At 35.2% G+C, this 51,536-nt stretch overlaps 8 protein-coding genes across 10 annotated transcripts; 5 read left to right on the top strand and 3 right to left on the bottom strand.

Moving 5' to 3' along the window:
- The first annotated feature begins 1,637 nt into the window (after window positions 1–1,637).
- LOC144411641 (uncharacterized) lies at window positions 1,638–3,765 on the top strand. The gene is made up of 2 exons (XM_078120540.1): window positions 1,638–1,755; window positions 3,168–3,765. Exon 2 carries the CDS (start codon window positions 3,176–3,178, stop codon window positions 3,725–3,727), a length of 552 nt encoding a protein of 183 aa, XP_077976666.1. The 5' UTR covers window positions 1,638–1,755; window positions 3,168–3,175; the 3' UTR covers window positions 3,728–3,765.
- Window positions 3,766–4,398: 633 nt separating this feature from the next.
- LOC120336316 (uncharacterized) lies at window positions 4,399–5,798 on the top strand. Of its 2 annotated transcripts, XM_039403975.2 has the most exons (3): window positions 4,399–4,537; window positions 4,873–5,199; window positions 5,465–5,798. In XM_039403975.2, exons 1-2 carry the CDS (start codon window positions 4,464–4,466, stop codon window positions 4,973–4,975), a joined length of 177 nt encoding a protein of 58 aa, XP_039259909.2. In that variant the 5' UTR covers window positions 4,399–4,463; the 3' UTR covers window positions 4,976–5,199; window positions 5,465–5,798. The 2 variants fall into 2 exon arrangements, with proteins under 2 accessions (XP_039259909.2, XP_077976671.1); XM_078120545.1 differs by lacking the exon at window positions 4,399–4,537 and having other exon boundaries at window positions 5,000–5,199.
- A 685-nt stretch (window positions 5,799–6,483) lies between these two features.
- LOC120336453 (E3 ubiquitin-protein ligase rnf146-like) lies at window positions 6,484–8,439 on the bottom strand. Its single transcript, XM_039404137.2, has 2 exons — window positions 8,260–8,439; window positions 6,484–7,756 (listed from the first exon to the last, which is right to left on the bottom strand). Exons 1-2 carry the CDS (start codon window positions 8,437–8,439, stop codon window positions 7,262–7,264), a joined length of 675 nt encoding a protein of 224 aa, XP_039260071.2. The 3' UTR covers window positions 6,484–7,261.
- A 30-nt stretch (window positions 8,440–8,469) lies between these two features.
- LOC120336454 (small ribosomal subunit protein mS33-like) lies at window positions 8,470–9,378 on the bottom strand. The gene is made up of 2 exons (XM_039404138.2): window positions 9,132–9,378; window positions 8,470–8,611 (listed from the first exon to the last, which is right to left on the bottom strand). Exons 1-2 carry the CDS (start codon window positions 9,347–9,349, stop codon window positions 8,518–8,520), a joined length of 312 nt encoding a protein of 103 aa, XP_039260072.1. The 5' UTR covers window positions 9,350–9,378; the 3' UTR covers window positions 8,470–8,517.
- A 1,304-nt stretch (window positions 9,379–10,682) lies between these two features.
- On the top strand, window positions 10,683–15,550 carry LOC120336362 (meiotic recombination protein REC114-like). Its single transcript, XM_039404034.2, has 5 exons — window positions 10,683–10,840; window positions 11,052–11,096; window positions 11,525–11,712; window positions 14,210–14,335; window positions 14,957–15,550. The coding sequence occupies exons 1-5, from the start codon at window positions 10,756–10,758 to the stop codon at window positions 15,170–15,172; spliced, it is 660 nt and encodes a 219-aa protein (XP_039259968.2). The 5' UTR covers window positions 10,683–10,755; the 3' UTR covers window positions 15,173–15,550.
- A 1,630-nt stretch (window positions 15,551–17,180) lies between these two features.
- Window positions 17,181–19,214, top strand: LOC120335702 (arpin-like). Its single transcript, XM_039403282.2, has one exon. The coding sequence runs from the start codon at window positions 17,456–17,458 to the stop codon at window positions 18,128–18,130; it is 675 nt and encodes a 224-aa protein (XP_039259216.2). The 5' UTR covers window positions 17,181–17,455; the 3' UTR covers window positions 18,131–19,214.
- Window positions 19,215–19,228: 14 nt separating this feature from the next.
- On the top strand, window positions 19,229–22,696 carry LOC120335701 (ATP-dependent DNA helicase DDX31-like). The gene is made up of 2 exons (XM_039403281.2): window positions 19,229–20,922; window positions 21,500–22,696. The coding sequence occupies exons 1-2, from the start codon at window positions 19,245–19,247 to the stop codon at window positions 22,162–22,164; spliced, it is 2,343 nt and encodes a 780-aa protein (XP_039259215.2). The 5' UTR covers window positions 19,229–19,244; the 3' UTR covers window positions 22,165–22,696.
- A 972-nt stretch (window positions 22,697–23,668) lies between these two features.
- LOC120335289 (uncharacterized) lies at window positions 23,669–50,850 on the bottom strand. Of its 2 annotated transcripts, none has more exons than XM_039402778.2 (23): window positions 50,647–50,850; window positions 47,987–49,122; window positions 44,214–44,321; window positions 43,539–43,688; window positions 43,243–43,368; window positions 42,375–42,485; window positions 39,550–39,687; window positions 38,688–38,838; window positions 38,054–38,179; window positions 36,615–36,655; window positions 35,843–35,900; window positions 34,599–34,801; window positions 33,723–33,813; window positions 32,569–32,705; window positions 31,804–31,957; window positions 30,992–31,197; window positions 30,012–30,092; window positions 29,848–29,928; window positions 28,939–29,101; window positions 27,983–28,127; window positions 27,278–27,471; window positions 26,523–26,804; window positions 23,669–26,122 (listed from the first exon to the last, which is right to left on the bottom strand). In XM_039402778.2, exons 1-23 carry the CDS (start codon window positions 50,663–50,665, stop codon window positions 24,726–24,728), a joined length of 5,298 nt encoding a protein of 1,765 aa, XP_039258712.2. In that variant the 5' UTR covers window positions 50,666–50,850; the 3' UTR covers window positions 23,669–24,725. The 2 variants fall into 2 exon arrangements, with proteins under 2 accessions (XP_039258712.2, XP_039258711.2); XM_039402777.2 differs by having other exon boundaries at window positions 26,517–26,804; window positions 50,647–50,849.
- Window positions 50,851–51,536: the final 686 nt, after the last annotated feature.

Genomic DNA, 51,536 nt, shown 5'->3' with positions numbered 1-51,536 from the left:
ACTTTCTTTCTTTCCTTCCCGGCATAACTTATCATTGCTTCCCAGGTTCTTGTCGACTCTATGAATTTAGATTTAAACCAACCGACATTAGTAAAATTGATTATTTTCTTCTCTTTCACACAACTGTGCATTACAGAAACAGCCATTAATTTCTATTTCCAAATATGCTGTGGCCTATATAGTAGTAGTATAAGTCTGCTGAATAGTCAAGAAGAGTCATTAAATTAATCATAAACATTTCACGTAAGCCAGAAAATATCGTTGTTTGTGACCTATTATTCTAGGTCTAGCCTTTCTTGGAGTTACCGCACCGTACCAATTTATCAACGTGTTATGAGCTAGTGCTCAACTAAAATTGCTATTTATGGTAAGGATATACAAGTGTTTAATATCTTGCCGTACTTATAGTTTTCAACACCTCTTTAGAATAACTAAACTAATAATAACTGAAAAAAACTATGGAAAGGTTACTGAACGCAAAAGCGAGCAGTAGTAGTACATCTGATATTCATCCGACCACTGGGGATCCACCTACAGCTGACTAATTTGATTGTTACGTCATGTAGAAGTCTGCGTTTATTGGCCCATGATACCGGAAAAGCAGAGAAAATAGGACAGATGGTAACACATATTTATTGTAGTAAAAGCGTCTTTTTTGTAAAACGTGCAACCACCTACAGCTGACTAATTTGATTGTTACGTCATGTAGAAGTCTGCGTTTATTGGCCCATGATACCGGGAAAGCAGAGAAAATATGACAGATGGTAACACATATTTATTGTAGTAAAAGCGTCTTTTTTGTAAAACGTGCAACTTTTGGAAGTGGGAACAAGGCAATATTTGTTACTAAATTTCTAAGGAACATTTTAAAATAATTTTCAGGTAGTTACCTTATGTGCGCTACGAAACTGAAAGATAAATTGCCTCGGCTCGCGGCCTAAAAAGACCCTATTTATTTGCATCTCTTCAGGGTAGTTATGAACGTTTTGTAGAGAGTTGCACTGTGAGATCCAAAACTATGGAATCAATATGTTTAACTCCTCTCAATTTGTTGTATAATCTTTCGCATGTAGTTCTGCCGACTCCATTTTTTTTATCTCGCAGGATAGGATTTTCAAATTTCTTCTGGAAAAGAGAGACATAGGTGTGGCCAGGGAGGGCGGTGGCCCCCATTTTTTTTTTGAGAAGCTATTTTACAGCATCTAAAGTGGCGCATAAATTTGTATGTCTCTTTGTCAACACCATTTTTCTTAGGCTCACTATCTATAATCCTTCATTCAAATGAACCAACCGGGATGAATGAAAAAACTTAGACAGCGAAGCAAGTTTGTGGAGATATTCTTCAATATGTTATGTTGTTAGATATCTGCTTTCATCTTCGGCAAAACGAGCCATCCTGTGGCGGCGGGGCACCTTGCACTTACCCAAAGTGTCTATAAGTGTTATAGTCACCTTGCACTCACCGTAATTATGCAAGACTCCTTACAACAGAATGGTATCAATTGAATTTTTGCGGCCGCCCAGACAGATATTCCAGCGTGGGTGAAAACGATGCCTCTTTTTTCAAGTGCAGTTTCAAGTATTCTGTGGCATCTGCAGCTGCCGCAAAACCATGGCGGTATTTTCATACCATGGCCGCTACGGCCAAACTCATGGCAACTGACTTTTTAGCTGCCACAAACCAATGTCGAGCTGCCGTCACCGCGGCAGGTGGGCCGTAAAGACTGGGCTGTCTATTATGGTGACAAATATTGGGTAAGTTGGAACGTTTTTCTTATGGATACAGTTTTGATTGATTTGGGGTTAGGGTTAGGGTTTAAGTAGATATAATTCCACATGATCAATTAAAATCTGGTACATTAATTTGTGAATATACCGTTAATACTGATTACTGAATAGCGCTATAAAACCATGGCAAGAGCTGCCGCGGTTCGTTCGTGGCAGGAGCTGCCATGAAGTGGTAAGAACTGCGCCTCTTTTTTTGTGATTTTGCGTATTAGTTTTCAGTTGTGTTTCCAAAAATTAGTTGTAAATCAAATAGTACCGTATAAAAGTCGTTATGCTTTCCACAGAGCTTTAGTTTAGTTGCAATAATCAAAAATTAGTCTCGAAAAAGCTGCGATGGTCTACCGTACCGGCACCGGTACGTACAGGCTGACAGGGCTAGGCTAAAATTAGATACCGGTATCTGTGAGCGGCACGTGGTTAATTGTTTTTAACAAAAATAATGCTTTTGAACATATAGGCCAGTCTAACAGTATAACAAGTTTATTTATAAGTGCAAACTCTTCAAAAAAAATCCAATTCAGCGTCAAAAAATTAGGGAGAATATTTTTGGGGCCACTGGGTCAAGGGTAGGGGAAAACCTCAATCGTAGAAGCTTATGATAGTCTATGTATTTTCAGTTTGACTCGACTCAACCCAACCTACCAATTTTATTCATTACTTGAAATATAATACGGTATCAGAATATAGGGCAATAATTCTGTTTTTTTTTAGGTCTATCATTGAATAATAGTGTATCGCATATATTTAGTCCATGAGTATTTAGGTATTATAAAAGTGTAATTTATTTTTGGCGAAGTAATAGTTTAAATACGAATGATATCAAAATGGGCAAACATAGGCACATATATGACAAAGTTATAAAAAATCATAATGCATAATGGGTTGCCACTTTGGTATGCGACCTCACTTGTTCAGTGTGATCTCAATTGTATACCAAAGTGGTGCTTCATTCAGACATTCTCATATATTTCAGCTCTTAACCCTAACTAGAATCACTGCTGCACTGAGATCACATAAATGTTGATAGATAGATAATGATTTATTTCCGATACAAGTACATAATACAATAAGCATGAGCAAATAACAATATTTGCTGTATAATATATGTTGAAATCCCATACCAATATAACACCCAATTTTCTTTGGCCATTATAGCTTTTGCTTCAATATAACCTAAATCTAGGTGCTTAGTCTTTCTAATTCAATAATTGATTCAAAAATCTGAAAATTTGGAGCAGGCTAATCATTTGCACTTTTAATTATTTGATATTTCATTTCTGAATGATTTTCATTTTAGCTTGGGTTAAACCTGCAAACCAAAGAACAAGATTTTCATATGGTAGTTAATATGTCATACAGTCATATGTCTTCTGTTTCAGTTTTCAATATGTCTAATAAAAACCAAGGATCCAACACCAGAGCAGAACTATCAGAGTTAGTAAAGCGAAAAGAAGAAATAACTGAAACTTTAGCAAATCTTGAGCGCCAAATTTACGCTTTTGAAGGAAGCTATTTGGAAGATACTCAACTCTATGGAAACATCATTAGAGGATGGGACAGATATTTGACAAATAATAAAAACACTAATAGCAAATCAGATCGTAGAAACAGAAAATTTAAAGAAGCTGAAAGACTTTTTAGTAAATCTTCAATCACATCTGCGGCGGCTGTAAGTGGAGTGGATTCTCGAAAAGATGGAGACTCTAGTTCAAGCAAAGAAAAACAATCTAGAGAAAATGGAGGAAACAAACTGTTAAAACGTTCAGATTCAAATGGCAAAATTTCCACATCGAGTGTTAAAAATAAAAATAACTCGGAAGATGGATATAGTTCTGTCAGTACCCAAGACTCTGCATCTGCAAGCAAAGATAAAAAGCGTAAGATTCGGCAGAACAAGGTCGACAAATATGGTAAAAAATCACGCTCTGGGGAGAGCTGATATTATTTTGCTGCCTGCTGTGGTTCATAAATTTGACTTAATTTCCTGAATTTATTGTTGACTGTGAAAAGTTTGAAAATACGACCAGCCAAAACTATTTAAAATTTAGGATTTTTCGTGATTAATCATATGGGAGGAACTCTCTCTATCTTGTCCAGTCACCATGTCAGTCAGGGGTCAACCAATCAATCTTTCCTTGGATGTTGGAGGAAAACCTACTCAGCCAATGTATGGATGCATGAACTCTATCGATGAGTCCAGAAAGACTTTGCATCCATCTATTTAACTATACCAGATTTTACATTGAATTTATCCTGATAGAAGTAGAAAACACATTCATTGCTTTTTGCTCTTATTAAAATTTCAGTCTGCAAATGTATATTTGCCATATTTTTTTTAATTGTTAATTTTAGAATATGGCCATCCCTGGTATTTCTGAAACTCTGTAAAAGCCACTCAGATGTACCGGTAGTACTACAATAACCTTATCAACATACCTTTGGTGTGTGTGACTGTGAGACGTGGATTTACTATTAACAATATAACAAACTGTACAATTGTTGGTAAGAAATCAATCTGAATTGAAGAATCCGGTTGATGCTGCATATTTTTATAAATTTTGTCCTTTTCATATTATCAATTGTGCCTGTGTTTCATTATCGATATTCGATGTTTTTGATTTATATAGTGACTAACATTATTAGATTGAGTCTAGCTTAATGCTCAGTTCTTGAAAATGACTCCTACAGATAAATCAAAGAAATCATACATGAACATTGTGAAAGAGTGGTTTACAAATTCATCGAAGAGGTAAGCTATGTGTTTGTGTGAATTTTCTATCTCTGCCAGGTTGTAATAAATTCGGTAGGCAATGCCGAACCAAGTAGGTAGATTACAGTCCTTCCAAACTATCATAGTTTCTTACATTTTAGTGTCCTTGTTCATGGAAAAGGCTGATGGGTCACCCAAAAAAATCTTCAACATAGCTGCGAAATTTGATTATAGCGCTACTTTGGACCATCTTGCAAGAAAATTCTATAAACATAAAATTCTTTTAATGAAAAATGAGTCAACATAGATGCATTCGTTAATTTGAAAGTTAATAAGATCTTATATTGAAAAACTACTTTGTTTTGATATTGCAGGAAATTCCTTATCAACATCGCACTTTTTGGCGCAGGCGTTTTATTGACAGGATCATTTGAAGACCTGACTTTTGAATCTCTTCCAGCACCTGCTGTCAAATAAGTTCGGGATATAAACTGTCATACCATGGACAAATTATGTTTGCTGTTTGGTTGGAGTGTTGCAAGATCTGTATTAATTTTGCTGGAAGACTTGGATGATGATTTAGCTTTCAATTATTTTGTTTCAATTAACGGACTTACTTTTTTTGTTCACACTATTGATGCTACTATATCTAGCTTGACTTATGAAAATCCAGCAAATATACCGGAGCCAATTTTACATGGGTAATTAAAAACACATTCTTATATTTTGATAGGATATCCTCATAAACCTTTTGCTTTATTTTCGTAGCGCACTACATCAGCAGTGTGACTATGGATTTTATACTTCATACAAATTTGGCTTGAAGTTTATCATTTTTATGAAATATAAATGGGAATTAATAATTAGAGGAATAGGAGCTGGAAGCACTAGAATTCCTGCTAGCTTTGGCTCCATCTGGGTGTTTTTATCAAAAAATTTTCGCTATGCTCATTCTGATTTTTTTAGTTTCAGTTTAGCTGGAGGATCTCCAGGTGCAAGCTTAGCCATGGTGTTATTACAAAATAAGCGACATTATCACAAATACAATTTGACACACATGACTATCTGTGTGGCACAAAGCTTGATGTTGATGTCCATGATAAAGTTCAAACATGGTTGTTCAATAGAAGTTCAACTCTCTGAGACAATGGATGAGTTGCGATACACCTTTAACATGATATGGAATAACTTGTTGTCCAGGTTTTCATGGAATTCTCAGAAGCATAAACATCCTCATCATTCAGCAGCAAGATTTTTAAATGTTTTATTAGATCATTTCAAATAGATCTCTTGTTTGAAATTTACTTCATTGAATGAATGTTGGGGGGATACTCCAGTCAACCACTTATCGACCCAGAATTGTATTTTTAAATTCCTTGTCGATGGTTGTTGTTGTCAGGCAACGGTGCAACCAGCGTTTTCAAAACGGGGGGGGGGGGGCTCAAATCTGAATTGTCGTGGAATGGCATCCGCAAGAAGTTGCACTACCCATTTTTAAAGTCTTCTAATCTGGGTAAACTGCCTGGTTATATCTGGTTTTGATTCACATCTTGCGACACTGACTTCCTCTTAAAGATATCACGGTTGGAAAAATGTCGATTAATCATATTACATTATTTAGCTAGTGGCTAGACAGGCGGCATTGCCTGGTACAACTCATCATAATGTTGGCAATGCAAATTCCGGGAGCGTCATATCGATAAAAATGAATCCCTGATTTTGACGAAACTGGTTATGTGAAAGTGCATTCTATAGACCAGGGGTGGGCAACATACAGCCCGCGACGAGATTCTGACCGGCCTGCTGACTATATCCAACCACACTCTCTAATGTGGTCCGACGCATCATTCCTGAAAGTTGCCGATCGCTCTACTGTCACCGCACTGTTAGTGCGAGCTGGGGAAATAAACAATTGCGTTAGCACACTTTTCAAACTAACAATATAAGTTCAAAGCAGAGCGCGTGCGCGTCGCATACATTCCTACTTCTGTTATCAGGTATATTTATAATTAGATTTTATATTAAGTTTTATTAACCATGAAATATTCCAAGAAACGTGAAGTTGACAGAGTGTCGAGCATTTAACAAAGATAGGTATTTTTTGTAATAATCTGGCCCGCCGGGGACTTCATTTTCCCACATCTGATCTGGCCCCCCGACTAGAGAAGTTGCCCACCCCTGCTATAGACACTATTTCGTTCTTTGAAAATTTTAAAAGGGGGTGGCTGGTCAAGCTAAACAATACTGCAACAAAGAGCATATTATTTCTAACCACCGAGTCTTAGGATACATTTGAAAATTTATTCACATCTGCCAATCAGAATACAGCAGATGATATTAAATATAGCATTTTCTCTATAATACAGAAATCAGTATTCTACTTGTTAGAGCAGGTGATGCGCTTGAAGAATTAGTTTTCAGGCGGTTCCATTATCTAATGTATTTTACTGCAGAAGCAGCTAGCTATGGAATGTTGGGCTGTTTGGTTTTAAATATTTACATCATTGTGTTGGAGACTGTGTCTAAATATATTTTGTGTTAGAGGAATTGATAACTTAACTGAACAAGTAATTAGTGAACTATAAACTATGAGAGGCAAAAATAAATCTGTACACATTGTACCCGTGATTTGCAAGTTCAATAATACAGCTATTCTGATTTGAACAAGTGCATATGTTTTTACATGGAAATAATATATTTGATGCGCAGATATCTATTTCGGTAGGCTAAGCACTTTGAAGTCTAATAATGTGTATTTGGGAGTCAGTTACACCCTCCTGTTTGGGATCCAACAACAGGATCATTTCCATCGCCTATTGGACCTTGTCTCAACTGGGAGTCACTAGCACCCAAAGTTGATGCACTTGTAGATGTGTCTGTAGATGAGGTGGACCCAGTCATACCGGCTACACCCTTTTTCTGGGCATCCACTATATCTCTTTTGATTTTTCTTTTCCTGGAGTTCATATCTCGTCGATACTGTACCATTTCCTCTAAGTCTATGACATAAATGGCTCCAGCTATTAAGATGTCAATGGATTTATCTTTGCGATTATATGCATCCTCAATGTCAGCAGACGTTCTGATGTCATATTGCCACCATCCTTTATGACCTTGATAGTACCACATATGCGTGGCTATATCTTCTGTCCCTGGTTTCGAACGATGTTTGGCTTGAAATTGTCCAGGTTTGGTTAAGAAATCAGCGGGAATATCAGTCCTGCAGAGAGCACAAGGCTGTCGTTGAAGTGCAATACCCTAATCAAATATACATTATGTTAGATAGATCACAAATGTTTAGAATTAACATTCATATAATATGGTATACTGGGAATGTATTCAAAACTCACTTGATTCATCCATTTTTGGATGAAAAATAATATTTCTAGGCCTTACAGAATTTAATAAAGTGAAATTCTGACAAACAGGCCCAAGGACTGGAATTGAGACCATTTTCTAAAAATGTCAGCATAAGTTTTCGAGTGCACTATCAATGATAAAAAAGTTAATATTGTAAGTGTAATACTTTGTTTAACAATTTTCTTGAAATGCGATATATACAAGGCGATATCTCACACTACTTATAGTCAATTTAAAAAAATATATAAGAAAAAAAAAAGAATAGATGATATACAAGAACTAGTAAGGTTTGCTGTGTCAGTTTTTTGAAGGCTCAAAACGAGAAATTTTCCCCATGCTGATTGATATCACTACTCTAATTATCCCTACCAGATAATTGTATTATATGAGTCAATTCTAACCTTTGCACACAAGAAGCAAAATGTGTGGCTGCATGGAAGTTGAATAGGTTGAACAAAACGTTGCAAGCATATAGCGCAATCCAATGTGGGGTCTCTTGGAAGTGAGGGAACATTGTCGTTTTTACTTGGGTTGGTTGACAATTCCTGTGTTTTTGCAGAGTTCTGATCCTCAACCTCCATTTTTTAAATTAAAATGTTAAGTTTGTTGACAAATGAGGCAGGTGAGACAAATATGAAATGTAGTGTTGTTATATAAAATTAATTTTTCTTTGACCAGTCTTTTCTCACAAATACTTTCCCTCTGGCTTCTCTCAAGCGTTGGTATTCTTCATTGAAGTCCAAATGTTCATCTCTAAAAATAGAAAGATCACACAAACATATATGATGATTTATGAAACAATAGTCAATTTTGACAATAATTAGAGACCACAAGCTGACATATACTACCTCATAGTCATTGTGGCATTTGCAGTTTATTTGGTATTCTTTTTGTTGCCCTTTTTTATACGATTGTGTCCAATTTAGTAAATGTGTAATATTGAGTTGTTCGGTTGCTATATTTGCTGCTTCAATGCAGCTACAAAGTGTCGTTGACTGGTGGCTTCCCTTCCCCAGTAAAATTATGTTCTTTACTTTTTCGCATATATTTTTGTATCTGTTTATTACATTACTGGTTGGAAAAAATAAACTTGACTATGACTCTTTGAGTCTTTCGCGAACCCTAATCCACTGCAACAAGCCGATATACGTTTTTTTAATTTGTTATGTACTTTTTATTTATTTCATATTGTATATCTGTATACTGGTTTTGCATGACAAAAATAAATATCTGAATCATAAATCATCTCTACATTTGAAAAGTTACTACTCACACATATAGTCCCAAATCCCTGAGTTTGATGAATAGTCTTCCAGTCTCAAAAATCTTCGGATAATAATTGACAAACTCAGTTTTTTTATAGAATGGCTGCTTGGACATAAGCTTGATGACTCTATGTGCTTGAAATTGTTGCTGTTGAGTAGGTTCTCCAAATATTCTGGCACTCAGATGTTTCATGTGCTTAGCATATTGAGACGGACTTCTACTCATCTTATAGTCTTAGAAAATTATAAGAATAATACATTGAAGTGATGGTTGAGTGTCTGGGTCTAGTATAGTTTTGTACTTCCAGTGGGTGTAACATAATGAATTTTGCATATGTTATCCCTAATCCCCACCTGACTATGCCATCCAAAAATTATGTCACCATCACGTGATATGGCTTGCCAAAGTATAATTACAATCGCCCGAAATGGCATCTGCGCCGCCGATAACGAACTTGCTAACGCCGACGATCTCTCTCCTATGGTGATCGTTGTGACGAAAAAACGAGAGAACTAGCTTGCTCGATTTCGAGTGATCGTCTGCGCGTTTTGGACGATCATCCTCATACTTTGGGAGGGTCTTTTTACGCCACTGTGACGTCCAAAATGACACAATTTCGGTGACATAGTCAGGTGGGGGTTAGGATTAACATATGCAAAAATTGTTGAGCCAGGCCAACTAGAAGTGGCGCGGCGGTGTGGCTTAACAGGCTAAACGTTAGGAATACGCTCGCCACCGCACCTCTAATTACTCTGCGTGGGTTCGCAGGTTCGAATCCCATGCAGGGATGGTTATGTGCGAGAGGATTGCTGGACTCCTCGCCGTCGTTGGGTGGTTCACCTAACCGCTGGTCGGGTACGGCTTTCTCCACCACCAAGTCCATGCTTCCCAAAACAAACAATATAACTAATCCCATACCGGTACCCGACTTGGAATGGTAACCGCGCGAGAGGCCGTGGTTCGCCATATGGATAAGCCCTCCTATCGGTTTTCCTCTCCCCTGGATAAATAGCCTATGTAAATCCTATCCTATCTGCATGTGGTACTAAAATATACCTGTATACCAGACATGAATATCTCAGGTATAGTATCACACCTTTCTGCCTTTGTATAGCTGTATAGAGTTGCAATTGTGATAATACTACAATAATAATATCCTTATCTGAAAACCAATACAGTACAACCTGACAACTAACTTGGCAATGTGGCGCATCTGGCTAATGTATTCCAAGGAGCCTTAATTTAGTTGCAGTATTCAAAAATCAGTCCATGGAAAGATAGATAGATAGTTACCGTAGATAGATAGTTGATGCGATAGACTAGGCCAAAATTAGGTATCGATAGCTGTTAGTGGCAAGTTATTGAATTTCCTTTCATATATATATATATGTATTTTAAATAGATCCACACGTAAAACAGTTTGTAAGCGTCGACTTTTCAAAACACTCTTGTGCTCCCATAATGGCCATCAAAAATTTACAGGGAGAATTTTTCTGGGGTCAAGGGTCGAGAAGACACCAATTGTTACATCACCGTAAAGCTAATGCCGATAGCGATTGTTACGGAAATAAACAAGGAAGCACGCACGGAGCTGGTTTACTTTTTGGGTGGCTTTGCGAAGAACTATATTCATGAACGAGTCTGTGACAGGCAATCTAAATAGGACCTGGGGTCTGAGCAAATATGCCAGACTTCTGCCGAAAGCTGTAGGAACTGGTAAGTTGATCATTGTTACGTAGTCTGTAAAATTGAATAACAACAATCATTAGCCAACGGCATCACTGAATATTCTACGATTTGTTTCAACAACACATACCGGTGCTAACTTTCTAAAGCGGGGGTTTATAATACACAACCATAAAATAAATGACAACTGCCCTGTGGCCAATCGGTGCATAGTAATTAATCCCGCGTATTTCACTTGCAGGGGATGCTATGTGCGCAAAATCGGGAGAATGGAAAACTAGTGAAGGTAATGTACCAAGCTAATTTTCGTCGTTGGGAAAATTTGAATTTCATATTTTTTGAATACATCAAACACGATTAAAGTAATGAATGAAAAATAATTAATAGGTTACTGTTCACGATGATAGCAAACCACGTAACCGCAGGTCACATTTGTATGTATGTATGTTTATTCGTCTCGTAAAAGCAAAAACACAGGAGTTAGTAAATATCAACATTGAAGACTGGATGTATACACAAGACCATACTGGCCTAAAACACATGAAAGTGCGGCACACCCCCTATGATAAGCATAAAATGCAATTACCTACCTATTTGAATATATGAGTATTTTATTTAGTAAATTCGAGCTACTCTTGATGCTTGTTTTTCAACCCGTCACATTGAACTCCAAAACTCACAATACAGCGACACTGAATCTTATGACTATTCCAGATAGCCTTACATCGCCGTTGAGCATAGTGATCACAGTGACCGGCCATTTGACAATCTTATCAGGAACGACAGTCCTCGAGGGATACTTCCTTGTCGACGCTCATAAATGGTTGAAAGGCTTTTGTAAAAATAACTGTATAGTAATTGCGTACAAAACATGTGACGTGAGTCGAATATTCCGCCTTCAGGTTGGTATCAGTTGCATTCTCCCTATGAATTTATCCTATTATTTTCGGTACTCCCAAATAGGGTTGCCACTGCAGTATACATTTTTTTTCAAATCGAATCTCGAATCAAAAATTTTCAAATCGACTTTTTCCGAATCTGATTCCATTGAGCTTTTTTTTTTCTTATTGCATGCGTATGTTTGCTCAAAGTCACAAAAAGCTCAAATCTAGAAGAGAAAAACTTTGAAATGGAATAAGCTATATAGCAAGGATGATAAGGGGTTTTCAGTGAAAAAGCCACACTTATTTCCATCATGATAAAAAAGATGTAGCATTGATGAAAAACTTGCTGTTGCAACTTATCTGTGAGTCTTACAATACTGAGTTATTATTGTGTTATACTTGTATCAGGACTGAAGCAATTTGATGGAATTCATACGAGAAAATAAGCAGGGAACAGTTTTACTATTATGTTATAAACACAGAAACAGTACTGCCTTCCCTAGTCCGACACCTGTATGATATGTGACTGGTATTTCACTTCTTGTTATATTGAATTAAGGCCGGCCTTATTACCGATTCTTTATCTTCAAAATTTCAGGACAATATTTTACATTTATGCCAGCAGCATAGAGTAATAAAACAAAAACATTCTAATTGCATCTGAATTACTATAAATGCGAAATGCTTGCAAAAATATGCTTGAAAACGATAAATTTAACCAAGATTAAATTAAATAGATTTCGAGAAAAACAATTGTTCACCCGACAACGATTGCGAACAAAAATTTCCATATTATTTGTGGCTAACAGCGTTATTGGCTAACTCGGGCTACATTATTATCGTGGACTACGTTTAATTTCGTAATCCAGAAAGTCCAAATGTGCATAGTGGACGCCGCGCTGACAAGCGATAATTGGTCGACGTTTCATCTCGATCAAACATGGTCCCTCCCTGGGGCTGAGGTAAGACGACATTCGCACTGTATGCTTCGTCTGGTATGAAATCTGGCACGTGTTGATGTAAAACAGAGCACAAGTTGCCATTCCTCAAGTATTATTTACTCCCACCTGTCCGTTATGGCATTTGCTAGAAATGATCCGAAATGTTTTATTCCCGCTTGTATCGCTTTAACAAAGTTAAAAGTAAATACTACTTTTTTTTGTAACAGCTGAAAAAAGACGTGTATTTACTGTTACATTATGTCCCCCTGAATTCGTTTACCGCCACTCGAGTGGAAGCCTGATAGACGCAAACAAAATAAATATATATTTTAGAATGAGAAACATGATTGTCAATTAACATTGCCGGCCCATGAACTCATTCAGTAATAGTTCTCCTCGAATATACGCGAAATATTTCACTCAGAACAAAGTTTAAATTAAATTTCAACCAAAATTAAATATTATCTAGACGTCGGTAGCTGATTCTTTATCCAATCATGCCAGGGCGTACAATAACTTGGTCGCAACGCAGGTGTGCTGTTGAAAATTTTCATCAAAATTGTCACGAATTTTCAGGTATACGATCCGATATAAATTCGCGCATAATAGAAACTTAGGCTATTCAGTGGAAAACTGAACTCGCAGTTTGGTGGAAATTACGCCTCACATTATTTCGAGTGATTCGGTAAATCGCTCTCTTTTTCCGATTCGCGTAAATCTGATTCGAATCGATCCGGAAAAGATGCGATTCGAATCGATCCGATTCGTAAATCCAAAAGTGGTATCCCTACTCCCAAAGTATGTGTACCAGGTTAGGGTTAGGCCATATTTAATTCCGATTTTTCATGTTTTAGTTCTATTACGAGTTAGGGGACTGTCTGTGTTAGACAAGTGAATATCCCCCTGCCCATAGGTTTCAGCCCCTTTACGCAATTTGATGTAAAATAGGCGAACAAAAAATTATTCACCTTCATATTGGTACACATACTTCTGGAGCGTCTTATTTTCTTGACGTTTTTGACTTACTGTAGCCAGAAGTTGATTTTCATCAACCATGGACTTCCTAGCCACTTTTACAAACTGGGGTAAAGAGTTCAATTCTACTTTTTTAATTTAAAGCTGAACATGCGCAGCTTGGCACATATCGATTAAGAGCATTAATGCTAAGACTTTTCCGCACAAAAATCAAGTTGTATGGTGAATATGTAGGTAAGGAAATTTCGATTTCGACACAAAAGAAAAAACGCGAATAACGACATGGGTTCTTTTCCTGTTAATACCTTTGCCAATTCTGCTTTGTAAATACCCACAATATGTTACAATCAATAAAATCAAATGGTACCAAAACAGCTCAATGCCGAAAATGAAATCCCTTTTTTGTCATCTTTCTGTCGGAACCTCACATTGTTTTAGAAAAATATCGATTATTTATTATAATTTCAACGCAATAGTACTAACTTCCGGACTTGATCCCAAAAAGTTTTGTTTTCCAACCGCACACCAGTACGCTGCAAATGACACTCGCAATTTCGTATTTGTACTGCCGATAATGCCGTATCTCTTTTCGTTGACAGTTTCGTGATTGTGATACTCCGGGTTCGACAAGCGATAAATTATGTAAAGAATGCGCGAGTGTTATGGGAAAGTATTTTACCGTCAAAGTTATAGAAAACACAACTAATGAAAATGCTCTCACCCAGGTTAGTTGATTTTTAGTTATAGTTAATACAATTTGTTCACAAATTATAATTTAAATGATGCTTTAGTATAATATGAACTGCAGTATAGTTTCGTTCAAGAAACTAAAACAATTTCTCGATCTGTCGTCTGTAAAACTTCGGAATTAATATATCCATTTGAATTTTTATGGAAGTTTCCAAATTTAGAAACAGTAGATTTTATACGGCGAACACAATTACCGTAGCTAACTGGAGCACCCATATATTACAAATAAGTTTTGCTAGAAAGGCAGATTTAAGGGCGTAGTCCGTCCCCAACAGGCATTTTGGGCAGTAGTCATATATGAAAGTATGCTTAATAATACGGCGAATACAATGGACGAACTAATTTTTAATGGAACACTATTATAAATTACATTTCTGTCGTTTCACTGCACTGTATTTCTATAAAAATCTGTATCATTGTTCTTTTTTAACATCGTTCTTTGGAAATAAAATCTCTCTCTCTCTCGTAGTAATAGATTGATATAATGCGCTCAGGTAATTGCATATATTAACCACTAGGATATAAAAATGTTCTATTGCTGAGCAAAATAACCCTGACCAAAATTCTGATTCATCTTTGTATATTTTACCATACAGGCCATAACAATGCCTGCATTGCCTACCGTCTCTAATATTTGTTCAACAATTCTGTCGGATACAAGTATGCCACTTCTATATCAACATTGTAACTATGATGTCACAAATTCCGCCGAAGGCATGGCTGAATTTGTAACTACATGTCTGACTGATCCAAACTTTCCTGCGTTCGTAGGACATGTGGAAAAAGTAATCAACGGAATAAAAAATAAATGAAAGTATAAAAGATGATCCATGACTAGCAAAAATGCGATTAACATTAGACTGCTAATTTGCTACGACATTTCGAGTTGTCTGTGTTTGTTCAGGGATTTTTCAACAATTTGAATCGAAGTTTGTAAGTTGGAATAGACTCTTTCGCGGTTTTATGAACATGAACATCTTTGCACCGCTTATTATCCCGAAAACCTTGCTCTCCTTGCGATAAATCTTATCTCGTTAATATCAGTATCCCTCCACTATTGAACAACTATCGTTATTGTCGGAAGTCGCACGAGTTTTTGATTAATCGGTGCAATTGGGCTAGGGTTTACTATGTATAGAGCAGTGGAAATTGACTTGCTTTCTTAACACGACAGAAAACCTGGGTATGATTCTTCTCAATCTGCCATTATATGGCATGTCTTAAATGGTGTTTTGGGGGTTAATGATCAGCAATTAGCGAGTGTCTGAAAGAGGATAATGCAAAATAGACTCAGAGTGACAGCTGACATAGGGTTAAGGTTAAGCCGCCATGGCCTTATCCGTTTAATAATTTTACAAAAAGTCTTTATAGCCATATTTCGTACAACCAAAGATGTACAACTCAGGATTTGCGTTTGACAAAATTCCTCATCACATCGCTTACAAAAGATTCCAGTGAAATATCGTCATAATTCTTCTTCAAAACTTTCGGATTGCAAAAGCAGCCAAAGTAAAGCTGTAACCCATCCCATGTAGCTGTAGCCCACCCACTCATTTACCCATTCATTGCTGATTTCTAATCGATTTTATGTGGTATAGGCGTAGTAAACGATACAAAAAAAAAATGGGGCACAGTACTCTCAGTGTTAAATATAAGTTAACAATGCAACGTGTGACCAATAAACATAATACAGGTGACGTTGCTGGTCTAACTACCAACAAACATAGGATCTATTCGTTGTCTGAAAAGTGAAAGTTCGATAAAAATTGAAACTAGAAAATATTCATGGGATGATATTAAACTTGAATTATTGTTTTTAATATATATCTAATGTTGCCAACTTTGCTTGGTGATTTATCCAAATCTTCTTTGTTGAACACGGTACCAGACAGATTCTGAATTTATAAAAATATTTAATTTGAATATAACCTAAAATTGTAACTGTATTGAGCCAAAAAATTGATAACAGAAACATAAATAAAGTGATCATCTACCTCATCATTTCGGTTATTCAATGCTTCCTGTTATTTGATATTTCTGTGAACTGATTCCAAAGAGTCTGTTGAGCCTACTGAAGATGAATGACAAAGATTGATGCTCGAAAAAACAATAGGTCTACTAATTTAGCGAATATTATAGATTGGAATTGTTGTAGAAATGAATTCTCTCGTTTTTGAATCTTTCGGAGTGCAAAAGCAGCCAAGACAAAGCTGTAATAATAAAGCATTTATCAGTGTTTATTTCAAAACATTGATTTGGGAAGGAAATTTCCGTGTTAGAAACTATATACAGTATTTATCTCTCCTAACAAGGCTACGGTATATTCTATATTTTATTTAACATATGGGTATACCAGTTTTAATAAATATATATTTAAATACATATGCCGTATCGTCTCGTTCCTATACCTTTTCTTGGGAATTTGTGTTTCATTCTCGCAGACTTTCTATTGAGCCAGATGACTAAATATTTGCCTGTAGAACAAATAATTTTTATTAGCAAAGTTTAGTAAATCAAATAGCTATTATGTGGAAACACTTCATAGTATTAATGTACCAAATAGAAGGCACTTCGGAAAAATGTCTGGGTTTCTTACGTGAAGATAGGAGCTAAAAATCGTTCATCGAAGCTCTTAAATATCTTGGAATCGGAATTCGTTTGATACAAATCCTGGGCACTCTCAAAATATTTCAATGAAACGTCCATCGTCATAATTCTTCTTTTCGTCCTGTAGAGTCGGAAGAAGAGCTGTGAGAATGAAACTTACATCAGTCATTTCAAAATAATTTTACGCTTAACTTCAGAGACCGCCGCGTCACATACCTCAGTCATAGGACCATAGTTAATGAAAAAATGCCTCATGAAGAACATGCGTTGCTCCTAATGTGCTGCTGGCAACGAGACTTTCAGGCTACCAACCCCTCTCAGTTTCATTGAGCTGTTACAGTGTTGAAGTTACCATCATTTTTTAGTTCATTTTTCTCAAGGTTTCTCGACAGTCAGTGGACCGCGTGTCACAATATAAGTACAGTAGCAGGAATTTCGCAAGTGCGTTTTGCTCGTCGAATCTCACTTGGGCTGTTTATACTTGTATAATGAGTCGCATTTATAGTAACGATAGTCTGACGACGTTACCTGTGAAAACATGTCATGTATCTGAATGGTTCATTGGGAAGTTTACTGCAAAAGGCGATGGGGTTTTGCTAGAAGGAAAAGTTACCAAAAAATCGAGGTATGCAATCGTCGATAGTTCTAAAAATAAGCATCGATATTTCGTCTTTCACGTCAAAGTAAAACAAGCACATCGTCGAAAATTTGACGGTTCTGGCAAAGAAACAACACCAAATTTTAGCGCGAAAACGAAAGTTAGCACTGGTTATTTGATGTCCTCTTATAAAACAGTAGACAAAGGGAAAACAGATAAAATAGAAAACATGAAGCTGAAAGAAATAATCGGATCAGAACAGCTTTTGAGCATTACTGAAAATGGCCCTGTTTCTGATGTGATTCCATTTTGGATATCAGAAGAAAATGTGGAACAACTTGATATTGACATTGATAATGAAGTAAGGCTGAAGACAAAAAGTGATTCTCAATTTATTGATCAATTACTAAGGATTGAAATAGAGTCTCGAACAGTGGGTAACATGGCAGGCGATGAAAAAGTTGGATCATCATGGACAGATAAAATATTGGCAAATAAAGGTGGTGATGTATCAAACAAGGTGCCTGTAGTGGAAGGTGTGGATGAAGACGAGTGGGACGACTGAACGAAGTTGTTGTGGTTCCACTGCAATCTAGTTTACCAGTAAATATTGCACTCGAAACTGGAAAAGATAATCCATTTTGTATGGTATTTTATTACATATATGTCATCTGAAGTATACATTTAAAATCACAATTTTATATTTATTATAAATACTGAAATATGTAAAGTCAAATGTTTGAATTTGGCTGTAAAATATATCTGTATATGAGAAGTATCACTCATCAATGAGATTGAATGCTTTGTACCTCTGCTATTTTGACCAAGTTTCTAAATAAATAATTGACACAAAAGTTTCCAAGTATTGTTTCCATTTCATAATTACTGGACAAATATGCTCAATTGTTTTCAATTTTTTTTTTCTGCTCAAAAATTTTATGATTAAAAACTTTCTGTTTCCATTTTATAATTGCTGGATAAATGCTCGATTATTTTCAATTTTTTTTCTGTTTAATATAGTGCAATATACACTTTTAAAGCCCTAGACTGAGAGTATAGTTACCATCACTGACAATCTTGTTATGCAGATTATCATCATGGCATGTTGATTCACATAATGTATCGTAGTAATAGTATAGTAATATCGCGTAATATCAATGACGAACTGAAACTGAGTAATAGGCCTATTATATATCAAGTAATTCATTGAAGATATACTTTATAAGATATAGTTCAATTTGAATCAATTAATTACTTAGTGTAAAAAAATGACCCATCCTTGCATCATGTCAAATTCAAAAAATTATTATCATTTTTCAATTAGAAGTTCTCCTGCTTATAAACACAATAAAGAAAGTACCAAAAGTGAAACTATTTGCCTTTAAGACCTAATTATACCAAAGTAAATATATTATGTATATTAGATGTATTGACACTATGTGTTTTATGTTGATGACAATAAGCATGATTGTGATATATACACTTCAATTACTTGTGGCTGCAGTTATTTGTGTGGATATTCTCTTAACATTTTAAGCTATCATATTATAAATACGTTATATATTCAATTACCGGTATGCATTGTTTCATGTTTGGCACTATTAACAACTATCTTATTTTAATTTACATTCATACATTTGTATTTCAAGTGATAATATCTATATAAAATTATTAACATCATGGATGATGATCTCAGTATAAACTTAAGTGCATCTGGAAACTTTCCGCTCCACAAGAAAAAAAATAGATTCTGGGGAAATAAGAATTATCGAAATACAAGTCGGTATAGATATGTTGGACAAAATGCAAAGCCCACCATATTAAATACATCAAAGGTAAAAATCTTGGATTCAGAAGATAATTCTGTTTTAAAACAGGGAAAGAATGAAAATGATGATTATAGCACTGCGCTCCATTTCAAAGGAGTTGAAGTCTTGCCAAATGAAAAACCGAAAAAAGTAAAATATTTTGCAAAGAGATCGAATACCAAAGGAAAAACTGTTGTTTCATTGAACACGGATGAATCCAAGTCGAGTACTGATAAACAAAAGACAAATCTGAATGAAATAACGAAAAAGACTTCTGTTACAGCTCATCGGAAATCATCTCTATTTAATCAGAATCCAGAGATACCAAAGGTTTCTCAACCTGATATTTCAAGTGTACAGGAAGATATTTTTTCCAGGGAGAATTTCTCAGATTTAGAGATTCATCCACATTTATTATCGTATATTAATCACAACTTAAAGTTGAAAAATATGACTTCTATTCAGCAGAAAGCGATTCCTGTTCTTTTATCTGGCCGCGATGCTCTAGTAAAATCCCAGACTGGTTCTGGAAAAACCCTTGCATATGCGATTCCAGTGATACATAGAATACAGGAGATCAAACCAAATATAAAAAGGAAAGATGGGCCAATCGCAATGGTGCTGGTACCGACAAGAGAACTGGCTCTACAATCATATGATGTTTTCTCAAAGTTAACTCTGCCATTTTGCAGAATTGTTGCCACTTGGATCATTGGTGGCGAAAACCGTAAATCAGAGAAATCTCGAATTCGTAAAGGAATAAATATTATAATTGGTACGCCAGGTCGTATTTTGGATCATATACAAACAACAGAGGCACTTTCACTTGCAAATCTAAGATGGTTAATATTTGACGAAGCAGATCGCTTACTTGACATGGGATTTCAAAAGCAAGTAGATGCAATAAGAAATGCAGTTAAAAATCAGTCAACAAAAAAATGTCAAAATGTGCTTCTGTCTGCTACCTTATCAGATAAAGTACAAAGGCTGGTTGATCTCGCTCTGCATAATCCATGCCATGTACAGGTTACTAATACTGATGTGGATAGCGGGATTGAGAAGGAAGATGATGAAATATTCGCGCTGCCTGAAAAACTCATCCAACATGTTTGCATTATACCTAGTAAATTGAGACTCGTGGCTTTGGCAACATTTCTCAAAGCAAAGCAATTGAGGAACAAACCAGTGAAAGTGATTGTGTTTTTGTCTTGCAGAGATTCTGTAGAGTTTCACTATCATCTTTTAAAGCATGTTTTACGAAAACCAAAACTTGATAACGGCATGGAGATTCCTTTGGATATAGATCTGGCTGATAGTGAAGTAGAACATGTCAACATTGTACAGCTTCATGGTGGACTGTCACAAAACGAGAGACAAGAAGTTTTTCACAGCTTTTCAATTAGTGATACTGGTATTTTACTGACAACAGATGTTGCCGCGAGAGGTTTGGATCTTCCAAGTGTACATTGGGTAATTCAATACACGAGTCCAGGGAGTCCGGTTGATTATATTCATAGAGCTGGAAGAACTGCAAGAGCAGGAAACAAAGGTATGAGGTTACTTGAATTATGTACAGTGAAATTGTATTTTGCATCAAATTAAATTTTTTTTACTTGGTAAGATTTTGACAGTAAAATACATTATCCCATTAGAACACCTACGTCAGTTGAATAGATCATGATAGTAATGGTCACTACATTTTCTGCTAAATTTATTGCATTATTAGTAGAGACAGACAGATTTCTGATCCTGCCGTGCTATTACATTTTTGAACAGAGCACCAAATCACTGCATAAACATGATTGTCAATCAATTTTGTTCTGTCCTTGTCTTTGGCATAGGCATTGAAATAACAAAATATATGGAGATGCATGTTTTTGGAACCAGGGTCAAAACTAGGATAGATTTTTCATATTTATCTCTCTCGGGGATAAAGAAACGCTTCATCATGAACAGCGGTGATGGGTTCAGCAATTCTTGTCTACATAATTATCCCCCACAGGATTCAAACCTACATAGGGGTAATCATAGGCCCGATGGCAAGTGAATTTAAATGCTTACCAAGATGCACCAACTACTGAGCCTACTACATGGTTTCAAACTACTACTGTTATTTTCATGCACAGGTAATGCTCTCCTGATGCTGACACCATCTGAAGTTAAATATGTCAACCTGCTAACACAATTCAATATACAAGTTGAAGAAATGAATGTTGATGACATCTTAATTATGGGAATAAATGCAACTGGTGTGAATAAAAAGAATGCAGATTTCAAATTGAGACTTTTGGATGCAGCAAAGAGTGAAGCCACAAATTTACAAAGCCAGATGGAATCTTACGTTTCTAAAAGTATTAAAATCAAAACGCTAGCAAGAACTGCGTACATGTCTTTTATTCGTGCTTATGCAACATATCCCACAGAACTCAAATCAATTTTTCATGTCAAATATTTACACCTTGGACATGTTGCTAAAAGTTTTGGATTGCAGGATGCTCCACATGATATTGTGAAAAATCTTCAAAAATCTGTCGGCCAGTTACCAGTGAAAACTTCATTCGAGTATCGAGAGGCAAAGATCGAATTGACTAAAGTTGAAAAAGAACAGCCATCAGACTCAGAAGATCAAAAGAAAGAAAATATCCAAGTGACAAAAGAATTGAGTAAACCACGCCTTAGTAGGAAACAGATAATGAAAAATAAAATGTCTCGAAAACCTGACTTAATGTCGGAGTTTAGCAGCGGTTTATCAAGTTCTGATATTCCAGCTAAAAAAATGAAAAAGCGTTGAGCTAAGAAAATTGTTTGATGATCGTGTTTGTCTGAGACTTGTGTAATAAAAACAAATGATAGTGAAATTGTATTAATTTATATGATCAAAATGCTAATAATTCCACTTGGAAACATAAGGTTCGTAGTTGGTTCACAAGTAATGCTCCCCTACAATGAGATGTGACTATATTATCTATTTAATTATTCTTGCCCTACATGTCGCTGATTACACTGCTTGGGTTGACTGATTTGAATCATTATGAGAGATGATAAAAGAATTGTCATACTCCTTACATTTGTATTCATTCCATACATCTATAACTATAACTTGGTTATTAACCTGAAATAAATTTTAAAAGCCTATCCCATTCTTAGCTTTATAACCCTTCCCTATAGTCCAGTGTTCCCCAACCAGTGGGCAACAAAACAAGGAGAAAAGGTGTTTATAGTCCAAGCTGATTGTATTGCCAATTTTCTTTCCTAACTGATTTATAATCCTTTCCTGCTTCTATGCTCTAACAACATTTACAATAATGATGAGCAGTAGGCTATAGATTACATTGAGTTTATGCTACACCAATATTTGGGAGTGAAAAAGGAAGTATAATAAAATTCTTGGTAATCTTTGACACATCTTGGTAGATGCTTCAACTTGAGATGTATTAAGAGCACAACGATAAAAAAAATGCATTTTTTTGATGAAAAGAGGACCGAGAAGCGTAAGCTCTTGGATGTGTGAAGTTCCATCATGTTAACTAACCATTTCTACTTCATGGTGGATGTAATATGCAGCGCTGATAGCCATGGTAGTTCCATGCTGTCTAAATCTGAACCAAACGACCTTTTACTCCTGATAAAATTTTAAATGACGTCGTAGTACTCAGTTGCATGCGTTGAACAAAAACTACTACGCTCTAAATCTCTTTCTGCAACACTATTCTCTTCTTATGATTATTAACTCATTATCAGTAGAACGAACAATTGCCCAACCACTCAAGATGTCTATAAAGTCTGTCAAAGGACTCTAAACAAACATTTTCTTCTCAGTAGGAACAAGATTATTGCATCATAAGTGGTTTTCCCAGAGTTTTAATAATCAGCAGAGCTGCTAACAGCTGTATTCATTTCAATTGTTGCTAAGATTTGTTGGATCCTTTGTAGAAAGCCAACTCTCAAAATTAGTAAATATCCAGTCGGTTTAGGGTTCGCAGTGCAGATTGCAGTGGAAATTCAAATCGTTCATGATCCCAACTGGATAAATGTGGCAAGGATGTTTTTCTCAAATCTCTAAACTGTGCAGGGAAATTCAGGGGCATAAATCACATTAACTGAGTGAAATAAATCGTTAAAAAGACATAATAAAAGTTTTTTATTTTACGTGTAGCTGTAAACTTTTGATAGACATAAGAGTAGATGTTGCGACTCGGAAGCGATGCCAAATGGATCTCCTAATGCGAAAGGTTGCCGACCCCTGTTCTAGAATATTACCTTCGACCTCAAATACAACTTCCTCAAAAAAGATATGAACTGTACATTACCAAGATATTATTTGCAAAAAAGATTTCTGTGGAATAAAATTAACAGACTTTATTTACAATATGAAGAATAATCATGATACAACTGTGATCAGTTTTGTAATAAAGATGACAACTGCAAAGTAAAATGCATGTCGGAATCAAATGGAATTCATTGTGCAGATAGCAGAAAAATATTGACAGCCTACAATGAGACAAATAACTGTTGATCTTATCATTTTAAACATCAAATCCTAAATGTTTTTTCATTTTAGCATACTTGAAGCAGCGCTTCACACAGCAAAACTAGAAAGCTTTTCCTTTTCCCCCCATTGCCAGTAACAATTCAAACTAAACAGGAACTCAAATTCAAGTGGGGTTAGAATCCTAAAACAAAATTCTTCTTTTTGCCTCAAAGTTGAGTGGTATAAATAAAGGATGGAAAAGGCAACTTGCAACTTTCAATATGAAACAGATCAATGCAAGTAACCCCTTCAATCCAGTGAAATAGAACTAGTTCATTGTTTACAATAAACTAAGAACTTTTAAAATAAAATAATTTCATTTGATGATATAATATAATCTTAGTAAATTATAGTGGCATACTTATTGGCAAGCAAAAACTAGATCACTGGCCTGCTTAATCCGCAGGTGTGAAGTATGAAAGTCTACTTCAACAGAAAAAACCAAAGTTGGTGATTCAGAATGTCACTCAGCAGAGTCTTGATCATACCTGGTAAGCATCATTTTGAAACGATAGGATATTCTTCAACAAAATAGTGCAATTATGTTAAAATTTATTATGGAATAAAACAGTTTTTGAAAATCATGAGACAATTTAACGCCTGATTCATTGCAAAGATACATGGCTTACAAAAGAAAGATAGTGACATCCGAACTGAGCAGTTCGGGCAGCTTTGCTTTTTACACCTTTGCTTCTTTATTAACTTTTCAACCAAATTTCACAGTCACTCAAAACTTACAAGATCTAACAAAAACCTGAATATTATTAGGGTCACCGTGCATGGAATGTTAAAATAAAAGATCTACAGTCTCACAGACTGTGTCATCCACTGCTTTTTACCTCCATAAGTTCATCAGTATCTGGATTTTTCGTCTCTATATTTAGGTCTTTGTTGTCATCATTACCAGCTGTGGGTGGGAGAGAATCAGGCACTATCGGAGGTATTGGAGAAGTGCCGATTTTTTCAACTAACGTCTTTTGCAAGTTCGATAAGTAGCTATCAGCAAGAACTGGAGCTACTAAAGGCACAGTTTCCGTAGGCTTTTCATCCACCTTGGTATTAGCAGATTCCACTGTATTTTTGTCATCAATAGGTTTGAATGTAGTCAAGCTTGTATCAGTTGGTACACTTGCTATTTTCGATGTCAAATTCGCTGTGCTAGGTTTTTCATCTTTGCTACTTTGTATAGGAATGGGTTTATTGACATCCGGCACGACTTTTGTGAAAGCAGATCCAGCGAATGATAATTGAACTTTTGATACATCCGGCTTTTTCTCTGGAGTGTCAGAAAAACTTGACGATGATTCAGGTGACGACAATGTCGAAGAAAGGGGAGTTCCCATGTCCGCTATAAGGGAAGCCACAGCAGAAGGTGATGAGAATATTGCAGAATATGGTTTGGTAGAACCTTTTATCTGTGGTTTACTTGTGGTAGCCATGCTCACAGCTAGAACAGGTGCCGCTGATGAAGACATTTGAACAGCAGTTTGCTCAGAAGAAGAAACGATTGGTAACTTGGGTTTTTCAGTATCTAAGTTTTCATCTGAAGATTTAGTTTCTTTAGAAACTGAAGTGATATCTTCTGATTTTTGACCAACTTTCGATATGGTTTTTAGAGACGAAACTGGGTCTTTTGGAGAAGGAGGATTAGCACCCGGACTTAGTGGTGAATCTAATGTTGTTTTAACATGATCGGATGTTTTCTGTTTCTTATCTTCTGTAATGACAGGGGAATCTCGCTTCGAGATTACAGTTTTTGTAGGTTTCGACGCAATCGGGTCTTTTATATTTGTCCGTTGTTTCGCTGCCATTAGCCTAGCCCCAATAGCGCTTATTGCTAAACCACTTTTCTGTTGCACAGGTGCCATAGTTTTATCTGAAATTTCCTCAGAAATGGTCTGTGACGTTGTTTTGGGTTTTGGTTCAATAGATAAAGGAATAATTTTAGAAGGACCTCTATCAGTAGAAGTAAAACTTGGTTTTGAAGCAGATACACTCGGAGGCAAAATAAGCGTCTGTTTACTTCCTGATGTGAGTCGGCTCAGATGACCTGGACTGGCAGATATTGTAATGGTGGCTCTGCCAGGCGAAACAAACATTGATGTTGGTTTTGCAGTCAGTTGTGTAGATGAAGTTGATACGTTTGTACTTATAGGTTTCGAGGAAAGTGTTGAAACTTTTCCAGTACTGGATGGAGGTGAAAGACTGGTTTCCATTGCTGAAAAAAAAATCATATGTGACTTAAAGTGGCAAGCAAGAAAGAGGATAACATAATATTATTTTTTCACATTTAACCATGGTATTGGATATTTAAAATGAAGCCACATTTAACATAAATTATGTTTCTGTTATAAAAAATTGAATTTCAAAAAGATAAACGGTTACTTGTTCTAAATCCATATGTAAAATGTATGTATATTCGTCTCATAATTCCAAGAAATATAGATAAGCTGTCAATTATTAATGCTGAATACGAGATGCATGCACAAGGCCATACTGGCTTAAATCACAAGTATGCGCATCAGCACATGCACTCAAACAGATAAGTTCCAAAAACAAACTACCAAATCAGGATTTACCCATAATTAAAAATAGTAAAAATTAAGTATTACCTGTACCTTGGGTTCCACCAGCAGTAGACGCACCTCCACCACTTTCCCTAGCTTGAGTACAAGTGTTCATATGTTGTGGCCAATGTTTCTGTTGACACGGATAGTCACAGTAACTTGTGTTCCAGCAGCAATAAAAGATAGCTTCTTTGTTGCAGTATGCACACCACTGTTTTCGTTTAGCTTCATCAACTGCTCGAATTTTGGCTTCTTCTGCTTGTACTTTTGCGTCCAACAAAAGTTGTTTTTTCTCATATTCAAGGCTCTGTCGTATCTCAGCGACAGTAAGGTCTGAAATATAAGTTGTTTTGAATCACAGTTACCGTAATTGACATTCGGAATAAACACAATTTTCAGGCCATTGTTCAACACACTACCTAAGTAGTGCGGCTCGGCGCATCGGGCTGAGCGTTAGGAATACGCTTGCCACCGAACCTCTGATTACCCCACGCGGATTCACAGGTTCGAATCATAATGGGGATAATCATGTGCATCAATTCCTGTACTCAGTCATGAGATGGTTGCTGTGACCACTGGTCGGTTACGACTTCCTTCGCCACGTGTCTGATACAAATAACTGGTTAACTATTCCCATATCTAATATGAATTGGTAACCAAACAAGAGACCCATGTTTGCATAGTATTAAGCCATCTTATTCCCTTTTCGGTCCTCTCAGATAAATATGAAATTATTATCCTATTACCATTGTAATTATTACTTTCATAAAACTATTTAAAATTTTTTTTTATTAAAGAATCATTACCATGGTTGTGCTTCAGTTCAGCAATCTCTTGTTCATGCATCCATTTCAAACGTTCAAGTTCAAGTCTCATCTGTGCAACTTCATGCATGGCGGTTGCAGTTGCTGCATTGTTAGATTCGTTACCAGCATTTCGCATTGGAACCATCATATCAGTATACATTTCATAAAATACTTTCTGAACAGTGTCCATCACCCTACAAGACAAAAATAAAATTATAATTTAATTAATAATTGCTAATTGAAGTCTAATATAACTTCATTATCCAAATAACATTGTATAGGGGAAAGAACAAACTACAAAGTGGAACCTAGTTCCGTTATCCCCCTAAAATATTCTGCCGTCGGCTGTTTACAGCTGCCATCGGCCGTTTACAGCTTCCTTCACCATTGAGTCCAACCATCTGAAACAAGTAACTGGCTAACTAATCCTATACCATACCCGACATGGACTGTTAAACAGATGACAAGATGATTAAACTGTCTTATTCTCTTCCCTCTCCCGGGAGTGAAATGGGGCTTGACAATGTTTTATAATCGATTTTTATCACTGACATGTTAGTATGTTTTCCACATTTAATAAGTCGTGACATGACAGCAACAAAAAAAAAACGTTATGGGCCACAAAATAAGTGGTTTACCTTTAAGATGCAGTATAAAATGAAGGAAATATACAAAGTGTGGAAAAAGCTCAATATAATTCCTTACTTGTCACTATATTTCTTCAAATTTTCCATGGCTGTATTTTCATCAATACTCTTCCTTGATTGTTCAAGCGATAATTGTCTGTTCAAACCAGCACCAACATGTCTTGGCCCATTGCTATGTGGATTTGATGGAGCCTGTTCCAAACCTGGTAAACGTACAATATGTAAATTTATGCAATATTCAGACTTCAGACAATCTTTAATTTTATTTTGGTCTTGGAAAAAAGTTGTCGTCTAAGACAGGGGTGTGCAACCTACGGCTCATGCAGAAAAAGTGTGCGGTCCGCAGATAAGTGCTAATTTTGAATGGTGGGCGGCCTGCGAAATGTTTTTTTAATTTAGTTTAATCTCGCACGTGCGAGTATTTCCATTTTCTCCAAGTCTATATGTGAGTCCAATTTATCATCTATGCCTATGACGTTACAATGCTCTAACAGTTAGTTTGTGCCAAGTGAACAATGCATGCCATAATAACAATAACCAAAATTTTTGTGCATGAAACTACTAGAAAGCCTTTGTTAAATAAAGGTGCGGCCTGCGGTTTCACCCAGATAGTTGTATCTGACCCTGCCGTATTAAAGGTTTCACACCCCTGGTTTCAAAACAATACACTCAAAGAATATTTTCCACCTACTACCTAAGAGACGAATCTTAGAACAAAGTTATCGGCAACCACTGGGCTCTGCACAAGCAGCCACTCATACTTTTCTTTCAGACAGCATTGCCAACCTAATTTTCACTTTTGACGAGGTGGTGGGCATGTGATTTTAACTCGCGATGACATCCTGGTTTAACCTGAGATGCCAACATTGTCTCTAACACTTTAAAAACGCAAACGTGACCGAAGAGGAGCAAAAAAGAGTTATTATTGAATTGCTTTCACATCCCCTGAACTGACCAAGAAAATCAGATTCAGATTTTTCAAAATTGAACACGAAAAATTTATCTCAAACATACTTCTTCTTGTTTCATGTATTTGGTTGGTTTCCATGTTGTTATCATCGTTTGGATCTTTATTACTGATCTGTTCTTCATCACCGATGTTAGTTGACGGATTTTTGCGAGGAATTCGGCCACCGTTAAATAACTTACGTGTATCAGCACCCGTTGGAACATAGGACTAAAATAATGAGGACGAATAAAATTTGCAGTCATAAAAGCTAAGGACTATAAATCAAAACTGGATTGCCTTCTGCACCAACCCGGGGTTCTTGGTCTTCCTGACTCACATAGATCTGTGTTTTGTGTGTATTTCAGTTCTAGTCTTGTTATAAATGCCAAAACCGAATATTTCAGTATTCCGAATACATTCTGAGAAAACATTTTCAAATACAGAATATCGAATACATTCTAAATTAGGGGAAAGATTTACAACTATACGACAGAAATATTAAGATCATTGTTTTCTCCGTGTTGTTTGTTATCAATTTTTTAAATATTAGAGATTTCAAGTCGTCAGATGTTCAATATCTCAACTGATAACAAACAACACAGATAAAACAATATTACTAAATTCGAATTTTTTTATATCGAATATAATGAAATTGGAATGTATTCAAATATTCGATTCGTTTTGGACAACCCTGGATACCGGTTATCGGCCACTAGTTTGGCAGTATATTGGTATCGGTGCCATAAAAATGATATCAGTCGAGCTCTACACATTTTTTATACCAATTTGTCTTTTTTCGAACTAACGACCTGGGCACAATCCTGTAAAATCTCGGTAAAGCACAAAAAAACTTATGAGTTCGAGAAGTCTGAGAACCTCTGATTCACAGTGACAAACCCACTGATAAATTATGTTATGCAATGGACCGTTTGGTAATTAAAAAATTTCCTAACAATAAAAATTAATATATTCACCTTATCTAACTTTCCAGATTTATCTGGAGGTTTTTTGCTTCCAAGTTTCTGTGCTCCATCTTTATGCTTGTGTTTGGACGACTGGAAATTGAATGAAATTTAAAAAATTAGTGTGTTGATATAGGTAATTAACTGATATATAAAAAAAAAAAGATTTATCTTACATCAGGAAATCTCTTCTCTGATGGGTAACTATCTTTTCTTTGTAGTCCACTCTCTGATGACTTGAGTATTCCACTTTTTACCTTGTGATAGAAACAGAAAGATGTTACTTTAAAACTCATCAATACAACGAATCAACAACAGTTTAACATGAAAATAAAATAATCAATCTGCATTGCCATAAGCTGCATTGTTAGCCAAAATGAAAGAAAATGTTGGTTTTTGTTTTGTCTTTGTCAAACAATAACAGGCATAGGATGTTGTTTACGAAGTCATGTGGCAGAAAATAAGAGTGACAAATGGAACGCAACTGGGAGAAAATGACACAGAAACACTTCCCCTCTTAAAAGGCACACAGATTTCAGGTTGCACGGCATTATCAACCTCCCGATAGCCCAGTAGTAAATTCGGTATTTCTACATTATTTATGAGGAGATCGTACTTACTTCTCATTTATATTTTATAATTATAATAAATTTTTACATATGTATTTTAGTGATATAAAGGATCATTCAATTCTTTATTTCACGCTTTCACATTTATGGTGGTCCACTGCCAAAATCTGGATAGTTTTATATGCTAAAATCCCGCTTTGTAATTATTTCAAATTAATTTTTTATACTACATATTCCACTCCAAACAAGGCTCTGCACAATCAGCCACTGATACGTAAGGGGCTACTTTATTTTGGAAAGAGCGGGATTTTTTCGGTTCGGCATACCAAGTTATTACATCCTTGGTGATAAGGGATCCGAAAACACATGGTTGTAACCTGCGATGTCATCATAGTTAAGTCTAACGCTTTAACCACAGGACCATCACCCTCAAATAACAAGAATAAGTAGAAAAACGACGAATTTTACAAAAACACAAAGTAAATGGATCATTATTTTTTAGAAACATCTCATAACTAAAAAAGACGAGTTTCCTTCAAAATGAGCATCTTAGACACCATCAATCTATAATAGAGTGTTTAAGTTACCTTTCCAGAACCATCTTTCTCTAAGTACTTCCCACTGTGGGATTTCTTTTTCTCCTTATCTTTCAAACCAGATTTCCCAGGAAGAGATTTTTGAATTAATTCAATTGGAGATCCACTTCTTCTATCTTCGTGTGTTCTTCGTATTTTAGTACTGGGTGAAGCCCCAGAAGGCGAATCTTCAACCCCATGCTTCCGCTTGCCAGTCGCTAAGAAATGATAGAAAGCATGTTTCAGTCTTATAACTTGAAAATCCATTGAGAAGATTTGAATTGTCATAAAAATGATTAAAATTACTGCATAGTACAGTGCCTTTTCAACCAAAGTTGCACAAAACACTTCTTGGGTTTGTGAGTTTTAAGAGGGAGTTCCGTAGTAGTTCTCTTTCAGTGTGTCAATTTCCCATCACACATTTGTGTGAAACATTTTGAAAATTACTTAGAATAAAAACAGAAGTTGCTTGAGTTGTAGAGTCGAAATAAGTGCTTTGTTGTTTCATTGAGCATTTCATCAACCTGGATTTGAGAGTACTCACTTAGGAGACTCGGAAGTTTGTAGTAGTTTGTGTTGAGTGTTAATATTCTAAAACTCCACATTTCTGCTTCTCGCCATAAAAATGTAATTAATATCATGGCTACTTTCTTTACTGCAAGAAGCGAGACGAAAGCCTGTTATTATGATATGATTTTGCCAATTTATTAGCTTCCCTCACTAGAATAAATTTTAAAAGTTTATCTTAAAACTTATTTAGACTAACGTTCATTCTAATAAGAATCAAAAATTAATTCCACATTGAAACATATGAAAAACCGAACCTATCTTTTCTGATAGTGCCTTAGCTAACATTTTCTTCCTGTCCTCTTTTTCTGTGGGTTTTGCCGAATTGAGCAAAATTGATTTGAGTGGTTTTGTACCGTCGTCATTTTTACGCTTTTTGGAGATGACTTCATTTGATTTTCCTTCTCCAGCCTGGAAACAATCAAACTTGATTCTATATCACGCGAATAAGTGTTGTATACTAAAAATACTACGTAACATGCTGTGTGTTATAAATGGAGTGACAGCTACAGATGGAAACAACCTAAATATTTTAAAATGCAGCTTAGTTAGAAAATGTATGGCAAAGGTAGAAAATGGGTCACAACTTGGAACCTTGGAATGCCTTAGAAAACTAAGCTGAAAAGAAGAAAAATCTGATTTTCACTGCTTCGGACCAATTTCTTACTAAAATATCAACAAATTAACTCTATAATTTTGGTAAAATACAAAATAAAAAATGCATGTGTATAACAAATATACCTCATAGCATTCCATCTATTTTGATGACTCCTGTTACTCACTTGGTATTGCTTCGAATTATGATCACCTGCCAGATACCAGCTTGAAAAGCATTAGTTTTAAATGAGTTTTTTAAAATTTCAACATTTGTCCTTTTTTGGAAACCCTCAATTTCTATTTTATAGCATTGTTCAGAACAAGGCTCCATAGGCACAGATGGGTGAAGTACTGGGCATGTAATTACCTTATGGCTTGACGACACAAGGGATCAGAAGATGAAGAACAATAGTAGCAACTCAAACCTTATTAGCATCAGCATTGGTAGTGTCATCCATATCCCCGAGATCAATCACTAGTTCTGCATCTGAATCATCATCTTCTGGTGCTGCAGATGGTTTAGCAGTTGAAGTACTTGGTGTATCTTTTGCACTTTTGGTATCTGAAAAAGCAACTATTGTATAAATACACGATGACCTAAAAAGAGAAATCAGGTTATTTGGAACTTACTCTAGAAGGAACATAGTTTTGTGCACAGCATTATTAAAACGCAAACAAACGTTCAAGTGTTAAATTTATGGGTTCTGTTTTTTTGAGTTTACCCTATAGAACAGTGAAGATGACCATGTTGATATAAACTGATTTAACACATTGACAATTTTATTTCTGGAATTGGCTTAAAGCAAAGTCATTTGTACTCACTCAGGAACGAAGCTACAGGACTCTAGGCAAAGTTATGGTAGCAACTAAATGAGGTAGTGGATTACACATAACTGAAATAACTGAAAAAAATCTTTTACACAAATTTGATTGCAAGGCGAAAATTCTACATATTGAATTTATTAAAAATGTTTTATTGCTTCTTATTTTAAATCCTTATATGAATTAATAAATTAATTTTACCTCTCTATGCCATTTACTTCCTGTTGCGTAGTGTCTGCCTCTATTGTAACATAACAATAGAAGTAGACACTAGTTGCAGTTTGTTTATCGGCTGAACAGAGTTTAGCGAACACAAGTGATTTTTTTAGTATTTCAAAGGAAATACCTATTAAACCGCCGATTTCTCCATTGAGAGCGTAGTACCCTCCTGGGGGACACCGAGTGACATGAAAAGGCCTTCACTAGGTACCATTCACGATGATTGAATTTAAAGTGAATTGACTATGATTTGTTTGATTCTTTGACTGTAATGCATTTCTTATTTTGCCTCCATTTGCTGGCCTTTTTATTATTTAATAACACAAGGAATAAAATAACTGATGGAAACATATCAAAAACTCAAACTAATTTTTTAATGAAGAATGGTGGGGCTACAAATGCTGAGAGTTGTTGGAAAGTGGCCACACATCGTGGAAGTTTGAGATCCACTGATCTAGTCTTTGTTCATATATGAGCGCTCCATACTGACAATTGAAATATGAAAACAAAAGGATTTACAAAATTTATAGACTCATACCATCAATTTTTTCTTTTCCTTCTTCGTTATCGTTATCATCATCATCTGATGAAGATGTTGTTTCTTCTGATCCTGAATTCATCTTGACATCCTGAGAATTTATTATTTGATTCCAAAATTATTCAAACAGAATTGGTTAAGACAATATAGGGACATTCAGATTCAAATAGCATAGACAAAAATGTATCCCCAAGAATACATTTAATCAGAACAATAAGGGAATATTTTTCATTCTATGTACATATACTCCATTTGCTCTGTACAAGGGTCTGCACATGCAACCACTGCTAGGTAAGGATCTACATATTGTTTGGAAGGGCCAAAATCTTTCCTATTCAGCAGTGCCTACCCCACTTATTTCACCCAGGGTTAGTGGGTGTATTGGATTTAAATCCTAGATTTTTCCATACATACAAACATAGTTATAAAATAGTTATCTATTTCCCATACTTTTCATAGAATTAATGAAAAAAACATAAATCAAAAACAAGAACCAAAATCTTTCCTATTCAGCAGTGCCTACCCCACTTATTTCACCCAGGGTTAGTGGGTGTATTGGATTTAAATTCTAGATTTTTCCATACATACAAACATAGTTATAAAATAGTTATCTATTTCCCATAATTTTCATAGAATTAATGAAAAAAACATAAATCAAAAACAAGAACCAAAATCTTTCCTATTCAGAAGTGCCTACCCCATTTATTTCACCCTGGGTTAAGGGGTGCATGATATTTAAATCTTAGATTTTACCCTATATACCATTATAGTTATACAATAGTTATCCATTTCCCATACATGCCATAGAATTAATGAAAAAATACATAAATCAATATACTTCAAAGCTTATGTGCTTACTAGTTTATTCCAGCATACCTGTATTTTTTCAATTCCTAGTGATGCTTTACACGACTCTATAGTTTTGTTCAAAAATTCCATAGATGCTTTTTTCTTTTTAGTAGCAAAAGGTCGATTGGGATGTTCCCCACTTGTTGTCACCATTTTACCCTTCTTAGGAGTTGTTGACCCGGGTCCTCTGAGTTTTGTCGGATCCTTCATGTCTTTGAGTTCAACTTTAGCTGTGAGGTATCAAAAAAGTCTTTATTAATGATAATACCACACAAAACTTCTATATAATATGCATTTATAAATCCATATTTTGTTTTATTTTAGGAGTTGGAAATAGCAAGTGGGGGAAGGCACGGATGTCTAAACCAAAGCACACAAAATATTGCAATATAATATTTTCATACGGTGAATTCTCGAATATAGAAATAATCGAGAATATAAAATTTACGAAAATTACTGTTTCGAAAAGTTGTCAAAACCTTAGTCAACTTTACTACGCTAGATATTTTTGGTTGTGTTTACATTCATATACTTTCAACGCCGTCAGTATCACTAATTCACCATGGAACACTTTTTGGTTTTTACATAGTTCTTGGCATATTTATCGCACACAGAGTAATATATGAAATTCAATTTCGTCATGATAGATAGTATTTAGTGAATGTACATCACAAGCAAGCGATCTTGTTTATAGCCAGCCATTATCAAACTCATGGACAAATAGTACCAAAGGCAAAGGCCAACTTATCATTTAAAGCCTTACTTGGGACGAGCTCTACATAAAACTTCACAAAACACAAATTGGAATGCCAAAAAAGCAGGTGTTGAAAATAATTGGAATTTTATTGGAATTGGAATTGAAATTTTATCTCTTGAGAATGAATTAAACCTATTTGTTTGCTAACATGTTAATTAACAGAATTGATAAGTTTCAAAATCAATTAGGAAACAAATAAAAATATAACTTCTATTTTCCATAAAAATCACTTTATGCTGCCATTCTCCCAACTCAATTCTAAATGGTGAGATGCAGAACATTGCAAGACTATTCCTTTTCAACCCACAACAAGAGTTATGAAAACAGTATTATGAACGAAGGCATTTTTTTGCGAAAAGATCAACTTCTTGGTCACTGCACAAGATATTCGTTCCATCATTACCAGAATCATTTACAAGAACCACAATCAGATCATGCAAGAACATGAGATGCTTTTCTCCTGCTCATACTTAATCACTAAGAAAGTTTTTACCAATCTTAAGACTGAACAAACCTTTAATTCCAGTGCCGCTGTCTGTTCTCGATGTTGAAGTTCCAATTGCTCCTTTGGCCTGTTATCAAAAGAAACAGGTTATTAATATGAAGTCAAGGGATATTAGACAAAAATGCAAGTTTGACAGTTAGAAAATTACAAAATGATGATTGCTTTTTAAACTGTGGTGAAATGATATACACAGTCACACAGAGACCAAGTATTTAAGCGAAAAGTTGAAAGAGTTTAAAAATCAAAAATATATGTTTACCTCTTTTTCTTAAAGCGTAGTCTTTTGGGGTTAAACCCCATAATAAAAGTATGGGCGCAAAGAGTGTCAATATCAATACAGCAAAAAAAAAAAAGATATTCCAGAACTCGGATTTTAAAAGTAGTACGAATGAGTTTATATTATGGTGAAATCGTGAGTTACGTCAAATTTTACAAAACCCCATAAATAAAACATAATTTTTTTTATTATTATATATAAATTATATATATATTATAAAAAATAATAATGTTGATCAATCTGATTTCTCAAGCACATACCTTTCAATTTTTTTAAATTCCTATCAAATCAAATATTTTGGAAAGACAAGAATCCTAAATATACCATATATAGCAGTTGCAACTGCAAATTTTTTTAAATCATTAAAAGTGAAAGAGTTTGCAAACTATAAATAGACTATATCTCATGCAAAAAAAGAGGAAAAATAATGCAATTTTTTCATCTTACAGATATTGTATAAGAGATCAAATTTTGTTCAAATGAAAATAGAAAATTTTGATTTACCTCAAGCTCTGCTTGTTGCTTTCCAGCTTGACCAGATGACACTTAAAAATAAATAAATAAATATTAAAAACATCAGTTACGAGTTTTTTTAATATGAAATTTCATTTCTGATTTCTGCAGTCATGACATATAAGGAAATAATCTTGCAATTTTACCAGTACCGTATATCCTCGCATATAGGCCAAGTTTAAAACTCAAAAGTTGCCAAACTAAGAATTCGGCTTATACATGCATAACTCTGATCGCACTAAGGATTCGACTTATATGCGCATAACTCCGATCGCACTCAAACGAAATGACATTATGCTAACCTAATTCCAACAGCTACAACTCGAACCATGCCCAGTTCTCACGAAAAGAGCGTGCGATTTGTAGGGTCGGCATATATGCAAATTTTTATAAATCCAACATTGAAGGGTTGTTTTTAGGGGGTCGGCTTATATGCCAAGAAACAGAGATGGTCAAAACAGAATGTTTACAATTCTGAATATCTTCTAATTACTATATTTGAATATGGAATATTGAGTAGATTTCAAAATGTGGGGATTTTTCATGTTCAACAGAGAAAATTACAAAATATGCGAATGCAGAATGTTTGAAATAAACATTTTCTCGGTTAATATTCTTTTTTATTATTATAGAGATTCAACAGTTCAACTTAGCTCATTTCAAATGTTAGAAAATTTACATACGCAAGGTCACAGGCACACACATATATATTAAGGAGTATGAACTTTGAGCGAAGGTATGGGAAACCACTAAAATTTCAATAGCTAATGAGACTATGAGAAACTATAGCGCAGAATTGCATATTAGTGAATATTGATTGATGCGTGACTTAATAAAGTAGATCATGTCAACACGATCAGAAAACAGCTGTAAGATAGTGAATCCCAAGTACTTTGTAAAAAACTCTGGACATGAACATTTACAAAAAAAGATATTTTAAATCAGGGGTGTGCAACCTTTATTAATACAGGAGGACCAGATAGAAATAATTGGGTTAAACCGCAGGGCGCATCTTCATTTAACATGGGCTATCTAGTAGTTGCATGCACAAAAGTTTTGGCTATTGATCTTGTCACATGCATTGTTTGCACAAGCTAGCTGTTAAGTCATAGGCATAGATAATAAATTGGATTCAGGTGTTCGCTTCGGAACGCAAAGGAATTGGAATTACCCGCATGTATCTAATTAAATTAAAAACTCGTTTCACGGGCCACACATAATTCAAAATTGGCACTTCCCAGTGGGCCGCATAATTTTCCCTTGACGGACCGAATCTGGTCCGCGGGCCGCAGGTTGCACACCTCTGTTTTAAATCATTGCTAATACAGAAAGTAATTATATTAAATATGAATCATCTTTTAACATACTGCTGCTCAAAATACTTTGAAGATCAGATCATTTTTATCCTAGGAAATTGTAAAAAAACATACTTGTTTTTCTGTACAAATCACAGTGAGTGAGTAATGTACGAGGTGGAGCAAATTCAAATTCTCCTGTTATCTTCTTGATATTCTCAATATATCCTTGCATCTCTTGCATTGCGCCATCTAATCCTCCTGCAAAATAATGATATTGACTATGAATTACAATGGACAGCAATTGTAAAAGGTTTGGAAATTGATAGAAGAGTAATAATTGAAATTATTTTGCTTTTTTAAACATATCCCAAACAAAACGCTTAGAGATTAACTGTAATTAAATGAGGCATTCATCAAAACTGATTTTTGTCGGGAGTTTGTTTTTTAAACCATGTACTACTCACCTTAACACCTTGCTACTGAAAAAAGTCATAACTGGTAAAGTAAAGCAAAGGTCATTGTTAGAAGTTACCATCATACAAAGTTAAGTCTACTTTATTAACCACTAGGTCACAAAGTCCGCAATTGCAATTCTGTAGTGCGAAATGGGCATGTAATAAAATTGGTTGATTTTTAAGTGACATTCGGGTTAGTATCATTGTTCAATGACCAAAGCAATAGTGTATGCATTATGTAATGTTGATAGAAAACAGAATAGTTAAGCAAGCAAGCACTAAGCTGATATAGTAACATTTGATTCAAGTACCTTTCATTCCCGGCCCTTTACTTTTCTTTTTATTTTTGACTGGCAAAGGTAGCTCTTTAGATATAAGATAACATCCAGACAATGGAATCCATGCTCTATCATGTTGTCCAAAGAAGCGAACATCAACCATTCCTTTCTCTATTCTTAATGCCTTAATAAATTGTAAAAAACATCTCTATGATAAAGGAAACAAAATGACTGGTAGATATCAAGAATGGTCAAAAATGAATAATCCATACATTTTATTACATTTTTAAAATGTTTTGAATATAACTTAATAGATAAACTATTTGAAGGATGTCGTTACTCATTAGTAACAAAAACATTATTTCAATAAATGTATATTCAAAAATATTCTGCAACTGCTGAACATATGAGATGTGTAAAGATGTACCAATGTCCTAATTTGTTTTCATGCCAATCAAAGCTTATAGGAATGTGGGTTGACAATTTTCTCAAGATAAAATATTCAAAACAATTTTAGAAATACCGAAGCAATGATCATAAAGTCTGATAACGACTGACAAAATTCTATACAAAACGCAGTGGTCTAGGGGTTAAGGCGTTAGACCTATGATAGCATCGCAAGGTCAAAAATCTTGGGTTCAAGTCCCATGCCTGCGAATCCAGGGTGTAATACATGCTGAAGTGGAAAGATTTTGGTCCTTCCAAACCACACTAGGTTCTTACCAATCGGTGGCTGTTAGGAGATTTGTCTCAAGTGAAAAACATATAAATACGTTGTATAAAAAAAACTACCGTAATCACTATTTGAATATTACATCAAAAATTTTAATTGTTTCAATTGGGTGTCTTCTTTATGGTTTATTTTATCATGTTACATGTTTGATTTCCTCCCTACCTTAGCAGGCCAGTGTGGAAATCCTTGTAATTTAGCCCACACAAGTGGATGTAATTCTTTGCATGGTTCACAAAACCAATTCTCTCGTTTTCGACATGAATTCAAATAACATTCTGGACAAACTTCAATCTCATTCAACTGTAAAACAAAGAAAAATATAATTTGATAAGAGAAATCGTTTCGTTGAAAAGCAGCAAACAGATTTCGAACATTGGAAAAATATTTTTCTGCATAGTCGAGATTCTTCACTCATCAGATATTTATACAGAATAAAATTATAGGTTAAATCATAACAAAATTACTTTACAGCATAAAAGAACTCTTTTCAATAATACTGAATAACTGTTAATATTTTTCCGAATACAATTTCAAATGAGTTATTATAGCTGTATTATCAATTCTGTAGCACTTAGGAAGTTCAGCATTTACCTACCAGTAATCATGTTGGTATCGCAGGTTACAAATCTCAGGCTCACATACCATAAGAAGGTGTAATAAATTGGGCGAGCTATGCCGAATAGATTATGGCCCTTCCAAAAATAGTAGATCTTCACATTTCGTTAGATATCAGTGGCTGCTTGTACAGGGCCTTGGTCAGTGGCGCAATTTTTTATGACATCATCCCACATAACAAGCGAATCCTATAGAACCCACAGAAATTTGCTCAAACGCACAGTAACTGATACAATTTTGTTATACTTTATCCTTATTATGCTTAATTATTATTATTATTACATTCGAATAATTATTGTTGTTTAGGTACACGCTTTGTTTAATAATATTTTGGAATGCGTAGGAACAAATTAAAATAATTACCATTGTTTCATAATAAGAAAAAAATGTTTCGATACTTAAACTAATCGGTAGTCGAATACCAATCCTAAGCAAACTATGTTCGACTACCGAGGTATCACTGTATTGCAATCTAATGAATATTGAACAATAATGGAGATCATGTCAACTACTCATAATCACCCAAAACTTCACTGGCAGAAAAAACATAAAAAGAACAAGGTTTTGGCAAGCTGTCCATTTATTGCACTCAAAGTTCATAAATTCATAGCAAGTATAACCAGAACCGAATGTTTTAATCCTAAATACTTTCTGAAATGATATATTCAAGCAAGCAATATATTCTAAATAAAGTCATGTTCAATAACAAATTTAACATGGATCAATATCAATTTATAGACATTGCAGTTGGCAACGCAATTTTATTCTGATTGACTATTTTTAACATGAGATGTCAATCGCTTCAAATGACATTTTTCAAATCGAAATATTCTAAATTATTACTATTGAGTCAAGAATTTACTTCAAGGAATTAAACAAACTTCGAATGTGGATTGGATTTTCATATTTGTGGAAGCCGATAAAATGGCTCAATCACATACGAGAGTACCACAGTCTCTTGTATGGACACCATTCCATGTCAGGAAACAAGTCAACCCGGTATTTGTTATAGATGAATGGTGACTTGATGGGGGACATAGCTAAACAGTGGTTACAAGAACCGCCCTACAACAGCAAGGAGTCCAGCAATCCTGTTGCACATAATTATCCCCCATTAGATTCGAACTTGTGAACTTGGACAGAGTAATTAGAGGTACGATGGCAATCGTGTTCCTAATGTTTATCACAATGCACCGACCGCATTGATTTGCTTTGGACATCACTGATTCGATTGAATGCCATTTCCGAGATAACATGTGTAAGAAATCAATATTGAAAACATGGACCTCAGTTAAAACAAAACCTGGATCAATAGTTGAATATAAATACTTTTTTGAGAATTTTAATTTGATTATGATGAGAAATTACAATGTTGGTGCCTTGGAGGTAAAGTAAGATCTTGTTTGGTCAACTTTCATTACCAAATATTATGTGAACATAGGGTTGGCTAAAATTATTTTTCTTGGGAACCGGACAATCTACTGTTCGAAATGCATTCTGAAATAATAATTTCGAATATGGAATATATTCTAAATGTTCAACGAAAAACATACAGATGCCAAGGTATACTAAACTTATTTTTCAGAAACACACAAAGGTTGAAGATAAACAGCGATACAATTTATTTTTTTCATTTCTACAATTTTCATAAACTGAAAGACAGCGATTTTTGAATCATAGCGCAATCAAATGATATTTGCAAATGACTTCCAAATTATTCCTAAATCACAAATTTGAATTATTGTATATAGCCTACTTAATTTTGATTCAAATACTTGATTCATTTTGGACATCTCCGGTCTGAAGGTTGAAAATTTTCATAGAACAAAATTTTGAACAATTTGATAAATAACATTCTTATCAATAGTGACAATAGCATATGACATATACTGTATATCCAAAATGAAAGCCATTGTGTATGAAGTGCAAACATGCAAAAATGGATCATTGTTCTTAATAGTGATTGATATCACACATGATGCACCAACAACTTAATATCGGCATTCGGCGCTCAGAAGTGTGTGTACCAATATGGAGGTAACTAATTTTGTTCGCCTACTTTACATCATGTTGTGTAAAGGGACTGAATCCTATGCGAGGAGGGTATATTCACTTGGCTAACATAGACAGTCCCCGAACTCGTATAGAACTGAAATAAGGAAAATCGGAATAAAATTATGGCCTAACCCTAATCTGGTACACACACTAGGGGAGTACCATGCATTCACTACACCATTCAGCTATTAAGCAAAAGCATCAAAAACAAAAAGAAATGAGTATAATGAATACAAAAGTTAAATTCATACAAAACATAAAATAATTTGAATTTACAAACGACATAAATAATGTGATTATTAAGACTGATGACTAACCTCCCTCTCAGCAACTTTCAACATAGCTTTGGCTGTTTGTGTTAATTTTGATTGTTGACTGTTGTATATAATACAATTGTGAATAACCCACTTGAAATCGAGGATAAATGCCTGCAATCAATGTGATCATGATGAGTAAATTTCAATATACCAACTTACAGTTCTACATGAAAAAATTTGGATTGTTTCCAGAAGTAAAGCATACTACACACAATGAGGTTTCTTAAAATAAATGACCATTTATATTCAGAAAATAGTGATATAGTCTTTAAATTTTTCACAATCACAGTTTAATATAAACATAAATGGTTAATTAAAGTAAAATTGATGCTCAAGGCAATACCGAAACCTATCACCTGTGCAGTTTTATTATTGGGTACTCAGAATTACCCCTAATTTTTGAAATAGGCAGAGCAGGGTTGCTACCAACAAAGTATTTGCCATGATTTTGCGATGGATCATTAAAGTTTTGTAACTATTTATAGTTTTCAGTTCAATATACCTATCACCACAAAACGTTCAATTCAGATTGTTCAGCTGGAATACTAATTATTTACCGAAGCACCAAACAAAGAAAAAGTGAAAAAGTTCACATTGATCCGTATATACATGTTCATAAATCCAGTCACAATTTCAATTTTATTGTTAAGTCAGTTCGCAATATATCCTAACAAGATTTGCTAAACTTTATTCGGTGTCTATTTGAGGTTTTCACTTCATTTATAATTACAACAATCTATATATGGTATAGAAAACTCCTTTTGCAATTTAAAAAATCTTTAAGAGTTTACAACAATCAAAGCTGTACTTAAAATCGAGATGCAAAACAAAACTATCAAATCAACACTGCATGCTGACAGCATCATACCTCAGGACATCCATATTTTCTCTTTTTAACACTCTTTTCTATCGTACTCAGATCCATAGGATGAAAAACATAATCATAATAATCTGTGAATATCTTTGTATCAACTGGTTCATGGAATGGTTCCGACTAAAGAAATAGCCACAGAATTAATTTCAGTCAAACGAAATGAATTTGAAAACAAACGAAAAACATTATAATTTATTGATACTTGTCATAGCTTACAAAATATGAAAAACTATTGAAAATGGAATCTTTTTCTCGCTGTCGTAGCGATAATCTTAACACATCCAACATACCATAGGAAGTTTCATTCTCTGGATTACATATTTCAACAGAAGAGAGAACTGATCAATTGTTAACATTGACATTGCTCGACTTTGTGTTTCTTTACATTCTGCTTCAGTTATCTTCTCACATTCGGGACAAAACCAATCACCTTCAGGCTCCTATATTAACAAAAAAACTTAAAAAAACTGGATAATTTACTGTAAAAGCGTTTGACTTACGGTAGATATGAAGGTATAACTGGTTAAAATCTCAAGCCTACCCCCTTACCCGGGGGGTAATAAAGTTGGTAGACAATGCTGAACAGGAAAAATTCCGGTAAAAATCAAAAGCTCCTTACATAACAGTAGCTGCTTGTACAGAGCATTGTTCATCAGAGCAAAAAGTGTATAAATTCGTTGTATAAAAAACTTTTATCATTTCTATCAAATTTTTCCTTTTTCGTGTTAGATCGCCTTTTTTTTTTCCCCTGATACTTTGGCACCGCACAAACAAAAAGTTTGGAAACTGCTGATTTAAACTAATACGTATTGAAAAGTTATAAGAAACGCATATACACATCATGGAGTTCTATAAGCTAATAGAGCGATACCACTAATCCAATTTAGATTTTTAGACAAGTTCAAATATAATAATCAAACAATCACAATGATAAGTCCAAAGCAAATACCAAACAAATAAGTTACCTCAGTCATGCTTAAACATTTAGCATGAAAAACTCTTGGACAAAGTTCGCAGCATAACACTTCACCTTCTTTATGACAAACCCAGCAATAAAAATCGTTTCTGTTGTCCTGTTAAAGCAGAAACAATCATGTTACATTCAAATGAATTGATACTGTCACAGCATTGAAGCATGTGAATGCAAAATAAAAGTCTGTGGGGTAAGGTGGCAATAAAACAATTTCACACAAAAAACAATAATTCCAGTTAACAAAATCACAAAAATAAACATAAAATTCAGCTAAAACAAATTGGACCCAATAGCCGCGATTGTGCGCAGTAGCTAAAGCGTTGGTCTTTACTGTGTTGTCATCACAGATTACATATCTGAGGTTCGAGTTCGATGCCCAACATCTCATTCAGGGCGTGATAAATTGGGTAGGCAATGAGGTAATAAATAGACCTTCCTACAAAAAAAGTAGCTGCTTACCAGGGGCGGACACCCGTGGGGGGGGGGGGGGTTTGGTAAATAGTTACCGATATTATAACTGTTTTCTTACAATAATGTGGACCAGAGCGCCCTCGGAGCATCTCACATTTTCGTGAAACATGCGCGCCCGCACGGGTAATACTCCGTCTTCAGACGCACCGCCGATCACGCGCCACGGTTTTGCACAACTAATTCATTTTTGTACAATTTAATATGATTCTCTCATTGTCAAAATCTTTCAATAGTGTTATTGTTGGCACTTGCGAGAGAAGTGAAAGAGGCAAACTGTATTTCATTACAATTTACAACAATTAATTATTATCGCTAAAAAATTGACTAGATCTAGAGTGGTTATAAACAATTTCCACTGCTGGACGTATCTTTTCACGTTATGGATTTTGTGCAAGGCCCAGCATAATTTGCGGGCAAAGATCAAAGCATTTACAATGTCGAAACGCCTATTCGACTTTTCAGACCACAGAAACTATCTAAAAAAGATACCCACCCCTTCTGAAGTTTTTCGAAAACTGAAAAAGTCGCCAATAACGCGTGCAATTGTCTTTTGCTAAAATCGCCGATTGTTCTCATCATTGTGACCTATTATTTGGGTCGTAAACGCCTTTACATTGGCGTTTATCCTCTCTAAATCACAAATTTTCCACAAATTTGTGACACGATGACTATGATCATTATTTTATTTTCGTACAAGCACGGACTTATGAACCCGGCGAGAATTCTAATAAGTATCCATAAGTTGAAAAGCGGCAATATAAAATACTAAAAATAAAACTGTAAACAGTATAAGTTTTGTTGACGCCCGCGACAGTCTATAAAATAGCTTTTCTAGGCATCGAAAACCGCAAAATTTTGTGTGCCTACGGCACAAATTATATTTGCTTGACCTTTAAAAACATTTCGTCACTAAATTCGAAACATGGTCAATTGTGAGTGGGATTTGCCTTTTTATCCTTTACTTTTAAATTGACGTCGAAAATTTTTGTGTTAACATTAAACAAAGCTGAGAACGCGACTTTTTCCCGGTTTGTGATGATATATAAGATAATTAAAGTATATTCGATCAATTTTTGTATTTATTTATTTATTTTTCTTGTACTGAAATAACTTTTACGTGAGAATTGACAGGAAATTTACAGAATTTTCGAAGTGTTTTATCTTGAAAATAATCGGAGTGACAACATTGCGATTGAGCGGAGCCAGTGTTACAAGTACATCTCAAATTTATCGAATTCGCAAAATAGCAAAAATACGGATCAAAACAATATATAAACGGGCTGTTTACCACACATTTTTATGTCCGCGGATTGCTGTGGTGTTTTAGAGTGGCTCTTGTTTTGTCGACTCAACCGCAGTGTAAATTGAAGACAATTAAATTAACAAATCAAGACATTTTGAATATGCCCGTATCGGTCTTTGATTGATTACTTTGCAAAAGTGAAAAATCGTTCTTCGTTGAAAAAGTCGGCTCTTTTAACAATTGGCGTAATCGCGGCGACTGTTCCGCGTGGATTCCGAGGCAGTGAATTTGTATTTTTGATTTACTAGTATACTTTATAATTATTTTCATTGTATGAAGTAAAATTGTACTATATGGGATTTTATATCAGACATCGAGATTTTTGTAACAGCGATAACGAGTTCGGAGATTGCAAAAGTACGTATCAAAATTAAATACATCAGGCAGCTTATATCATATTTTTATGTCCACATATCGCCGTGGTACTTTAGTTTAGTAATATTTTTATTTTGACGTAAGAAGTCGCAACCGCGAGTTCCGTTGCACACAATTAAATTAATATATGACATTTTAGAATCTCGTGGCTGTCATGGATTGAATATTTTACACGACAGAAAAATCATTATACGCTTAAATAGGCGGCTCTTTTAACAAGCGCGTAATCGCGATGCTTGTTGCAGACGGCAATGGGCTGAGCTTGTGCCTGTTTATTTTCATATTAAATTATAAATAAAAACCCTGCAAAGTCATTGCGTGAATCTTGAATGTTATTTTGAGTTCAAATAATGACCTAATAAATCGGCAATAATGGCAATTCTACTAGTCAAATGATAATTCCTTGGTAAAATTTAGGAAAAATTTCGCACAATAGCTTGTTACCTTGTTGGTTCAGAAATTGGTTCAGTGACGCGCAAGTTCCGTGTCTAAGCGAAGCATCCTAGGTACTCGATATATGAGTAGCAAAATGACATTCTAATACTTAGAGAATGACATCGACAGGTTATTGTTACGTGACGATACACGACGCAGTGTTTTTCGGTAGGTGAGCCAAGTTCGCCCCCCAAAAATTATGGAAAGTGTCCGCCCCTGCTGCTTACATATCAGTGACTAATCCTACATTGATTCGTTCCAAGCAAAAGTCATGATATAAGCATTGCATAGAAAGAATAACCAACAAAATTTGGGTGCAGCGGTTGTGTGATCTCAGTGATTTTAGTTCTATCAAAATGTCTTTATGTCAATAAGATCATGTTGGGAGATCGCATACCAAAGTGACACCAAATTTGAATCACACAGGTGTAATATGTACCACAGTTATACAATAAAAGATAAAATTGCCAAATTGCACAGTATGCCAACTTCTTTATCTATATTAAGTTAGTAGATATAGTGATTTGATTATATATTGGTATCTGTAAACTTAGCAATTGAGGTATTAAAGCAGAAACTGTGAAGCCTGACATTTTAGGCTGCCATAAATTAGAAAATTGAAAAATAAATAAAACATTATGAAATTAATACGTATGAGGAACTTCCTGAAATATCTGGCAAGATTTTTCTAAACTTATTATAGCTTGCTTCCTCCTCTACAGCAGTCATTTCATCAAATCAAGTTACTAATGTATCTGAAGATGCAAAATAAAAACAGGAATATAGGTCGGAGACCGAAGACTTATCGATCGAACGATAGGAAATCCCCCAAAAAACAGAAAACTGCGGTTTCGATTCATGCGCTCTTACTCCATAGTGACACCATGTGTCCCATCACTAATTAATTAATAACTCGCTAATTATACGACATAAATCATCCAAAATCAATAGGCTTCTGATCCGAGATATGATGAATGCACAAGCAAAATTTTAAGCAGATTTAACCTAAGTAACAGACAGACAGACAAATACCTATCAACATAATTACCTATCTTAAGATCGATAAGTAAACATGGCTCAATCATTGAAATATTCTACAAAAGCTGGGAATTACTTGGATCTAAAAATTGATTGTTTTTATCCTCGTACCACTGTATGAGAGCATAATAAAATGGTCTCACCGTTTCTTTTGGAGGTGGTCGTTTCTTTTTTGATTTTCCACCACCAGGGCTTGTAGAAGATGATTTCGCTCTCTGAGTCTTCCTAGTTTCCCCGCCGGGAACAGTAGGAGAAGATGTTGAAGTTTTTCTCTGTTCTCGTTTCATCGTTTTTGTAGCTATTGGTGGATGTTTCACTTCTGTCTTGATCTCTTTGCCTACGGGAACCGTCATTGGGACATCTTGCATTGCTGGGGTACTAGTACTTGCACTCTCTGTGACAGGTACCATGAGGGGGTCTGTCTTTCCTATATTTGGATCTATGGTTGGATCCGGTGCAGGTGAATCGATCATACTAGCCACAGCCTTCCCCTCACTTGAACCATTGATAATTTCAGAAGATGATGCGGGTGTGACGGTTTTTGGAGCAGGTGACGATACTTTTCCATCATCTGTTGAAGGAATTGCTGGCTCTACTTCCATAGTTTTATCTTCGATTGGTGATACTTCTGTATGCTGTTCTGGAACAGTCTGTAAAGTTTGCCCTGATCCAAGTATTAAAGGAGATTCAGGTTTTTCAACCTTCACTGGTTCAACTAATTTTGACAATGGTGCAACTGGAGAAGGAAATAAACTCGAAAATATTGATTTTTGTTGTGGTTGAATTGTGGCCGTTGTGTTCACTGGGATCGTAACTGAAGATGCAGATACAGAGCTAGTAATGCTCAATGATACCAATAAGTTTGTATCTTTTTCTTCCATCGGAACATCATGTAATTGTGATGGGGCTGTTTTATGAGAACTCTCGACTGCTGATTCTAGAGTTTTGAAAACACTTTGTTCCATATCAGCTGTGGATGAAACAGGACAACCAATATCCATAGGAATATCTTTTTCTTTATCAGGAAGTTGAGACATTAGTTCTGGTTCTTGTTTATTTTCCAACGTATGAGATTGTGCTATTTCAGATGAAGTTGTCATCTTTTCAACTTCCGAGAGTATGCTCTCAGAAGAAGTAGTGACAGTAGTGGCTGTTGATGACATATTATCAGGTTGTTTCGTTTCAATCGGCGTCGTCTCCATTGGTATTACTGATGACTCTGATGGTTTGGGTAAATTTTCTGCTACATCAAGTTTTTCTTGTTCCAATGGTTTCGAATCTGAGCAAAATATAATATCGGATTTAGCAGACAAATTTATTTAGTTGAAAAGCATATCTCAGGATATCCGATTACTTTAAAACTAAACTATTATTAACAATTTGACAAGAACGGTGAAGCAGATATACTATCTTATGAAAATGCATATCTAAGAGCATTAAAGATGGGGATAAATAGCATTGCGTTTTTGTTTCATTTTATTTTGTACACATACCGTAGTTTTCAAAATGCAAGCAATTATAAGGGTATCAATTATTGTAGAAGTATTGCACTATACAGAGGTGTTTTTAGAATAAAATTATAAGTTGGAAGGAGTTATCTGTACAATGGTGAACAAGTGTTATATCAGTATTTGCAAATGCTCTTATAATCATGTTCTATACGGCTTGAATAATGCATAACAAAAATGTGATGTGAAAGCAGCGCCGTAAGTGCTTAAATAATGCCAAACAAAAATGTGACATGAAATGAACGTAGTGACTGCTTAAATAACACCAAACAAAAATGGGACGTAAAAATTTTAACATATTTTTTTCAAAAGAACAGTTTGTATGACGCAGAAAGAAATTCTTGAAATGAATGTGTTTAGTTCAAATGCAACCCACTCAATGATAAACTAAGCAGAGATGACCCACGCCAAATATGGTATTGTGTTTGCGCAAGACGGACTTGTCTAAAAGGAAAATTTGGATCATATTTTCACATCACGTTTTTGTTCGGCGTTTCTTTCAATTACTGCGTTTACTTCACGTGACCCCAATTGTGGACCATGATAATGCAGCAAAACCATTTATGAGATGTTATATTGAGTTACATTACAATTCGTAATTATAAATTCGTACTGCATAATTTAGCGGATAATATTGAGTCCAAATTTTCATTCAATCACTATATATACTGATATAGGGGAAATCTCTTCAGTTATTCGAATAAGTCAGCAATATGATTTTTGGTAAAAAAAATCGATTGACCGTGAGTTATATGGCTTAAAACTTAAGACGACAGAAATGTGCACAAATCTAAAGCACTGTACAGAGGTGTGGCACAACTCAACAAAATGCCCCAAAAGGAATTGAGGTGGGTTAACATGCATTGAAAAATTGAATAACAATTCAAGTGAATACAAAGGAGTATATCTTATGTATGTTTGTTTTTTATTATGTTCATGTTGAAATCAGTCATTTTTTTTTTGAATCATCACATTAATTACAAACTCGTTGCTCTGTATGATACAGTGATAACCACCAGCAGACCAGGCATTAAAGCAAATTTTATAAGCTCCAATTTACGTATCAACAAAAAATTATGTCAGCATGTGATCCACCCTGATGGGCGGTCCCCAGAAATCCCTTAGTGCAGTAGTACAAATGGAATTTAATGCGGGCACAGGGCAATGCGTTGTGGTGGGTGACAGATATGTGACTACCGTATGTCTTATTACAGTATTAGTACCGGTACGGTACCGTATATTGTTGTGTTGTTTAACTTAAATGTATGTTGTTTCGCTTTAACTAATGAACCCACCTTCTGCCACCTTGTCCATTGCGGAATGTGTAACCGCGTTGTGCTGCGCTAACCACGATCCTTACTTTAATATTTATGGAAATCGAATGCGGAATAATGTATAACTGTAAACGCCCAGGGTACTTCGTTGGTTGGTAATTCTACAGACGCTATTTAGTTGCGTCGTCCGTGGGCGCCGTGGAGCAACAACAATATTGTGAGGGCCTTGTATGATTTATTAAAAACAAGGATTGATGCTTTCCACAGATGCATTGAAAATATTACACAAATGCGAAAGTAATGCGTAGGCGAAACAGCCTACACTGCAAAAACACTCTAACATTTCGGAAAATATAATATTCCTGTAGTATAAAATATATGAAAACTGCAATATTTGTACATTGTATATTATGAACATTTACTTTCATGTCTGTTAATGTCGACCAATATTGTTTTACTTTGGAAGCCCCCAATTAAAGAGGCACTGCAGTTTTGTCGCTGACTGATGTTAAACTAATATAGACATCAAACACAACACTCCATGACTCCACAATATAATGGCTCGGCGGTGTGACGCATCGTGCTAAGCGTTAGGAATAAGCTCGCCACCGCACCCCTAATTACCCTGCGTGGGTTCGCAGGTTCGATTCCCATGCGCGGATGGCTACGTACATGAGGATTGCTGGACTCCTCGCCGCCGTAGGGTGGTTCGCGTCAGGTATATATAGGCTTTGGTTCGCGTAATCGCTGGTCACGACTCCTCCACCACTAAGTCCATGCTTCCGGAAACAAATAACTGGCTACGGTAACTAATCCCATACCCGAACTAGATTGGTAACCGGGCGAGAGGCCTTGGTTCGCCATATGATTAAGCCAACTTATCACTTTCCTCTCCCGAAATACATATGTTC

Source organism: Styela clava, chromosome 2 (genome assembly GCF_964204865.1).
Source record: "Styela clava chromosome 2, kaStyClav1.hap1.2, whole genome shotgun sequence".
Classification (NCBI taxonomy): Eukaryota; Metazoa; Chordata; class Ascidiacea; order Stolidobranchia; family Styelidae; genus Styela; species Styela clava.
The sequence above is the reverse complement of the archived record's forward strand: the minus strand, read 5'-3'. Positions and strand labels throughout refer to the sequence as shown.

Coding starts and splice junctions, on each gene's coding strand:
- LOC120335701 (XM_039403281.2), top strand. CDS start 19,245: ATGGATGATGATCTCAGTATAAACTTAAGTGCATCTGGAAACTTTCCG. Junction 20,923..21,499: donor TGCAAGAGCAGGAAACAAAG/GTATGAGGTTAC, acceptor TTTCATGCACAG/GTAATGCTCTCCTGATGCTG.
- LOC120336454 (XM_039404138.2), bottom strand. CDS start 9,349: ATGAGTAGAAGTCCGTCTCAATATGCTAAGCACATGAAACATCTGAGT. Junction 8,612..9,131: donor AGGGATTTGGGACTATATGT/GTGAGTAGTAAC, acceptor TTCTATTTTTAG/AGATGAACATTTGGACTTCA.
- LOC144411641 (XM_078120540.1), top strand. CDS start 3,176: ATGTCTAATAAAAACCAAGGATCCAACACCAGAGCAGAACTATCAGAG.
- LOC120336453 (XM_039404137.2), bottom strand. CDS start 8,439: ATGGAGGTTGAGGATCAGAACTCTGCAAAAACACAGGAATTGTCAACC. Junction 7,757..8,259: donor TTTGCTTCTTGTGTGCAAAG/GTTAGAATTGAC, acceptor ATATTTGATTAG/GGTATTGCACTTCAACGACA.
- LOC120336316 (XM_078120545.1), top strand. CDS start 5,000: ATGGACAAATTATGTTTGCTGTTTGGTTGGAGTGTTGCAAGATCTGTA. Junction 5,200..5,464: donor CCGGAGCCAATTTTACATGG/GTAATTAAAAAC, acceptor TGATTTTTTTAG/TTTCAGTTTAGCTGGAGGAT.
- LOC120336362 (XM_039404034.2), top strand. CDS start 10,756: ATGAACGAGTCTGTGACAGGCAATCTAAATAGGACCTGGGGTCTGAGC. Junction 11,713..14,209: donor GTCGAATATTCCGCCTTCAG/GTTGGTATCAGT, acceptor TTTCGTTGACAG/TTTCGTGATTGTGATACTCC. Junction 14,336..14,956: donor ATGAAAATGCTCTCACCCAG/GTTAGTTGATTT, acceptor TTTACCATACAG/GCCATAACAATGCCTGCATT.
- LOC120335289 (XM_039402777.2), bottom strand. Junction 44,322..47,986: donor GACCACCTCCAAAAGAAACG/GTGAGACCATTT, acceptor CTGCTTTAACAG/GACAACAGAAACGATTTTTA. Junction 33,814..34,598: donor TAGGAATTGAAAAAATACAG/GTATGCTGGAAT, acceptor ATAAATTCTCAG/GATGTCAAGATGAATTCAGG.
- LOC120335702 (XM_039403282.2), top strand. CDS start 17,456: ATGAGTCGCATTTATAGTAACGATAGTCTGACGACGTTACCTGTGAAA.